Consider the following 72,089-nt stretch of genomic DNA (forward strand, 5'->3'; position numbering starts at 1 on the left):
GCAAGAGCAAAAGTCCCAGTTACTGAAATCACAGATTTCACAGTTGAGGAAGAACAAACACCATCAACTCCAGTAGCTGAAAATTCTCAATCTCTGATGGTGCTTCCTATCACAGCTGTTCCTCTGACATCTCCTACAGCATCTTCAACTTCATCTGAGGTAGATGAAGAAATTGTTTGCAAGGAGCCTACCACAACTGAAGCTGGAGCAGATATGTCTGATCTTCATACTCCAGTATCTGATCATGGACCCTCCAATCCAATTCCTACTTCTCCAATGAAAATTCCAGAGGGTGCCATAGTTCATGATACAGCTCCAGACAACTACAGGTCTGATGTAGTTGATGAATCTGACAGGGTAGCTATGGAAGCTCTACAATCTCTTGCTCAGACTGGTGAAGAGCCCATCAAATCACAGTCTGAAGCTAAAGAAAAATCTGCTCAAGATACTGTGGAGAAAGTTGCTGATGCTGTTCCTGATGCTGACAAAGCAAACTCTGATGCTGATACTGAGGATGATGATAGTTCAGATACTGACAAGGATGAAAATGATGGAGTTCCTCTGACACAACAAAAGTGGGAGTCTACTAGCCAGTATAATGCCAGGCTACAAACTCTGACCACAGACTCTGAGCCACTTCCCAGGGATCTTCAAGTTGATCCTCCAAATGAAGTATGGGATAAACTCTGGCTTAGCCATCAGCATTCTCTGGAGCCAACTAAAGCTGAAGAATTTTTATCTATGGCAGAGAATAAAATCACAAACTCTGATGTTATGTCAAGCCTCAAAGGCACAATTCTTTATCTGAAGACATTTCATCCTGCTCATGCCCAGACATCTAAATCAATAGATGGTCTAAGAACAGAGGTGGCAAAAGTCAAGGAGACAAATGAGTTGGAAAAGAAAAGGACCATGCTTCCTCTGAAAGAGAATGTACAGAAGCTGGTAACTGCCAATGAATCTCTGGACAAACGGATGACCATGATTGAATCAAATCAAGAGAAGATGTCCAAACAGCTTGAAGCCATCCAATCTTCACTTTCTCTGATCACATCCATACTGATCCCTGATGAGGATGATGTCAAAAAGGGGGAGAGAGTAGCTCAAGATAAATGCAAGTCTACTACTCAAACTCTGAAGAGGAAGAAGAAGGATGATGATGATGATGCTGATGATTTCACCAAGCACAAGAGATTTCAAGCAGGGACTGGTGGAAGAGTTTCAAACTCTGACAGTCAGAAACAATCTAAGCAAAGTACAAAGTCTGGTCCAACACATAACTTCACATCTGGATCTAAGCAAAGACCAGTGACTGGATCAGACAAACCCATGACTGATGAAGAGCTTGCTAGATTGATTTTTGAACAAGAAAATCCAGAAGCTAATTTGGATTTGGAGTTGATTGCTGCAGAGGAAGCTGAGCTGAAAAAGGAACATGTTGAAGCTATAAACTCTGGAAAGATCCAGAAGCCTGCAAAGTCAACTGCCAAACCAAAAGAAAAGGGGATATTGATTAAGGAATCTACTGTTGCTGATCAGAGTTTACCAGTCAAAAAGGTATACTCTGAAGATGAATACACTTCCAAAGGTAAAAGCAAAGTAGATGAACATCTGGAAAAAGGCTGGGATAAGAAGAAATCTACAACCTCTGACAAAGATCAAGTTGTAAAGGAAAAGAAAACAGAAGCTGCAATCTCTGACAAAGCTCATGTTGCAGAACCCCAAAAAGAAATATTAACCTCTGACAAAGCTCAAGTTAATAAGGATGCAAAGACAGACACAACCTCTGACAAAGCTCAAGCTTTGTTTAAACCAACAACTACTCCACTGGCTGGATTTGCAAAGCCTACTCTGATGACTGAGATAAGCTTTGAAAAGGGCTCAATTCAACCAATCTCTCATCGTAAGGCAGGAAGAGATAAAGGAGGGCTGGGATCCAAATATGAAAAATTTGATCAGAGTATAGGATCAAGACCAGATGACCCCTCATCTCTCTGTGCTCCCAAGACTGGAGTATTGCAAGACAAAATGGATAAACTTGATTCAGTCCAGTTGGTGAAGAATGACAGAGGAGATAATGTTCTTATCTACTTCATGTCTGATGGAACAGTGTTTAGAGTACTTGAAGCAGATCTCTATGCTAAACACTGGGAGGAATTGAGATATGTATCACACATATTTCAAGTAAAGAACAAGTCATGCCAACACATCTTCAACCTGCTTAAGGATCAAATCAGAAGAAAGATGGGGATTACAGGAAATAAAAATGCTGGACCTTTCATTCCTAAATACCTCAATCATAAAGGACAGCTGGTGGAGATGAAGAAAAATTCAGCAAAAATTGAAACAATAGGTGGAATCAGAACTCTTGCATTTAATGAAGAGTCTGATAAAGCTTACAATATCAGGCTGGATAGGGACTTGAAGAAGAACAAGATCTATGATCTCAGAGCTGCAATTTATCAAACTGGAGTTTCAGATCCAGAGCTGAGAGAGATCAAGAGACAAATGATTACAGTGCTTGAAGAAGCTGAAAGAGAACTCCTCAGAGGGTATCTACAGACAGCAAATGGTGTCTATGCAGCTAAGGAGTAAAGTATCTGTAAGTTTTAAAAGTTTTCTGTTATATAGTTAAACTCTGTTGCATTTGACTTAAATGTTTTGACATCATCAATTATCTGTTAACTTGCACATAACTTATTTATGCACAAGTTGGGGGAGATTGTTAGATATAATTGATGATTACTAATATTCTTAAAGTCTGTTTTAGAACAGGAATCATCAGAGTTTAATCTGGAAGCTGATCAGAGTTTAGTAAAGTCTGACAGAGTTTAGTAAAGTCTGACAGAGTTTGATAAAGTCTGACCAGAGTTTACATAGTCAAGACTCGTCAGAGTTTACACGTGGAAAGAGCTCAGAAGCGGATATACTTCAAGGAAGATTAGAAGCGGAGGAGTGATTTACTGGCTATGGAAACTAAACAGAAAACTGGAGCAATCTTTGATTGATAGAATTCATAGCTGATTTATAGGATATCAAATCAGAGATTGATTTTGTAACTGTGTCTATATAAACACAGATTAGGGTTACTCTATATGAGTTAAGTTATCGAGTATATTTTACAGAACCCTAGCAGCTCTTAGTGATACATTATAAATCACTGAGAGAGTTTTTGTAACCATTCAAGCTTTGTGAATAAGAGTTTACTGCTTTCAATCTCTTATATTGTCATATTGTGTTATTGATTGTGTTCACTATATTAACTTATATAGTGAGTTTATAGGACCTAACACAGCTAAAGCTGTTACAAATCAAAGAGAAGGAAATGAGTGATAAGGAAGCAAACTCTGATAGACCCAGAGATTCTCAACAAACACACAAGTCTATGGAGTTGACTGTTATGTCTCAAGTTCAGAGCATAAGTGAAGCAGTCAGAATATCTGATGATATATCTAAAGAACTTGCAGTTGTGAACTCTGAGGTTGAGAAGAAGAAAGTAGATCTGATTCCTGAATCAGATAAGCTGATTGAAGCTGGAGATCCTGAATCTCAGAAGTTCTGCCAAACTCTGAAGTTCAGAGGCAGAGAAACCACCCTATTCTACAAATCTCCTTCTTTGCAAGCTATTGATGAAGCTGTAGCAAGGAAAATATTTGAAAAAGAAAATCCAGGAGTGGACATAGAAGCTATCAGACTTGAGGAAGAGAGACTAGCTGCTGAGAAGAGGAAGATCAACAAGACAAAGTCTGATGAGCAAAAACAAGTTACTGATCCCTCACAGAAACAGAAGAATCCAAAGCAAAAAGGGATAGTAATTAGTGAGGTGAACTACACTGATATCAACAGGCCAAGAACCAGGTCTCAAACTCAATCTGAGTCTGTTTCAAAAGACAAAGGAAAGAAAACTGTTGATGGAGTTCCTCCTGTTCCTCTTGTGATAAAGAAGTCAATGATCAAGATAGCATCAGAGAATCCTTCTCAGAGGTTGAAAGAGCTAAGCAGGAATGCAAATATAATCACTGATGTCTCTGATCAAACAGAAGAAGAAGAAGAAGCTGGATTGACCAGAAGAAGAAAGGGTGAAGACAAATCAATCTCTGATATATCTTTAACCTCTGACAATGCTCAAGTTAAAGTTCAAGTAACAGAAGAGAAGACTAAGACTGAAGATGCTGTAGTCTCTTGGCTGAAGATAAAATCTGAGAAGACTCAAGATCAGAAAAAGAAGAGTCTATTTGGAAGCCTTGGTACAAGTCTGTACAAGGAAAGCTCAATGCTCACCAGAATCAGAACTCATGGAACCAGAGGAAAGGAAGCTTATGATACTACTGGTCTAGGTCACAGAAAGGAGAAAATTCAAACAAGTTCAGCAAACACTTTCAGAGATCCTTACCCTCTGATAAGTGCATATTTTTGTATATTTTAAATGCCTAATTATTGCTTGTTCTCACTTATTTATTTGTTTATTTGTCTTTTTTGTAGGAATATTGCAAATGCTTGAAGAAATAAAAGAATAAAGCAAAAAAGAGAAAAAGATGGAATAAAAGGATCATAGGGGAATATTCTCAAGGAAGCATCTAGATGGGACACCTACACCCCCCTCTACCCTAATTCCCCCCTATAAATACACATCTCCCCATCATGTTTCAACCAACCTAGGATTTCATATTTTTAGTAGCCTCTCTTTTATGTAGTAGATCTAGTAGTAGCACTCTAAATTTGTAAACACTTTTATTATATCAATACAAATATTCATTTTTGTTCTTAAATCTTGCTCTTTACTTTTACTTCTAGGCTATGAAATCTTTCTCTAACCACATGAGACTCAAAATTACTTGTGGATTGAAAGGAGCCTAATTATATGTTTTAAGCTTGCATTTTTTAGTATTTAGATTGAGCCCCTTTTAATTCTCAATATTATTAGTGGGTTCAATGGTTTAGTATTCTAGATTTTGATTTTAGCTTGTAGTTTGATGGGGTTTTGTTAGATACATGGTAGATAAGCTAGTTTTAAAGTTTTGTGTGATTTGGAGTTAGTTTGGTAAGATTTGGTGTTCTGTTTGTTCTTGATTTTGGGGCTTTTGGGTGTAAATTTTAGTTTATGATTTTGACTTGAGGTTAGTGGGTTTTGGTTAGTTATATTTTATATAGGCTAGATTTAAAGTATGGTGTATTTTGGAGTTGTTTTGGCTTGATTTGGATCTTGTTTTGGTAAGAAATGGGTAGTTTAGAGGCTATTTAGTGTAGAGTTTAGTGTTAAATTTGGTTTAGAGGTTTATGGGTTTGGTTAGTTAATTTCGGAATGACTAAATTTTCCGGTGAAATTAATTTTCCGGCAAGATTTGAGCTATTTCGGGCACCTCCATAGAATCCGGCGAGGCTCCATTGTAAGTGGTTTTGTTTGCGGCACCGGACAGTCAGTCAATTATAGTTTACATGTTTGTTTTTCAGTTTTTGGCTTCTGGTCGGCAGTGTGAACACGACCTCCGTTTCTGTTTCTCCCCGCGCACACTGTCTTGGTTTTGTTTTTTTTTGTTTTTTTTATTTGAATATTATCTATTTGTTTACTTAATATGTAATCTTATTTGTTAGTCACCATTTCAGTTACTATAATTAAATCTTAGGTTTTAATAATCTGTTTTTAATTATCATAATATAATTTAGATTTTAAATTAGATTTTAGGTAAGTCAAATTCTCCTCAAAATCTTTTGGTCTAATTTGATTAAATTAAAAATTAAGTTTCGCGAAAATAATTTTAATCTCTGTGGATCGAATCATAAATATTAAAACGGTGATCGTGCGCTTGCGATTTAAAGGTATTATTTCTAGCACATCAAGTTTTTGGCGCCGCTGCCGGGGACTAAAATTTATTTTCGCGTCTTAATTTTTAATTTTTCGGATTAGTTTTTTTTTATATTCTCTCATTTTTTTTGTTGAATTTTAGGAAATTGGAAGAGTATGAGCTAGCTTGAAATAAGTGGAGAATATTCTTGGGGTATTGGAAGCTTGCTTGGGTAACTTGTATCTCTCTCCTATTTCAATTTATTTTATTTAGAAAATCACAAAAAATTGAAAATTAAAAAAATCACAAACAAATTAAAAATTTTAAAATCCAAAAATATTAGATAGAATTACATATGTGTTGCATCATGCATTTAATCACTTAGGGCACATCATCTAGTTTTTAATTTTTGTTTTTAAATTTTTGTACCTTAAATTGTGGTGATCGCTGGAGGACCCAAAGGTACGTTAATTTTCTTTCTTTCTTTAGATAAAACACGTAGTGTAGAGCATCCATAGTTGTTTACCGCTTTAATTATCTCGTTGTGTGGAGCATCATTTTAAATAAATCTTAAGGGCAAAACCCAATCACAAGATAAGGGGAGGGATTTCATCACTCTTTCCTTGGCCCACAACAACTTAATTTCTTCATTTGCATTTCCGTAGCCTTTTAATAAAATTTGAATTAGACATTAGCCCCTAGGTTTCGCGCTCAACTAGGAAGGTACCTAAAAGACGAGGTAATCTTTAATTATTCCGACTTTTCGGTGTCTAAGGCAAGCGAAAGCTTACCTGGCCGATTAAGGTTTGGTGTCTAAGCGCGGAGATTGGCCTCTTGGCAATGCCTGCTCCAAACTGGCCAGACCGGTCCGGATAATTTTGGATTTATCGAGTTTTTGGTGGTCCTTAACGTTAGGAGCAAGGTCTAGCTCGTTTTTATTAGGGAACCTTAGAAATTAAGTTTTTCTTTCGCTTTTACACCCTTTCTTTTGTTTGTTTTATTTCTTCGCACTTATTTGCTACGTGTTTACTATCTAGTTTATGCGAACTACTTGGGTTAGGAACGAATCGTCTAGATTAGTAAGACCTATAATCGAGGTTCCCTCGTCCTCTTCGGATTCCGAAACCCTGGAAGTTCTAGAACCGATAGTAAACATGGCCCTTTCACTCAAGGATCGTTGTTTTCCATCTCGTTCAAGTCAACCTTCGTGTATCACCCTTCCTCCCGTAAATGGGAATAATTTTGAAATTAAAGCTCATCACATTAGCATGTTGCCTAAGTTTTTAGGGAGTGAAGGTGAGGATCCTTATCTTTTCATTCAAGAATTCGAGGAAGTTTGTTCCCTCCAAAAGCTCCACCAATTAACGGAAGATTCGATTAGACTTAGGCTCATTAATTTTGCGCTTAAGGAGAATGCGAAAAAATGGTTATATAGTCTTCCCGTTAATTCTATTTCCACGTGGGAGGGGTTTGTGGTGGTTTTTCTTAAAAAGTATTTTCCAAATCATAAGACTACTCGAATTACAAATGAAATAAATCAATTTCATCAAAAGGAAAATGAGTCTTTTTGGATTTTCTTTGACCGCTTCAAAAATCTTCTCTCACAATGCCCCCACCACGGAATAGAAAAATGGAGACTTTGCAAGATAGTTTACGAGGCCTTAGATAGTCAAACCACTGCGTTATTAGAGTCTATTTGCCAAGGTAAATTCATGGAAAAAGATGAGGACCAAGGGTGGGAATTTTTCGAGGATTTAGCGGAAAAGACTATGATGTGGGAGTCAACTAGGGAGCCCAAAATGTCAATTCAGTCATCTAGCACTAAGGGCTTGCATTTGATAGGAAATAATGTGGCAACCGATGCCAAACTAGCCACCCTAACTAGGAGACTTGAAGCTTTAGAAACTAGTAAATCTCCCCCACAAATGTCGATGCTCCCTAATTACAATTTTCAAAATCCCGGAACCCAACTTTCGCATGAACTTGAACAAGTAAATGCGATGTTTCAAAATCCTAGGAATGATGCGTTTGCACCCACTTATAGTCCCGGGTGGAGAAATCACCCAAATTTCTCATGGACCCAAGGTCAAAGTTTTCAAAATCAAGGCCCAACTTCTTTTCAAACTCATCAACCAAATTTTCAACAAAGGCCCAACCCAAACTCTTGCTCAAACCAAAATCCGAATTCATTTCCTAACCCAACTCAAACACCTTTGAATCCTCCCGGTTTTAATGATTCGGATAAACGCCTTAATTCTTTAGAAAAGAGTTTGGAAGCCTTAGTGAAATCTCAAACTAATTTGACCCAATCACAACAAACTTTCATGACAACCCTAACCCAAGATAGGCAAATCTTGCATTCTAATGTGCAAGCCATTTCTAAGTTAGAGGCCCAATTGAGTCAATTAGCTAGCGCGTTGTGTGAGCGAGAAAAGAACAAGTTGCCGAGTCAACCCGAGGTAAATCTTAAGTTTCCTCTCAATCAAAGACCTCACGAGAATGTCAATGCGATAATCTCTCTAAGGTCGGGAAATCAAGTGGATAACAAAGTAGGTGAGCACATGAATGAAAATGAGGAGTCGATTCCTAGAACAAATCCTTCTTTGTCTAGCACTAATCATGATAAGCCCGAATGTTCAAAAGCCCGTGAGTCTATGAGTGAACCTAATCCTGGGCCTATTTCTCAAAAGCCCAACGAAGAAGTTTACAAGCCAAGGGTTCCTTACCCACAAAGACTCATTCCTCCTAAACAATCGGCCCAAATGGAACAAATTCTAGAGGTTTTCAAACAAGTCAAGATAAACATTCCTCTTTTAGATGCTATTCAACAAGTTCCCTCCTATGCCAAGTGTCTAAAAGATTTGTGTACTCATAAGAGAACCACTCATGTTCCTAAGAAAGCCTTTTTGACCTCTCAAGTTAGCTCGATTCTCTCGAATCAAATTCCCGTGAAATATAAGGACCCCGGTTGTCCTACAATTTCTTGTGTCATAGGCAATACTTTTGTGGATAAAGCTTTACTTGATTTAGGAGCGAGTGTGAATCTTCTTCCTTTCTCGGTCTATCAAGCCCTAGGATTAGGGGATCTCAAGACCACCAATATGACCCTTCAACTTGCCGATCGTTCTATAAAAATGCCTAAGGGGATTATTGAGGATGTGTTGATAAAAATCGGTGATTTTATCTTTCCCGTTGACTTTGTTGTGCTCGAGACTCAACCCATCTCAAATCCTAAGAACCAAATTCCCATCATTTTAGGACGACCTTTTCTTGCTACATCCAATGCCTTGATTAATTGTAGGAATGGTTCAATGAAGCTCACCTTTGGAAACATGACCATTGACTTAAAACATTTTTAATGTAGGAAAAGAACCCAATGAGCTTTATGAGCAACCTATAGGGGTCAATGTGGTCAACAAGTTTGTCACATGGTTTAGTTTTGAGGATAGTGAGATTGAGTCTCTTCTCAACGAGGATTTCAAAGTCAACAACGAGAACAATAGGGAGTATCACGAGTCTTTGAAAGAGTTGACCTCGGAGGAGTTGTTAGGAGAATTGAACGACATTTGTTCAAAATGTGAAACTCCACCCGAGATGGTTTGTGTTGACCCTAGGCCTGATTATGAGAGTCATGTAGGTGAACCACCAACATTTGACTCATTGTTCCATCATTCGCATAGTGCCTTAGGAAAAGATGACACTACTTCCTACATCATTCCTAGTGATTCATACCATGACCAACATTTCATAATCTCTAATTTGCTTAATAATAAAGAAGCATTAAGTTGGTTTAGGGAGAACATTAGTGATACTTGTCCTATAGGGGTAAACGATGGTCACATGCTAGAGAAAGTTTTTGTGCCTAAAAATTTTCGAACACATTTTGACTCTTTCTCGAAGCTTCCTCCCATCTTCCCTTCCGGAATTGGCTGATTTTCTTCCATTTTCGAACCTTTCCTCGTGAAGTTCAGGTATGGGGAAGGAAATGTGTGAGTGTGTGGGTGGTGTTAGTGTTTCGTTCGTTAATAAAAATCCCCTTCATATCCATTTCAGGTAATTTTCTCTTTACTCTCTCATTTCAATTCTATCTTTTGCATACATTGAGGACAATGCATGATTTAGGTATGGGGAGGGCTTTAGTGTAATTCTTAAAAAATGAAAAACCCTAAAAAATGAAATATTAGAAAAATCCAAAAATAGAGATTCTTTTAGCTAAGTTGTCTTTCCCTCACTCGAACTTTAGGAGTAGTTGGTGTTCAACATGTTTTCAAAAAGTATATATATGTAGTGTCTTTTAGATAATTTGAACGTATTTGAGTAAGGTTGTCTTTTGAAGCTTGTATCGACCGATTTGTACTTTAAATTCCAAGATGGCACACACTTTGCACAAGACCTTTGATGGAGAGATTGTCTAGTGATATTATTCGATACCTGAGAGAGAACCCACATGTTGAAACAATGTCAAATCGAACCTTTGCGAATAAAAAAAAAAGAGAAAAAAAAAGAGATAGAAAAAAAAAGGAATAACTACTTCAATACCCATTGTTCTTTATAGATAAAATCTTTAGATAAATGGGCAAAAGTAGATTGGCTAGTCTCGTTTTGTGGCCTTTGTTACTCGAGCAATTAAGTCCGTAGGGGGATTTCAAACCCTAGTGCCCTAAGACCGTTTGGTTTGGGAGTCACTGACCCAAAGCTCGCTACATGGGTAACACTGTTTGCCTAAGAAAACGGACAAAATAAAGTCAATGCAAAAAAAAAAAGAAAAAAAAAAGAAAAAAAAGAGAGAAGAATAAGAGTTTGTGAAGTTTGGCTACATATTTGTTTCGATAGAGATTGGGTCAGTTCAAAATTGGTTGAAAAAGAGAAAGTGTTCTTAGACAATTAGGATCCATCAAAGGCCTTAAATTCATTACACTCCTTGGATTTCTAGTAAATTTTTGTGTCGATTCAAGTAGATTAGAGACAACTGTATCTTGATTATTAGTAGATGAGTCTTTAAGTCGTATTTTTCCTTAATAACGCTTTTTGTTAACACCGGCGAAATTAGAGTAGAGTCGAGTAGACACTTGCTAGAATGTCTCACAGATTTTATGGGTATATCTTCTGTAAACCCTTAGGAGACAAAACTCCTCTTGTAGAGATCGTCTACGAGTTTAACGGGTTGGTGAACCTAAAATCACCCGTCACGCCTACGAAAAGGAGCCTAGGAATCGCATCTAGTTTTCTTAGTTTATTTTCTTTTCTTTTGATTTTACTCGAGGACGAGCAAAATATAGTTATGGGGAAGTTTGATAAGTGCATATTTTTGTATATTTTAAATGCCTAATTATTGCTTGTTCTCACTTATTTATTTGTTTATTTGTCTTTTTTGTAGGAATATTGCAAATGCTTGAAGAAATAAAAGAATAAAGCAAAAAAGAGAAAAAGATGGAAGAAAAGGATCATAGGGGAATATTCTCAAGGAAGCATCTAGATGGGACACCTACACCCCCCTCTACCCTAATTTCCCCCTATAAATACACATCTCCCCATCATGTTTCAACCAACCTAGGATTTCATATTTTTAGTAGCCTCTCTTTTATGTAGTAGATCTAGTAGTAGCACTCTAAATTTGTAAACACTTTTATTATATCAATACAAGTATTCATTTTTGTTCTTAAATCTTGCTCTTTACTTTTACTTCTAGGCTATGAAATCTTTCTCTAACCACATGAGACTCAAAATTACTTGTGGATTGAAAGGAGCCTAATTATATGTTTTAAGCTTGCATTTTTTAGTATTTAGATTGAGCCCCTTTTAATTCTCAATATTATTAGTGGGTTCAATGGTTTAGTATTCTAGATTTTGATTTTAGCTTGTAGTTTGATGGGGTTTTGTTAGATACATGGTAGATAAGCTAGTTTTAAAGTTTTGTGTGATTTGGAGTTTGTTTGGTAAGATTTGGTGTTCTCTTTGTTCTTGATTTTGGGGCTTTTGGGTGTAAATTTTAGTTTATGATTTTGACTTGAGGTTAGTGGGTTTTGGTTAGTTATATTTTATATAGGCTAGATTTAAAGTATGGTGTATTTTGGAGTTGTTTTGGCTTGATTTGGATCTTGTTTTGGTAAGAAATGGGTAGTTTAGAGGCTATTTAGTGTAGAGTTTAGTGTTAAATTTGGTTTAGAGGTTAATGGGGTTTGGTTAGTTAATTTCGGAATGACTAAATTTTCCGGTGAAATTAATTTTCTGGCAAGATTTGAGCTATTTCGGGACCTCCATTGATTCCGGAGGGTTACTCTTATTTTTTTCCGTCGGCCGATAAATATTTTAGTTTCTGTTTGTTTTGTTTGTTTTCTGGTCAGTACTGCTGCTTTACGTTTCGACCACGCGTCCATTTCTTTTATTATTATTATTAATTTATTAATTTTGTTTTCTGAACTGTGGTGTTTGCTCGGTAGTCACGTTATTCTATTACTATTGTTTTCCTCCTGCGAATTGTAAACGCACAGTCACGAATCCTTATTGTATTGTTTTATCCGATTATTAGTTAATTATGTAATTAATTATTTAGCTAACAGTATTAATTAGGTAGTATATTATAATAAAAAAAACCTTCAAAAATTAATTGTTCTAATTCGCCTAGATTAATTATTAAAGGATTGCGAAAATAATTTTAATCTCTGTGGATCGAATCATAAATATTAAAACGGTGATCGTGCGCTTGCAATTTAAAGGTATTATTTCTAGCACATCACCCTCTGACTGAAAAAGTGGGAGAAGCTGTCACTCAAAAGGACTTAGATAAAGTAGAATCAGTGCAGATTCTCATGGATACTCGTGATGGGCCAGAAGATAAAGAGAAGATTGCTATATTTCTGGAGTCTGGCAGAGTTTACAGAGTCTCAGAAGCTGATCTATTGCTGAAATCTCTGAGAGAGCTTGAACACTTTCACTATATGCTGGAAATCAAGAATGAAGCTACTCAGAGATGGTCTGATCTGATGAAAAGGACTATTAATGAGAAGAGAAGATTTTATGAAGTAAAGTCTGATGAAGAATACATTCCAAAGATAGCTCAAGATGATGGTTCTGAAATATGTATGGAGAAGAATAGCTCTGTGATGGAGACTATTGCAAACACCAGAATCTTGGGTTACAACAATGATGCAGACAGACCAAGGGTAATTCAGCTGGGAGAGGCAATGCAACGAAGCAAGGTGAATGCCTTGAGAGCAGCTATCTATCAGACTGGGGATGAAACTGAAGAACTCAGAAATGTTAAAGCCCAGATGATACAGACCTTAAAGCTGAAGGAAGAAAATCTGATCAACCAGTTTGTCAGAGAAAGCTATGGATATAGGTTGATTTGATAGATAGTTCTGCTGGTTCTGTAAGTTGTAGTTAATTCTGTAAATTGATTATCTGAAGCATATGTCCTTGATAGTTTTTGACATCATCAGTACATATATATATAACTTGTTCATTCTGTCTAATGTACAAGTTGGGGGAGATTATTACATATTTGATGATGTCACAGGTATCTAATTTGTTTAGTGTGCAGAAGCAAATATCAGAGTTTAGCTGGAAATCAGAGTTTAACGACTGCCAGCTGGATCAGAGTTTATCGATGATCAGAGTTTGCAGGCGGCTGATTTTCAGGAGCAGATCTGGCTAAATAAGGAAGATAAAGATCAAGGGAGATTGTGCAAATCAGGACAGCAGAAGGATAGCTACTGATTAGATTATTTTAGGAAGCAGATAATTATAAATCAATCAGTAGATATCATGTAACTGTGTATATAAACACAGATTAGGGTTTACTCTATAAGAGTTAGAACATCGAGAATTTTATTCTTGTAACCCAGCAGCTCTTAGTGATAAGATATAAATCACTAAGAGAGTTTTTGTAACCTACTGAGTTTTGTGAATAAGAGTTTACTTTGTTAATTCTCTTATTTGAGTATTCTGTTATTGATTGTGTTCACTATATTGATTTATATAGTGAGTTAATTCGGCCTAACAAGCTACATTCCGGAGTCGTTTGAATTTTGAAACAACTTGTAGCTTCATTTTCGGTTGTTTGAAATTAGAATCAACTTGTAATTTCATTCTTGACTCGTTTGAACCCGGAAACAACTTGTAGCTTACTTATTGACTAGATTGAAGTTGGAAACAACTTGTAGCTACATTCCAGACTCGTTTGAAGTTGAAAACAACTTGTAGCTTCATTTTCGGTTTTTTGAAATTGGAATCAATTTGTAGCTTCATTCTTAGCTCGTTTGAGCCCGGAAACAAGTTGTAGCTTAATTATTGACAAGATTGAAGTTGGAAACAACTTGTAGCTTCATTCCAGACTCGTTTGAATTTTAAAACAACTTGTAGCTTCATTATTGACTAGATTAAAGTTGGAAACAACTTGTAGCTTCATTATAGACTAGATTGAAGTTGGAAACAACTTGTAGTTTCATTCTTGGTTTGTTTGAGCCCGGAAAAAACTTGTAGCTTCATTATTGACTAGATTGAAGTTTGAAACAACTTGTAGCTTCATTCGAGACCCGTTTGAAGTTGAAAACAACTTGTAGCTTCATTTTCGGTTGTTTGAAATTGGAATCAACTTGTAGTTTCATGCTTGACTCGTTTGAGCCCGGAAACAACTTGTAGCTTCAGTATTGACTAGATTGAAGTTGGAAACAAATTGTAGCTTCATTCCAGACTCGTTTGAAGTTGAAAACAACTTGTAGCTTCATTTTCGGCTGTTTGAAATTGGAATCAATTTGTAGTTTCATTCTTGGCTCGTTTGAGCCCGGAAACAACTTGTAGCTTCATTATTGACTAGATTGAAGTTGGAAACAACTTGTAGCTTCATTCCAGACATGTTTGAATTTTAAAACAACTTGTAACTTCATTTTCGGTTGTTTGAAATTGGAATCAACTTGTAGTTTCATTTTTGGCTTGTTCGAGCCCGGAAACAACTTGTAGCTTCATTATTGACTAGATTGAAGTTTGAAACAACTTTTAGCTTCATTCCAGATCCGTTTGAAGTTGAAAACAACTTGTAGCTTCATTTTCGGTTGTTTGAAATTGGAATCAACTTGTAGTTTCATTCTTGACTCGTTTGAGCCTGGAAACAACTTGTAGCGTCATTATTGACTAAATTAAAGTTGTAAACAAGTTGTAGCTTCATTATAGACTAGATTGAAGTTGGAAACAACTTGTAGTTTCATTCTTGGTTTGTTTGAGCCCGGAAAAAACTTGTAGCTTCATTATTGACTAGATTGAAGTTTGAAACAACTTGTAGCTTCATTCGAGACCCGTTTGAAGTTGAAAACAACTTGTAGCTTCATTTTCGGTTGTTTGAAATTGGAATCAACTTGTAGTTTCATGCTTGACTCGTTTGAGCCCGGAAACAACTTGTAGCTTCAGTATTGACTAGATTGAAGTTGGAAACAAATTGTAGCTTCATTCCAGACTCGTTTGAAGTTGAAAACAACTTGTAGCTTCATTTTCGGCTGTTTGAAATTGGAATCAATTTGTAGTTTCATTCTTGGCTCGTTTGAGCCCGGAAACAACTTGTAGCTTCATTATTGACTAGATTGAAGTTGGAAACAACTTGTAGCTTCATTCCAGACATGTTTGAATTTTAAAACAACTTGTAACTTCATTTTCGGTTGTTTGAAATTGGAATCAACTTGTAGTTTCATTTTTGGCTTGTTTGAGCCCGGAAACAACTTGTAGCTTCATTATTGACTAGATTGAAGTTTGAAACAACTTTTAGCTTCATTCCAGATCCGTTTGAAGTTGAAAACAACTTGTAGATTCATTTTCGGTTGTTTGAAATTGGAATCAACTTGTAGTTTCATTCTTGACTCGTTTGAGCCTGGAAACAACTTGTAGCGTCATTATTGACTAAATTAAAGTTGTAAACAAGTTGTAGCTTCATTATAGACTAGGTTGAAGTTGGAAACAACTTGTAACTTCATTCTAGACTCGTTTTAATTTTAAAACAACTTGTAGCTTCATTTTCGGTTGTTTGAAATTGGAATCAACTTGTAGTTTCATTTTTGACTCGTTTGAGCCCGGAAACAACTTGTAGCTTCATTATTGAGTAGATTGAAGTTGGAAACAACTTGTAGCTTCATTCCGGAGTCGTTTGAATTTTGAAACAACTTGTAGCTTCATTTTCGGTTGTTTGAAATTGGAATCAACTTGTAATTTAATTCTTGACTCGTTTGAGCCCGGAAACAACTTGTAGCGACCTTATTGACTAGATTGAAGTTAAAAACAACTTGTAGCTTCATTCCAGACTCGTTTGAAGTTAAAAACAACTTGTAGCTTCATATTCAGTTGTTTAAATTTGGAATCAATTTGTAGCTTCATTCTTGGCTCGTTTGAGCCCGAAAACAACTTGTAGCTTCACTATTGAGTAGATTGAAGTTGGAAACAACTTGTAGCTTCATTCCAGACTCGTTTGAATTTTAAAACAACTTGTAGCTTCATTTTCGATTGTTTGAAACTGGAATCAACTTGTATTTCATTCTTGACTCGTTTGAGCCCAGAAACAACTTGTAGCTTCATTATTGACTAGATTGAAGTTGGAAACAACTTGTAGCTTCATTATAGACTAGATTGAAGTTGGAAACAACTTTTAGTTTCATTCTTGGCTTGTTTGAGCCCGGAAAAAACTTGTAGCTTCATTATTGACTAGATTGAAGTTTGAAACAACTTGTAGCTTCATTCCAGACCCGTTTGAAGTTGAAAACAACTTGTAGCTTCATTTTCGGTTGTTTGAAATTGCAATTAACTTGTAGTTTCATGCTTGACTCGTTTGAGCCCGGAAACAACTTGTAGCTTCAGTATTGACTAGATTGAAGTTGGAAACAAATTGTAGCTTCATTCCAGACTCGTTTGAAGTTGAAAACAACTTGTAGCTTCATTTTCGGCTGTTTTGAAATTGGAATCAATTTGTAGTTTCATTCTTGGCTCGTTTGAGTCCGGAAACAACCTTTAGCTTCATTATTGACTAGATTGAAGTTGGAAACAACTTATAGCTTCATTCCAGACATGTTTGAATTTTAAAACAACTTGTAACTTCATTTTCGGTTGTTTGAAATTGGAATCAACTTGTAGTTTCATTTTTGGCTTGTTTGAGCCCGGAAACAACTTGTAGCTTCATTATTGACTAGATTGAAGTTTGAAACAACTTTTAGCTTCATTCCAGATCCGTCCGAAGTTGAAAACAACTTGTAACTTCATTTTCGGTTGTTTGAAATTGGAATCAACTTGTAGTTTCATTCTTGACTCGTTTGAGCCCGGAAACAACTTGTAGCTTCACTATTGACTAGATTGAAGTTGGAAACAACTTGTAGCTTCATTCCAGACTCGTTTGAATTTTAAAACAACTTGTAGCTTCATTATTAACTAGATTAAAGTTGGAAACAACTTGTAGCTTCATTATAGACTAGATTGAAGTTGGAAACAACTTGTAGTTTCATTCTTGGATTGTTTGAGCCCGGAAAAAACTTGTAGCTTCATTATTGACTAGATTGAAGTTTGAAACAACTTTTAGCTTCATTCTAGACCCGTTTGAAGTTGAAAACAACTTGTAGCTTCATTTTCGGTTGTTTGAAATTGGAATCAACTTGTAGTTTCATGCTTGACTCGTTTGAGCCCGGAAACAACTTGTAGCTTCAGTATTGACTAGATTGAAGTTGGAAACAACTTGTAGCTTCATTCCAGCCATGTTTGAATTTTAAAACAACTTGTAACTTCATTTTCGGTTGTTTGAAATTGGAATCAACTTCTAGTTTCATTTTTGGCTTGTTTGAGCCCGGAAACAACTTGTAGCTTCATTATTGACTAGATTGAAGTTGGAAACAACTTGTAGCTTCATTCCAGACTCGTTTGAATTTTAAAACAACTTGTAGCTTCATTTTCGGTTGTTTGAAATTGGAACCAACTTGTAGTTTCATTCTTGACTCGTTTGAGCTCAGAAACAACTTGTAGCTTCATTATTGACTAGATTGAAATTGGAAACAACTTGTAGCTTCATTATAGACTAGATTGAAGTTGGAAACAACTTGTAGCTTCATTCCAAACTCGTTTGAATTTTGAAACAACTTGTACCTTCATTTTTCGGTTGTTTAAAATTGGAATCAACTTGTATTTCATTCTTGACTCGTTTGAGCCCGGAAACAACTTGTTGCTTCATTATTTACTAGATTGAAGTTGGAAAGAACTTGTAGCTTCATTATAGACTAGATTAAAGTTGGAAACAGCTTGTAGTTTCATTCTTGGCTTGTTTGAGCCCGGAAAAAACTTGTAACTTCATTATTGACTAGATTGAAGTTTAAAACAACTTGTAGCTTCATTCCAGACTCGTTTGAAGTTGAAAACAACTTGTAGCTTCATTTTCGGCTGTTTGAAATTGGAATGAATTTGTAGTTTCATTCTTGGCTCGTTTGAGCCCGGAAACAACCTATAGCTTCATTATTGACTAGATTGAAGTTGGAAACAACTTGTAGCTTCATTCCAGACATGTTTGAATTTTAAAACAACTTGTAACTTCATTTTCGCGTGTTTGAAATTGGATTCAACTTGTAGTTTCATTTTTGGCTTGTTTGAGCCCGGAAACAACTTGTAGCTTCATTATTGACTAGATTGAAGTTTGAAACAACTTTTAGCATCATTCCAGATCCGTCCGAAGTTGAAAACAACTTGTAGCTTCATTTTCGGTTGTTTGAAATTGGAATCAACTTGTAGTTTCATTGATGACACGTTTGAGCCCGGAAACAACTTGTAGCTTCATTATTGACTAGATTAAAGTTGTAAACAAGTTGTACCTTCATTATATACTATATTGAAGTTGGAAACAACTTGTAGCTTCATTCCAGACTCGTTTTAATTTTAAAACAACTTGTAGCTTCATTTTCGGTTGTTTGAAATTGGAATCAACTTGTAGTTTCATTTTTGACTCGTTTGAGCCCGGAAACAACTTGTAGCTTCATTATTGACTAGATTGAAGTTGGAAACAACTTGTAGCTTCATTCCGGAGTCGTTTGAATTTTGAAACAATTTGTAGCTTCATTTTCGGTTGTTTGAAATTGGAATCAACTTGTAATTTCATTCTTGACTCGTTTGAGCCCGGAAACAACTTGTAGCTTCATTATTGACTAGATTGAAGTTGGAAACAACTTGTAGCTTCATTCCAGACTCGTTTGAAGTTGAAAACAATTTGTAGCTTCATTTTCGGTTGTTTGAAATTGGAATCAATTTGTAGCTTCATTCTTGGCTCGTTTGAGCCCGGAAACAACTTGTAGCTTCACTATTGACTAGATTGAAGTTGGAAACAACTTGTAGCTTCATTCCAGACTCGTTTGAATTTTAAAACAACTTGTAGCTTCATTTTCGGTTGTTTGATATTGGAATCAACTTGTAGTTTCATTCTTGACTCGTTTCAGCTCGGAAACAACTTGTAGCTTCATTATTGACTAGATTGAAATTGGAAACAACTTGTAGCTTCATTATAGACTAGTTTGAAGTTGAAAAGAACTTGTAGCTTCATTCCAGACACGTTTTAATTTTAAAACAACTTGTAGCTTTCATTTTCAGTTGCTTGAAATTAGAATCAACTTGTAGTTTCATTCTTGACTCCTTTGAGTCCCGAAACAACTTGTAGCATCCTTATTGACTAGATTGAAGTTGGAAACAACTTGTAGCTTCATTCCAGACTCGTTTGAATTTTGAAAGAACTTGTACCTTCATTTTTCGGTTGTTTAAAATTAGAATCAACTTGTATTTCATTCTTGACTCGTTTGAGCCCGGAAACAACTTGTAGCTTCATTATTGACTAGATTGAAGTTGGAAACAACTTGTAGCTTCAATATTGACTAGATTGAAGTTGGAAACAACTTGTAGCTTCATTCCAGACTAGTTTGAATTTTAAAACTTGTTTGAATTTTAAAACAACTTGTAGCTTCATTTTCGGTTGTTTGAAATTGGAATCAACTTGTAGTTTCATTCTTGACTCGTTTGACCCCGGAAACAACTTGTAGCTTCATTATTGACTAGATTGAAGTTGGAAACAACTTGTAGCTTCAATATTGACTAGATTGAAGTTTGAAACAACTTGTAGCTTCATTCCAGACTAGTTTGAATTTTAAAACTTGTTTGAATTTTAAAACAACTTGTAGCTTCATTTTCGGTTGTTTGAAATTGGAATCAACTTGTAGTTTCATTCTTGACTCGTTTGAGCCTGGAAACAACTTGTAGCTTCATTATTGACTAGATTGAAGTTGGAAACAACTTGTAGCTTCATTCCAGACTCGTTTGAAGTTGAAAACAAATTGTAGCTTCATTTTCGGTTGTTTGAAATTGGAATCAATTTGTAGTTTCATTATTGGCTCGTTTGAGCCCGGAAACAACTTGTAGCTTCATTATTGACTAGATTGAAGTTGGAAACAACTTGTAGCTTCATTATAGACTAGATTGAAGTTGGAAAAAACTTGTAGTTTCATTCTTGGCTTGTTTGAGCCCGGAAAAAACTTGTAACTTCATTATTGACTAGATTGAAGTTTGAAACAACTTGTAGCTTCATTCCAGACCCGTTTGAAGTTGAAAACAACTTGTAGCTTCATTTTCGGTTGTTTGAAATTGGAATCAACTTGTAGTTTCATTCGTGACTCGTTTCAGCTCGGAAACAACTTGTAGCTTTATTATTGACTAGATTGAACTTGGAAACAACTTGTAGCTTCATTATAGACTAGTTTGAAGTTGAAAACAACTTGTAGCTTCATTCCAGACACGTTTTAATTTTAAAACAACTTGTAGCTTCATTTTCAGTTGCTTGAAATTAGAATCAACTTGTAGTTTCATTCTTGACTCCTTTGACTCCCGAAACAACTTGTAGCATCCTTATTGACTAGATTGAAGTTGGAAACAACTTGTAGCTTCATTCCAGACTCGTTTGAATTTTGAAAGAACTTGTACCTTCATTTTTCGGTTGTTTAAAATTAGAATCAACTTGTATTTCATTCTTGACTCGTTTGAGCCCGGAAACAACTTGTAGCTTCATTATTGACTAGATTGAAGTTGGAAACAACTTGTAGCTTCAATATTGACTAGATTGAAGTTGGAAACAACTTGTAGCTTCATTCCAGACTAGTTTGAATTTTAAAACTTGTTTGAATTTTAAAACAACTTGTAGCTTCATTTTCGGTTGTTTGAAATTGGAATCAACTTGTACTTTCATTCTTGACTCGTTTGACCCCGGAAACAACTTGTAGCTTCATTATTGACTAGATTGAAGTTGGAAACAACTTGTAGCTTCAATATTGACTAGATTGAAGTTTGAAACAACTTGTAGCTTCATTCCAGACTAGTTTGAATTTTAAAACTTGTTTGAATTTTAAAACAACTTGTAGCTTCATTTTCGGTTGTTTGAAATTGGAATCAACTTGTAGTTTCATTCTTGACTCGTTTGAGCCTGGAAACAACTTGTAGCTTCATTATTGACTAGATTGAAGTTGGAAACAACTTGTAGCTTCATTCCAGACTCGTTTGAAGTTGAAAACAAATTGTAGCTTCATTTTCGGTTGTTTGAAATTGGAATCAATTTGTAGTTTCATTATTGGCTCGTTTGAGCCCGGAAACAACTTGTAGCTTCATTATTGACTAGATTGAAGTTGGAAACAACTTGTAGCTTCATTATAGACTAGATTGAAGTTGGAAAAAACTTGTAGTTTCATTCTTGGCTTGTTTGAGCCCGGAAAAAACTTGTAACTTCATTATTGACTAGATTGAAGTTTGAAACAACTTGTAGCTTCATTCCAGACCCGTTTGAAGTTGAAAACAACTTGTAGCTTCATTTTCGGTTGTTTGAAATTGGAATCAACTTGTAGTTTCATTCGTGACTCGTTTCAGCTCGGAAACAACTTGTAGCTTTATTATTGACTAGATTGAAGTTGGAAACAACTTGTAGCTTCATTCCAGACTCGTTTGAATTTTAAAACAACTTGTAGCTTCATTTTCGGTTGTTTGAAATTGGAATCAACTTGTAGTTTCATTCTTGACTCGTTTGAGCTCAGAAACAACTTGTAGCTTCATTATTCACTAGATTGAAATTGGAAACAACTTGTAGCTTCATTATAGACTAGATTGAAGTTTGAAACAACTTGTAGCTTCATTCCAAACTCGTTTGAATTTTGAAACAACTTGTACCTTCATTTTTCGGTTGTTTAAAATTGGAATCAACTTGTATTTCATTCTTGACTCGTTTGAGCCCGGAAACAACTTGTTGCTTCATTATTTACTAGATTGAAGTTGGAAAGAACTTGTAGCTTCATTATAGACTAGATTGAAGTTGGAAACAACTTGTAGTTTCATTCTTGGCTTGTTTGAGCCCGGAAAAAACTTGTAACTTCATTATTGACTAGATTGAAGTTTGAAACAACTTGTAGCTTCATTCCAGACTCGTTTGAAGTTGAAAACAACTTGTAGCTTCATTTTCGGCTGTTTGAAATTGGAATCAATTTGTAGTTTCATTCTTGGCTCGTTTGAGCCCGGAAACAACCTTTAGCTTCATTATTGACTAGATTGAAGTTGGAAACAACTTGTAGCTTCATTCTAGACATGTTTGAATTTTAAAACAACTTGTAACTTCATTTTCGCTTGTTTGAAATTGGAATCAACTTGTAGTTTCATTTTTGGCTTGTTTGAGCCCGGAAACAATTTGTAGCTTCATTATTGACTAGATTGAAGTTTGAAACAACTTTTAGCTTCATTCCAGATCCGTCCGAAGTTGAAAACAACTTGTAGCTTCATTCTCGGTTGTTTGAAATTGGAATCAACTTGTAGTTTCATTCATGACACGTTTGAGCCCGGAAACAACTTGTAGCTTCATTATTGACTAGATTAAAGTTGTAAACAAATTGTACCTTCATTATAGACTAGATTGAAGTTGGAAACAACTTGTAGCTTCATTCCAGACTCGTTTTAATTTTAAAACAACTTGTAGCTTCATTTTCGGTTGTTTGAAATTGGAATCAACTTGTAGTTTCATTTTTGACTCGTTTGAGCCCGGAAACAACTTGTAGCTTCATTATTGACTAGATTGAAGTTGGAAACAAATTGTAGCTTCATTCCGGAGTCGTTTGAATTTTGAAACAATTTGTAGCTTCATTTTCGGTTGTTTGAAATTGGAATCAACTTGTAATTTCATTCTTGACTCGTTTGAGCCCGGAAACAACTTGTAGCTTCTTTATTGACTAGATTGAAGTTGGAAACAACTTGTAGCTTCATTCCAGACTCGTTTGAAGTTGAAAACAACTTGTAGCTTCATTTTCGGTTGTTTGAAATTGGAATCAATTTGTAGCTTCATTCTTGGCTCGTTTGAGCCCGGAAACAACTTGTAGCTTCACTATTGACTAGATTGAAGTTGGAAACAACTTGTAGCTTCATTCCAGACTCGTTTGAATTTTAAAACAACTTGTAGCTTCATTTTCGGTTGTTTGATATTGGAATCAACTTGTAGTTTCATTCTTGACTCGTTTCAGCTCGGAAACAACTTGTAGCTTCATTATTGACTAGATTGAAATTGGAAACAACTTGTAGCTTCATTATAGACTAGTTTGAAGTTGAAAACAACTTGTAGCTTCATTCCAGACACGTTTTAATTTTAAAACAACTTGTAGCTTCATTTTCAGTTGCTTGAAATTAGAATCAACTTGTAGTTTCTGTTAGGTCCTATAAATTCACTATATAATCTGATATAGTGATCACAATCTGTAACACAGTAAGACAATATAAGAGATTGAAAGCAGTAAACTCTTATATTCACAAAGCTTGAATGGTTACAAAAACTCTCTCAGTGATTTATAATGTATCACTAAGAGCTGCTAGGGTTCTGTAAAATATACTCGATAACTCAACTCATCTAGAGTAACCCTAATCTGTGTTTATATAGACACAGTTACAAAATCAATCTCTGATTTGATATCCTATAAATCTGCTATGAATTCTATCAATCAAAGATTGCTCCAGTTTTCTGTTTAGTTTCCATAGCCAGTAAATCACTCCTCCGCTTCTATCCTTCCTTGAAGTATATCCGCTTCTGAGCTCTTTCCACGTGTAAACTCTGACGAGTCTTGACTATGTAAACTCTAGCCAGACTTTATCAAACTCTGTCAGACTTTATCAAACTCTGTCAGACTTTGCTAAACTCTGATCAGCTTCCAGATTAAACTCTGATGATTCCTGTCTTAAAACAGACTTTAAGAATATTAGTAATCATCAATTATATCTAACAATCTCCCCCAACTTGTGCATAAACAAGTTATGTGCAAGTTAACAGATAATTGATGATGTCAAAACATTTAAGTCAAATGCAACAGAGTTTAACTATATAACAGAAAACTTTTAAAACTTACAGATACTTTACTCCTTAGCTGCATAGACACCATTTGCTGTCTGTAGATACCCTCTGAGGAGTTCTCTCTCAGCTTCTTCAAGCACTGTAGTCATTTGTCTTTTGATCTCTCTCAGCTCTGGGTCTGAAACTCCAGTTTGATAAATTGCAGCTCTGAGATCATAGATCTTGTTCTTCTTCAAGTCCCTATCCAGCCTGATATTGTAAGCTTTATCAGACTCTTCATTAAATGCAAGAGTTCTGATTCCACCTATTGTTTCAATTTTTGCTGAATTTTTCTTCATCTCCACCAGCTGTCCTTTATGATTGAGGTATTTAGGAATGAAAGGTCCAGCATTTTTATTTCCTGTAATCCCCATCTTTCTTCTGATTTGATCCTTGAGCAGGTTGGAGATGTGCTGGCATGACTTGTTCTTCACAAGAAATATGTGTGAGACATATCTCAATTCTTCCCAGTGTTTAGCATAGAGATCTGCTTCAAGTACTCTAAACACTGTTCCATCAGACATGAAGTAGATAAGAATATTATCTCCTCTGTCATTCTTCACCAGCTGGACTGAATCAAGCTTGTCCATTTTGTCTTGCAATACTCCAGTCTTGGGAGCACAGAGAGATGAGGGGTCATCTGGTCTTGATCCTATACTCTGATCAAATTTCTCATATTTGGATCCCAGCCCTCCTTTATCTCTTCCTGCCTTACGATGAGAGATTGGTTGAATTGAGCCCTTTTCAAAGCTTATCTCAGTCATCAGAGTAGGCTTTGCAAATCCAGCCAGTGGAGTAGTTGTTGGTTTAAACACAGCTTGAGCTTTGTCAGAGGTTGTGTCTGTCTTTGCATCCTTATTAACTTGAGCTTTGTCAGAGGTTAATATTCCTTTTTGAGGTTCTGCAACATGAGCTTTGTCAGAGATTGCAGCTTCTATTTTCTTTTCCTTTACAACTTGATCCTTGTCAGAGGTTGTAGACTTCTTCTTTTCCCAGCCTTTCTCCAGACGTTCATCTACTTTGCTTTTGCCCTTGGAAGTATATTCATCTTCAGAGTATACCTTTTTGACTGATAAACTCTGATCAGCAACAGTAGGTTCCTTTATCAATATTCCTTTCTCTTTTGGCTTGGTAGTTGACTTTGCAGGCTTTTGGATCTTTCCAGAGTTTATAGCTTCAACATGTTCTTTCTTTAACTCAGCTTCCTCTGCAGCAATCAACTCCAAATCCAAATTGGCTTCTGGATTTTCTTGTTCAAAAACCAATCTAGCAAGCTCTTCATCAGTCATTGGTTTGTCTGATCCAGTCACTGGTCTTTGCCTAGATCCAGATGTGAAGTTATGTGTTGGACCAGACTTTGTACTTTGCTTAGATTGTTTCTGACTGTCAGAGTTTGAAACTCTTCCACCAGTCCCTGCTTGAAATCTCTTGTGCTTGGTGAAATCATCAATATCATCATCATCATCCTTCTTCTTTCTCTTCAGAGTTTGAGTAGTAGACTTGCATTTGACTTGAGCTACTCTCTCCCCCTTTTTGACATCATCCTCATCAGGAATCAGTATGGATGTGATCAGAGAAAGTGAAGATTGGATGGCTTCAAGCTGTTTGGACATCTTCTCCTGAGTTGACTCAATGATAGTCATTCTCTTGTCCAGAGATTCATTTGCAGTCACCAGCTTCTGTACATTCTCTTTCAGAGGAAGCATGGTCCTTTTCTTTTCAAGATCATTTGTCTCCTTGATACTTGCCACCTCTGTTCTGAGACTATCTATGGATTTAGATGTCTGAGCATGAGCAGGATGAAATGTCTTCAGATAAAGAATTGTGCCTTTGAGGCTTGACATAACATCAGAGTTTGTGATTTTATTCTCTGCCATAGACAAAAATTCTTCAGCTTTAGGTGTCTCCAGAGAATGCTGATGGCTAAGCCAGAGTTTATCCCATACTTCATTTGGAGGATCAACTTGAAGATCCCTGGGAAGTGGCTCAGAGTCTGTGGTCAGAGTTTGTAGCCTGGCATTATACTGGCTAGTAGACTCCCACTTTCGTTGAGTCAGAGGAACTCCATCATTTTCATCCTTGCTGTCATCATCATCAGTATCAGAGTTTGCCTTTTCAGTTTCAGGAACAGGATCAGCAACTTTCTCCATAGTATCTTGAGCAGATTTTTCTTGAGCTGCAGACTGTGATTTGATAGACTTTTCACCAGTCTGAGCAAGAGATTGTAGAGCTTCCATAGCTACCCTGTCAGATTCATCAACTACATCAGACCTGTAGTTGTCTGGAGCTGTATCATGAACTATGGCACCCTCTGGAATTTTCATTGGAGAAGTAGGAATTGGATTGGAGGGTCCATGATCAGATACTAGAGTGTGAAGATCAGACATATATGCTCCAGCTTCAGATGTGAGAGGTTCCTTGCAAGCAATTTCTTCATCTACCTCAGATGAAGTGGAAGATGCTGTAGGAGATTGCAGAGGAACAGCTGTGATAGGAAGCACCATCAGAGCTTGAGAATCTTCAGCTACTGTAGTTGATGGTGTTTGTTCTTCCTCAACTGTGAAGTCTGTTATTTCAGTGATTGGAACTTTTGCTCTTGCAGGCTTTTGAGCCCTTCTTTTGAATCGAGCTGGCTTTTGAGGACTTGCTTGAACAGGTTCAGAGACTGTTGTAGGAATAGATTCAGAGTTTACAGCATGGGCAGGTTCAAGATCATCATATTCATATGCTGCAACAAGTCTTCTTCTTCTCTTCTGCTTCTGAGGAGTAGCAGCTTCAGTGTCTTCTGGGATCTCAAAGTTTGGAGCATCAGAGTTTAAGTGAGCCTCAGAGTTTACTTGCTCATCAGTGTTTGTCGGCACTTCAGAGTTTGATTTCAGAACATGTGTAGCAACAGAGGTTCTTGTCTTTTTGGCAGTAGAGGGGGCTGCATCAGACTTTGCAGCCCTCTTGGACTTAGATGCAGAAGTTCTGGGTGCTTGGGGAGAGACTGGAGATTGTTGATTTGCTGGAGGCATGTTCAGTCTTTCCCTTATTTGTGCTGGAGCCTGGAATGGCCTGAGAACTGGCCTCTTTTCATCTTTAGAGATGAGATTTTTGAAAGCCCTTTTATGCAACTTAAAAGGTCTGATCTCATCATCAAATTCTACCTCTCCAACAGATGCATTGAATAATAATTGGCAAAATCGAGAAAAATATACAACTTTACGATTTTCATTCATTCTTTCACCAATATTTCTAATAACTAATCTACCATAATCGAAATTAGTAGAATAGATCAGAGAATACCCAATTTGTAGCATGTCCATGGGTATTGCATCCCAGTTGGTAGATTTCTTCTGGAAAGCCCTGGTTATGCAATCAAAGAAGAAACTCCACTCCTTCCTGAGTCCAGGACGCTTCAATTGTCCCAGTTTGTCCAGAGAATCATAGTAGCCCAAGTCAGTCATCATAGTCCTTAGATTAGCATCGCCATTAGTGACATAAGCAGTGTCACGCTCTGATAGGTTGAATGCTTTCCTGACTGTGGCTGGAGTGACAAAATACTCCTCCCCTTCAAATGAAAACACAATTGATGGTGATCCATTTTCACCACCATTGTCGTACTTACCCGTCCTCCAAAAACTGATGATTTGGCTTCCTGAGAGTCTGGCAGGAGCGGTAAGAGCTGTAGCAATAGCACTCTGGGCAAGAAATTGCTGCATGGGATGATAATCCCTTGGAGCTTCGGCAGTGTCAAGAATTGCTGTATAGTTATTGGGGACAAAGTCCACACCTGCATGAGTGAATGTGGTAGTTGCCATTATAACAGAGTTTGTGAGTAGAGAAAAGTGTTTGAGAAAATGTGTGTGAGAAGATTTGAATTTTAGAGAGAAGAGAGTAAGAGTTTGTGAAGAGAGTGTGTGTAGGGATTGAGTGTATAAGAGAATAATGAGCAATAAAATCTGATGTGATAAACCCTTCAGATTTTGTGTAGCTGTACACGCACGTCTCTTTGTTCACATGGACACCTGTCAGTTTTTAACTGGTGGACGAGAGTTAGTGGCATGGAGAAAAGAAAGTAATCATTATGAGCGCAGTAAAACAGTGCAGTTATAAATGCTGATTACACGTTCTCCTATGAAAGTGTTTTTCATGTAAACCCACTAACAATACATCCGTTTGAAATACTCCCTTCATATTCTCTGAATATTTGTACTCCTGAAATGTACAAGATTTAAAAAAAATCAAGATTAAATCTCTCGAATTTTAAACTCTGAGATTTACATCAAAGAAAATAAAATTTCTAAGTACCTCAGAATAAAGACATGATTTTTTTAGAGCATTCATCAGAAAATCAGAGTTTGTCATAAAATCTATAGCTCAATAATGTGCTAGTGAAATTATGTGTGTGATTGAACATATGAGATCAGAGACTAGGAAATTTCACAATTTCGTAATTATAAGGTAGACAAGAATAATTTATTTAAACTCTCAAGACATAGACAAAAGATATACTCTGATGGAGAAATATATAAAATAACCCAACCCCCTTTTTTTTTTTTTTTTTTTTTTTTTTTTTTTTTCTTTCAAGGACGCTTTTCGGTGTAAATGAATCACGACCTTTATTATTTTTGCAACAGTTTTTCTCCAGTAATCAGAGATTGTGACTGGTCACCATAGATTATAAAATCTTGGCAATTACTTAATACCAGTAAGTGTTTGGGTCTTCCCAGTCACTGTCATATAGACATCTAAGATCTCAAAGGAGTACCATGCTTATTTGCAGGGGTGTATATATCATCAGAGTTTATAATCACTGTCTAATTTACTGAGAGAAAATGCAAATTAGTCAGTCTCACTTATAATTAAGATATGTGAAATAATAGAGTCTCAATGATATCAATATGCATATAGTGTTAAGTAGTAGCACAAAATTGAGATCAAGATTAAAGAACTGAACTGAGATTCATGATTACTAATTCATATCATGCTTCATAGTATCTTCACAGGTTTGTTTTCTCAGAGAAATAAAAATGAAATCATTAATCAAGATTCAGAGTTTACAAACATCAGAGAATATCGTCAGAGAATGACGATCAGAGAATGTCATCAGAGTATAGCACACAGAGTATATCATCAGAGAATGTCATCAGATTTAGCAATCAGAGTATATCATGGCAAATTTGTGAGTAATACATATTGTAATTTGACAATTGAAATTTGAAAGATCTGACCAGTATGATTACTCAGTTCCTGATATCATTCCTAGCTCATTCACCAGCCTAGTGAAGGTTGCTTCACTGAGTGGTTTGGTGAATATGTCTGCTAGCTGCTGTTCTGTGGGAACAAAGTGAAGTTCAATGGTACCTTCCTCCACATGCTCCCTTATAAAATGATATCTTATACTGATGTGCTTTGTCAGAGAATGTTGAACTGGATTTCCTGTCATAGCAATAGCACTTTGGTTATCACAATAAATAGGAATTTTAGAAAATGCTAACCCATAGTCCAACAGTTGATTCTTCATCCAAAGAATCTGAGCACAGCAGCTGCCTGCAGCTATATACTCTGACTCTGCTGTTGATGTTGAAATAGACTTCTGCTTCTTGCTGTACCAAGAAACTAGTCTTCCACCTAGAAATTGACAACTCCCACTTGTGCTTTTTCTGTCAATTTTGCAACCTGCAAAATCTGCATCAGAGTATCCAATTAGACTAAAATCTGATTCTCTAGGATACCATAATCCCAATGATGTGGTTCCCTTGAGATATCTGAATATCCTCTTTACTGCAATCAGATGAGGCTCTCTTGGATCTGCCTGAAATCTTGCACATAGACATGTGGCATACATGATGTCTGGTCTACTTGCAGTCAGATAAAGCAGAGATCCAATCATGCCTCTATAGTTTGTGATATCCACTGATGCACCAGTATCTTTGTCTAGTTTGGTTGCTGTTGCCATAGGAGTAGTTGCAGCTGAACTGTCTTGCATACCAAATTTCTTTAAGAGATTTCTGGTATACTTGGCTTGATTTATAAAAATCCCATCTTCAGTCTGTTTAACTTGTAAACCCAGAAAATAACTGAGTTCCCCCATCATGCTCATTTGATACCTGGACTGCATGAGCTTGGCAAATCTTTGACAGAGTTTAGCATTAGTGGAGCCAAAAATAATGTCATCAACATAGATTTGAACTAAAAGCAGATCATTACCATGATTCAAATAAAATAGAGTTTTATCTATGGTACCTCTGGTAAATCCATTCTCAAGAAGAAATTGAGCCAGAGTTTCATACCATGCTCTTGGAGCCTGCTTTAGTCCATAAAGTGCCTTGTCCAATCTATAGACATAGTCTGGATGCTTTGGATCCACAAAGCCTGGAGGTTGTTCAACATATACCTCTTCATCCAGTTTCCCATTTAGAAAAGCACTTTTGACATCCATCTGAAATACCTTGAATTTCTTGTGAGCAGCATAGGCCAGAAAGATTCTGATTGCCTCCAATCTTGCAACTGGAGCAAATGTCTCATCATAATCAATACCTTCCTGTTGTGAATACCCTTTTGCCACAAGTCTTGCTTTATTCCTTGTAATGACACCCTCACTGTCAGTTTTGTTTCTGAACACCCATTTTGTACCAACTATGGATCTGTCTTTAGGTCTTGGTACTAGGGTCCATACTTTGTTTCTCTCAAACTCATTTAGCTCCTCTTGCATGGCTTGAATCCAGTCAGCATCTTGAAGAGCTTCCTCCACTTTCTTTGGTTCAGTTTGAGACAGAAAGCAATGATGTAAACACTCATTTGTTGTAGCTGTCCTTGTTTGCACACCTGCTTCTGGATTTCCAATTATTAAATCAGGTGTGTGAGATTTTGTCCACTTCCTAGCATGTGGAAGTTGACCATTTTCATCATTGGATCCTCCCCCTTGATCCATGCTCTCTTGATTCTGTTGATTATTCTCTGTAGCTCCCCCTAAGTTTGTGCTATCAGAGTTTGAATCAGTATTCTCTGATGAGTTTGAATCAGCATTCTCTGATGAATCTTGGGTAGAGTCTGAAACATTCTGATGCTCCCCCTCAGCAAGTGCTTCATCATCATGAACTTGTAAATTTTCATCAGAGTTTGCTGTATCTTGTTCACAGTCAGAGTTTGACTGTTCATCAGAGTTTATCGAATCAGAGAATATTTCTTCATTTTCAAAATGCAGTTTTTCATGATCATCCATATCTATTAAGCCCATGATTTTCTTGTCATCAAATGACACATGTATGGATTCCATGATCACCTTGGTTCTTAGATTGTAGACTCTGAAGGCCTTTGTTATCAGAGGATAACCTACAAAGATGCCTTCATCAGCTTTTAAATCAAACTTGGTAAGCTGTTCTGGATGAGTCTTCAAGACAAAGCATTTGCACCCAAATATATGAAAATACTTCAGATTTGGCTTCTTTTTCTTCACCATCTCATATGGGGTCTTGCCATGCTTATTAATCAAGGTTGCATTTTGAGTGAAACAAGCTGTTTGAACAGCTTCTGCCCAGAAATAAGTAGGCAATTTAGCCTCATCAAGCATAGTTCTGGCAGCTTCAATAAGAGTCCTGTTTTTTCTTTCAACTACACCATTTTGCTGTGGTGTACCAGGTGCAGAGAATTGTTGCACTACACCTCTTTCTTTGCAGAACTCTTCCATTGTTGAATTTCTGAACTCAGTTCCATTATCACTTCTAATGATCTTCACTTTGTCTTCAGATCCATGGTCCAGTTGTGTCACATGATCCATCAGATGCAAGGCTGTTTCATCTTTAGAGTGAAGAAAATATACCCAAGTGTATCTGGTATACTCATCAACAATGACAAGAGCATATTTCTTCCTTGCAATGGATGGTACATTAACTGGTCCAAATAGATCAACATGTAGAAGATGATATGGTTTCTTTATTGAGAATTCAGTCTTACTCTTGAAAGATGTCTTTCTCTGCTTGGCCTTTTGACATGAATCACATAATCCATCAGATGTGAGTAGTGATTCAGGGAGTCCTCTCACAAGCTTTTTCTTTATAAGCTCATTTATAGAGTTGAAATTCAGATGTGAGAGCTTCTTATGCCACTTCCAACTTTCTTCTGCAGAGATCCTTGTAGACAAGCAGATTGCTTTTCCTTCAGAGTTTGTAGGCAAGTGGATTTCATAAATATTTCCATGTCTGTGAGCAATCACTGCCACTTTGCCTGTTGACTTGCTTACTATCTCACTGTGTTCTTCATAGAAATCAACATGATATCCTCTGTCACAGATTTGACTGACAGAGAGTAAATTGTGTTTTAGCCCTTGAACAAGAGCTATATTTGATATGATGACATTTCCAAGATTGATGTTGCCATATCCCAGAGTCCTTCCTATGTTGCCATCTCCATAAGAAACACTTGGGCCAGCCTTTTCCACAAACTCTGACAGCAGGGCCTTATTTCCAGTCATGTGTCCTGAACATCCACTGTCCAAGACTAGAATATTCTTCCTGTTGCCCTGCAATCACAAAGACCACTAATTGTTAGTTTTAAGGACCCAGACTTGCTTGGATCCCTTGGCCTTATTAAGTTTGTTAGCTTTTGCAGCGGTATTATTATCAGAGTTTGAGCTAACAGACTTTGCAACAGAGTTTGTACTAGAAACAGATTTTGTACTTGCAGAGCTTTTATTAAACTTCTTCAAAGAAGGTTTCAATTGATAATAATCATAATACAAACTATGATATTCTTTGCAAGTATAAATAGAATGCCATAAACTACCACAATGAAAACATGGATCTTGTGGTTTATATCTAATACTACTTTTTCTAACTCCAGACTTTGTAGGTAAAGAGTTAATGTCCTTGTTCTTCCTGCAAAAATTAGCAAGATGATTAGTATTACCACAGTTATGGCATGTTTTCCTAGGTGCATTTGGAACAGGCATGTAGTTATTACTCTTGTCTATTCCAATCTTGCCATTTCTGTTTTTCCTAGGCTCCTTGTTTTTGTCATCAGACTTTACTTCTTTAAGCTTGTGTTTAAGCTGTTTCTGAGTCATCAGTCCTATGTTAACCTGTTTGGGCTTATCAGATTTTAAATTTTTGTTAATCTCTGATTTTGGTCTACTCTGTTTAGACTTAGAGGATTCAACAACAAATTTGACAGGTTTAACCTTAGGTTTTTGAGTTTTAACAAACTCTGTTTTTGATGACTCAGCTTCAGAGTTATCAGTGTAACCTAGTCCCTTCTTCCAGTTTCCACTACCTAAGATATCCTGAGTAGTTTTGCCTGAATTAGTCCATGTTTTAATAATTTCCCTTTCCTTAGCAAGTTCTGATTGAAGAGATGCATACCTCTTTAATAATTCATCTTTGATAATGACAGCATCATCTCTTTCTTTCTGAACTTCCAACATCTGAACTAATTCTTTTTCAAGATAATCATTCCTTTTCTTTACACTGAGAGTTTCAGATTTTAATCTTTCATTTTCTAAAGTCTGATCTCTAAAGCTGGTATGCAAAGTTTTAAGAAACAATCTTAACTCAGTTATATCTTCAGTATCAAAGGCAAGAGTAGAATGAGGTACCTTAGCAGGAGATTCAGAGTTGTTGTCAGTGTTTGCCATCAGAGCATAATTGACTTCTTCTTCTGAGTCAGATGTATCTGTCCAGTTTCCTTTCTTGGTGATAAAGGCTTTTTCTTTTTCCTTCTTGGCTTTCTTGCATTCAGATGCAAAGTGTCCCTTTTCACCACAGTTGAAACAGGTATACTTGTCAGCTTTTCCAGCTTTTCCTTCTTTGCCCTCATTCTTCTTAAAGTTCTTCTTGTCATAAACTCTGTCAGAGTTTCTGTCTTTCCTTGAAAAACTTTTGCCTTTGTTGAACTTTTTGTAGGCCAACTTCTTGAAGCTTTTCACCATCAATGCTGCTAACTGCATCATCTCATCATCACTTTCTTCAGAGTCTGAGGGAACATCAGAGTTTGAGTCATCAGAGTTTGATGACTCAATGTCAGACTTTGTGACATGAGCTTTTCCTTTGCTCTTAGCAGCTTCCTCTTGAACTTTCAGAGCAACAGACTTTGATTTTCCTCCATGACGTTTGCTCCTTTGCTCCATTTCAAGTTCATGAGTCTTCAGTCTTCCATAAACATCATCAAGAGACATTTCTCCAAGATCAAGATTGTCTCTTATTGTGGTGACTTTCAAATCCCATTTTTCAGGAAGAGCCAGAAGGAATTTGAGATTTGAGTCTTCAAGATCATATTCCTTGTCCACCAGAGATAAGTCATTCAACAGTTTGACAAATCTGTCATACAGATCTGTCAGAGACTCACCAGATTTTGAGTCAAAGTGCTCATACTCCTGTGTAAGGATTGTTTTTCTGTTTTTCTTAATGGCCTGAGTTCCTTGACATCTGGTTTTCAGAGCATCCCAGATTTGTTTAGCAGTTTTGCACCCAATTACCCTATTAGACATTGCATTGTCAAGAGCACTGTGCAAAAGGTGTTTCACCTTTGAGTCTTTACTAATTGACAGGATGTCCTCAGGGGTATAATCTTTCTTTTCTTTTGGAACCATCTTCTGAGGTTCATCAGCAAGCCCAACAGAGAGCTTGGTGGGCATATGTGGTCCATCAAAGATTCTGTCAAGATATTCTGGATCAACAGAGTCTAAGAATATTATCATTCTCTCTTTCCAGACTGGATATTCAGATGCCTTAAGGATTGGAACTCTAAAGGATGAAGCTTGTGATTTTTCAGACATGATTGTGTTTAAGATCTCACTGTAGTAATCTTAACAGAGCTGGCTCTGATACCACTTGTTAGGTCCTATAAATTCACTATATAATCTGATATAGTGATCACAATCTGTAACACAGTAAGACAATATAAGAGATTGAAAGCAGTAAACTCTTATATTCACAAAGCTTGAATGGTTACAAAAACTCTCTCAGTGATTTATAATGTATCACTAAGAGCTGCTAGGGTTCTGTAAAATATACTCGATAACTCAACTCATCTAGAGTAACCCTAATCTGTGTTTATATAGACACAGTTACAAAATCAATCTCTGATTTGATATCCTATAAATCTGCTATGAATTCTATCAATCAAAGATTGCTCCAGTTTTCTGTTTAGTTTCCATAGCCAGTAAATCACTCCTCCGCTTCTATCCTTCCTTGAAGTATATCCGCTTCTGAGCTCTTTCCACGTGTAAACTCTGACGAGTCTTGACTATGTAAACTCTAGCCAGACTTTATCAAACTCTGTCAGACTTTGCTAAACTCTGATCAGCTTCCAGATTAAACTCTGATGATTCCTGTCTTAAAACAGACTTTAAGAATATTAGTAATCATCAATTATATCTAACAGTTTCATTCTTGACTCCTTTGAGTCCCGAAACAACTTGTAGCATCCTTATTGACTAGATTGAAGTTGGAAACAACTTGTAGCTTCATTCCAGACTCGTTTGAATTTTGAAACAACTTGTACCTTCATTTTTCGGTTGTTTAAAATTTGAATCAACTTGTATTTCATTCTTGACTCGTTTGAGCCCGGAAACAACTTGTAGCTTCATTATTGACTAGATTGAAGTTGGAAACAACTTGTAGCTTCAATATTGACTAGATTGAAGTTGGAAACAACTTGTAGCTTCATTCCAGACTAGTTTGAATTTTAAAACAACTTGTAGCTTCATTTTCGATTGTTTGAAATTGGAATCAACTTGTAGTTTCATTCTTGAGTCGTTTGACCCCGGAAACAACTTATAGCTTCATTATTGACTAGATTGAAGTTGGAAACAACTTGTAGCTTCAATATTGACTAGATTGAAGTTTGAAACAACTTGTATCTTCATTCCAGACTAGTTTGAATTTTAAAACTTGTTTGAATTTTAAAACAACTTGTAGCTTCATTTTCGGTTGTTTGAAATTGGAATCAACTTGTAGTTTCATTCTTTACTCGTTTGAGCCGGGAAACAACTTGTAGCTTCATTATTGACTAGATTGAAGTTGGAAACAACTTGTATCTTCATTCCAGACTCGTTTGAAGTTGAAAACAAATTGTAGCTTCATTTTCGGTTGTTTGAAATTGGAATCAATTTGTAGTTTCATTATTGGCTCGTTTGACAACTTGTAGCTTCATTATTGACTAGATTGAAGTTGGAAACAACTTGTAGCTTCATTATAGACTAGATTGAAGTTGGAAACAACTTGTAGTTTCATTCTTGGCTTGTTTGAGCCCGGAAAAAACTTGTAACTTCATTATTGACTAGATTGAAGTTTGAAACAACTTGTAGCTTCATTCCAGACCCGTTTGAAGTTGAAAACAACTTGTAGCTTCATTTTCGGTTGTTTGAAATTGGAATCAACTTGTAGTTTCATTCGTGACTCGTTTCAGCTCGGAAACAACTTGTAGCTTTATTATTGACTAGATTGAACTTGGAAACAACTTGTAGCTTCATTATAGACTAGTTTGAAGTTGAAAACAACTTGTACCTTCATTCCAGACACGTTTTAATTTTAAAACAACTTGTAGCTTCATTTTCAGTTGCTTGAAATTAGAATCAACTTGTAGTTTCATTCTTGACTCCTTTGAGTCCCGAAACGACTTGTAGCATCCTTATTGACTAGATTGAAGTTGGAAACAATTGTAGCTTCATTCCAGACTCGTTGAATTTTGAAACAACTTGTACCTTCATTTTTCGGTTGTTTAAAATTGGAATCAACTTGTATTTCATTCTTGACTCGTTTGAGCCCGGAAACAACTTGTAGCTTCATTATTGACTAGATTGAAGTTGGAAACAACTTGTAGCTTCAATATTGACTAGATTGAAGTTGGAAACAACTTGTAGCTTCATTCCAGACTAGTTTGAATTTTAAAACTTGTTTGAATTTTAAAACAACTTGTAGCTTCATTTTCGGTTGTTTGAAATTGGAATCAACTTGTAGTTTCATTCTTGACTCGTTTGACCCCGGAAACAACTTGTATCTTCATTATTGACTAGATTGAAGTTGGAAACAACTTGTAGCTTCAATATTGACTAGATTGAAGTTTGAAACAACTTGTAGCTTCATTCCAGACTAGTTTAAATTTTAAAACTTGTTTGAATTTAAAACAACTTGTAGCTTCATTTTCGGTTGTTTGAAATTGGAATCAACTTGTAGTTTCATTCTTGACTCGTTTGAGCCTGGAAACAACTTGTAGCTTCATTATTGACTAGATTGAAGTTGGAAACAACTTGTAGATTCATTCCAGACTCGTTTGAAGTTGAAAACAATTTGTAGCTTCATTTTCGGTTGTTTGAAATTGGAATCAATTTGTAGTTTCATTATTGGCTCGTTTGAGCCCGGAAACAACTTGTAGCTTCATTATTGACTAGATTGAAGTTGGAAACAACTTGTAGCTTCATTATAGACTAGATTGAAGTTGGAAACAACTTGTAGTTTCATTCTTGGCTTGTTTGAGCCCGGAAAAAACTTGTAACTTCATTATTGACTAGATTGAAGTTTGAAACAACTTGTAGCTTCATTCCAGACCCGTTTGAAGTTGAAAACAACTTGTAGCTTCATTTTCGGTTGTTTGAAATTGGAATCAACTTGTAGTTTCATGCTTGACTCGTTTGAGCCCGGAAACAACTTGTAGCTTCAGTATTGACTAGATTGAAGTTGGAAACAAATTGTAGCTTCATTCCAGACTCGTTTGAAGTTGAAAACAACTTGAGCTTCATTTTCGGCTGTTTGAAATTGGAATCAATTTGTAGTTTCATTCTTGGCTCGTTTGAGCCCGGAAACAACCTTTAGCTTCATTATTGACTAGTGATAAGTGGTATTTATACACACTTATAGGCCTTCATTTCCACTTAAATTGGTTGGTTGTACTTAAGTGTTTAGTGTCTTTTGATGTGTTTTTAGTGTTTTTCTGTGCAGGTCACGAGTTGAGGTGATGAAGCGAGTTTCTATCATTTTAGGTTGTTTTTGGTGCATTATTTGCAAGAATAGAGAAATGTGGATTCATCACGACTTGGGATTTTGTGGGTACATCTTCTACAAACCCTCACGAGAACACACTCGTCCACTAGAGCTATCTAGGGGTTTAAAGGGCTTGTTGCATATGCTAAATGCAACCGTGATCACCTACGGAAGTGGTACTAGAGCGAGGAAGGGCATGCACGCGAGAACGAGCTAAAAACGAAGAAACAGGCTGCCAGTGGCAGACAGTAGCGCGCCCGCGCTAGTTCTTAGCGCGCCCGCGCTACATTAAAGCCAGCTAGCGCGCCTGCGCTTGTTTAGCGCGGCCGCGCCCAGCAGAAGTGTTCCGGGCCGATTTTTGGAGCTTTTCTGAGGGATTTTAGCAGCGTTCGAGGCCCGGTTCACTTGGCCAATGTATTTTATTTTCTCATGTGTAAAACCCTAGCCTCGAAGAGGAAGAAGAAGAAGAAGAAGAAGTAGTAGATAGAGAACAATATTATAGTTTTAGTTATCTCGTGTAATCAAGCACATTATCAGTTTTGTAGTGGATCGTTCTTCGCGAGGAAGTGACAGTTTCGAGCGAGATCGTGAACATCAATTCTGTAACGTTGTGTTCTTTATTATTAATTCTAGCATCTATATTCCGTTTAAGTCTCGTATTGTATTTATCATGTTTTCATTAGAACCCATGATGTCGATTAGTTCGATTATGAACTAACCGCCTTCATGGGATTCTAATGGATTTATCGATGTAGTCTAGTAACGAGATTGTTTGATTGATTATGTGACGTACGTTGATTTCTTTGCATGAGTCGTGCTTATTCTTCTTAGGAGCGTAGCTAACTTCTAAGTTGTTTGTTAATTCTTTCTGAAGCGAGAGTGGATGATTGAATTTAGAACTATGCCATGTAAACATAGGATTATGTGAATGAAGCATAATTTGTGATAGACTTGAACTATTTTTATCACCCTGTGTAATCACGATAGACGACCTGTTATTAAACCTCTCTGCTTACACTACCGCTATAGAGATATAGGGTCTGAGCTTTGTTGGTGTCCATGAGATTTCTGTCTTAATTGTGGATTTTGATTGGTATGATATGTGTGCAACGAGAGTTGGCATGTATTACTTTCGTGTTGTCTGATTAGGATCAACAGTCACATGTTAATCAGTAATTTCAATTCTAGATGAATTCGATAATGAAGTTAGAATTCCATGTGTTTTCCTATTCTGATTTTGATTAGTAAATTTAGTTAGTAGTATAAAAGAACCCATTCTTGTTAATTGTCTTAGCAGTGAAAATTACTCATACATTGTTGCATAGGTGCGTATTCTTTAATTCACCAGTCTCTGTGGGATCGAACTTAATATATTACTTGTGATCACGTGCACTTGCGTGTAGATTTTTGCGAACAAGTTTTTGGCGCCGCTGCCGGGGACTCAGTGTTAATTAATTAGTTTATGTACTTGTCATCAGTGTGCATTAAAATTCGCTGACTAGGATTCTATTCCTTTCTCACTTTTCTTCTTTTCTTTATTTCAGGTACTTGGGTCGCGTTTATGCTAACACGTTCTAAAGCTCGTAAGGAAGCAATTGATTCATCTTCTTCTTCTGATTCTGAAACAATGACAGAACCTGAAGCACAACCAGACAGTAAGGCATTGAAGGATTTCTCTATGCCAAAGATCGATGATATCCAGTCAAGCATTGTCAGGCCTGCAATCGCAGCCAATGCCTTTGAAATCAAACCAGGAACTATTCAAATGGTCCAGAACTCGGTACAGTTTGGGGGTTCTCCTACTGAAGACCCTAATATGCATATACGTAATTTTATAGAGATCTGTGACACTTTCAAATTTAATGGAGTTTCTGATGATGCTGTGAAGCTAAGGCTTTTTCCATTTTCACTGAGAGATAAGGCTAAGGGATGGTTGCATTCTTTACCATCTGGTTCTATTACTACATGGGAAGATCTAGCTCAGAAATTTCTCACTAAATTCTTCCCCATGGCAAAGACTGTTGCACTACGAAATGCTCTATCTCAATTCTCTCAACAATCAGGAGAAACATTCTGTGAAGCCTGGGAGCGATATAAGGAGATGCTAAGGAAGTGTCCCCATCATGGCATGCCAGATTGGATGCAAATAAACTGTTTCTATAATGGTCTTGGACCTCAATCCAGACCTATGCTTGATGCTGCTTCTGGAGGTGCGCTATGGGCTAAAAGTTATGAAGAAGCTTATGATCTTATTGAAATGATGGCTGCTAATGAATATCAGAACCCTACTCAAAGACTTACTCAAAGGAAGGTAGCCGGAGTTCTTGATCTTGACACGTCTACAGCTATTGCTGCTCAACTTAAGGCTCTCACGATGAAAGTCGATTCTCTGGCTAACCAAGGAATTCAACAGCCAATCTCAATTTGCGAATTATGTGCTGGTACTCACTCTACTGATCAGTGTGCCATTTCTAGTGAATCAGCACAATTTGTGAGCAACTTTCAGAGAGGTCAACAGCCTGCTCCAGCTACTTACCATCCTAACAACCGAAATCATCTGAATTTCAGCTGGAGTAATAATCAGGGTTATAATCAGCCTCAACAAGGATTTCAACAGGGACCTAAACAGTATAATCAGGCTGGAACTTCACAACAATATGCACCTAAACAGCCATATCACCCTCCGGGATTTCAGAATCATGGTCAATCAGCTAATGAGAGGTCTGACATGGAAGAACTAAGACTAATGTACAAGAGCCAGGCAGTAACTCTAAAAGCTTTGGAGACACAAGTCGGTCAGTTAGCTAATGCTTTATTAAGCAGACCACAGGGGAATCTCCCTAGTGATACAGAAGTACCAGGTAAGACGGATCCTAAAGAGCAAGTCCAAGCCATTACGCTGAGATCTGGAAAAACTACAACAGGGCTAACCTCAACATTAGTACAAGATCAGGATGATGAACCGCAAGAAAATCCAGCAGAACTTCCTTCGAACGTAAGTGACATAAGACCCAATGTTGAAATGGATAGAGCTATTCCTGCAGCTGCTACTATGCCAAAGCCAATATACCCACCACCTCCGTTTCCTAGGAGGTTGAAGAAACAACAGCTGGATAAGCAATTTGGTAAATTCCTTGAGGTTTTCAAAAAGCTTCACATCAACATTCCGTTTGAAGAAGCACTCGAGCAAATGCCTAGCTATGCCAGATTCATGAAGGGTATTCTTTCAAAAAAGCTAAAGCTCGAAGAATTAGAGACAGTGGCACTAACAGAGGAATGTAGTGCTGTACTTCAACAGAAATTACCACCTAAGCTGAAAGATCCGGGAAGCTTCACTATCCCTTGCACTATTGGGGAGTTCTCTTTTGATAAGTGTCTGTGCGACTTGGGAGCTAGCATCAATCTGATGCCTCTATCTATCCTCACACAACTTGGCCTGCCAGAGCTCAAGCCGACAAACATGTCTTTACAACTGGCTGATCGTTCGATCACATATCCGAGGGGTATAATTGAAGATGTGCTGGTCAAGGTTGATAAATTAATATTTCCAGCCGACTTCGTGATTCTTGATTTTGAAGAAGACAAAAGAATTCCTATCATCTTGGGTAGACCCTTTTTAGCCACCGGGCAAACTTTGATCGATGTCCAAAAAGGGGAACTTACAATGAGAATACAAGATCAGACGGTCACGTTCAACGTATTCAATGCAATGAAATTACCAACTGATGAGGAATCTTGTTTCAGTATGGATGTACATGATACTACGGCAGAAGCTAATAGCCAGCGGGTTTTACAGAATGATGTATTGGAAGCAATCCTTACCAATGATGAGGAATTGGACAGTGAAGAAGAATTGGAAGAACTCCATCATCTTAACTCATCACCTTGGCGAAGGAATTTTGAACCACCTGTCGAATCTCTTGGCTTGGAGGAACAAAAGGAAGATCATAAACCACTACAACCATCAGTGATCGAAGCACCTAAACTTGAACTTAAACCGCTACCGGATCACTTGAGGTATGCTTTTCTTGGTGAAGGTTCTACTCTTCCTGTTATTATTGCAGCTAACTTGTCAGGTGAGGAAGAGGAATAACTTTTGAGGGTGCTAAGGGAATTCAAAACAGCAATTGGTTGGACTATAGCTGATATCAAGGGAATCAGTCCATCCTTTTGTCAACACAAAATTCTCATTGAAGAAGGAAGCAAACCTTCAGTGGACCAACAGAGAAGGTTAAATCCTATCATGAAGGAGGTTGTAAAGAAAGAGATTCTTAAATGGCTCGATGCAGGTATCATATATCCAATTTCAGATAGCTCATGGGTGAGTCCAGTACAATGTGTGCCTAAGAAAGGAGGCATGACAGTAGTAGCCAACGAAAAAGGGGAACTCATCTCAACTAGAACTGTCACTGGTTGGAGGATTTGCATGGACTACAAAAAGCTGAATAAAGCTACAAGGAAGGATCACTTCCCTCTGCCTTTTATTGATCAGATGCTTGACAGGTTGGCTGGTCATGAATTCTATTGCCTGTTGGATGGGTATTCTGGCTATAATCAGATTGCTATTTCTCCGGAGGATCAAGAAAAGACAACCTTTACATGCCCTTATGGTACATTTGCATTCCGAAGAGTACCTTTTGGCTTATGCGGTGCACCAGCCACTTTTCAAAGGTGCATGTTGGCAATATTCTCAGAGATGATCGGCATCAATGTGGAGGTATTCATGGACGATTTTTCTGTATTTGGAACATCTTATGACGAATGCCTCACGAATCTGAGAATGGTTCTTAAGCGCTGTGTGGAAACTAATCTGATTCTCAATTGGGAAAAATGCCATTTCATGGTGCAAGAAGGAATCATATTGGGACATAAAGTATCTGCCAAGGGACTGGAAGTTGATAAAGCGAAGGTGGAAACAATTAAAAATCTTCCTCCACCACTCTCGGTTAAGGGCATCCGAAGCTTCCTTGGTCATGCAGGTTTCTATCGGAGGTTCATCAAGGACTTCTCAAAAATTTCCAAACCTCTTTGCAATCTGTTAGAGAAAGACATTCCATTCAAATTTGATGAGGAGTGCTTGGAAGCATTTGAAATTTTGAAAAAGAAGTTGACATCAGCACCTATCATCACTGCACCTGATTGGAGTAAACCATTCGAATTGATGTGTGATGCCAGTGATTATGCTGTAGGAGCTGTACTGGGCCAGCGTACAAGTAATGTGTTTCATGTTATCTACTACGCCAGCAAAACTTTAAATGATGCACAGTTGAACTACACTACTACAGAAAAAGAACTTCTAGCTATTGTCTTTAGCTTTGAGAAGTTCAGGTCTTATCTTCTTGGAACAAAGGTAGTGGTATACACTGATCATGCAGCCATTCGGTATCTCATTTCAAAGAAGGATTCCAAACCAAGGCTAATTCGTTGGGTTCTATTACTCCAAGAATTTGATGTAGAAATTAAAGATCGGAAGGGCACAGAAAATCAGGTAGCGGATCATTTATCCCGACTAGAAGATCATAGCAAACAAACTACCGACAACACTCTAATTAATGAATTCTTCCCAGATGAACAGTTGTTTGGAGTTGAGGCCGAAGAGCCATGGTTTGCTGACATTGTAAATTATCTGGTGAGTAAGGTCATTCCTCCAGAATTCTCTTATGCTCAACGCAAGAAATTCCTTCACGATGTGAAATGGTATATTTGGGATGAACCCTTTCTGTTTAAACAAGGAGTCGATCATATTCTCAGACGGTGTATTCCTAATAATGAAGTTGAGGGAGTTTTGTGCGAGTGCCATTCCACTGGTTATGGGGGCCATTATAGCGGAGAGAAGACAGCAAAGAGGGTACTTCAAGCAGGTTTTTACTGGCCAACTCTGTTTAAAGATGCTCATCAATTTGTGTTGGGTTGCGATCGATGTCAACGTACAGGTAATATTTCTAGGAGGAATGAAATGCCTCTTAAAATGCTTTTGGAAGTCGAAATATTTGATGTTTGGGGTATTGACTTTATGGGACCGTTCGTTTCGTCTTGCAACAACCAGTATATTCTATTAGCAGTTGATTACGTGTCTAAATGGGTGGAGGTGAAAGCCTTACCTACAAATGATGCTAAGGTGGTCTTGCAATTTCTACAAAAACAAATCTTTACCCGTTTCGGAGTCCCTAGAGTCATTATCAGTGATGAAGGCTCTCATTTCTGCAATCGGAAATTCACAACCTTGATGACGAGGTATAATATCAATCACCGGGTTGCTACTGCTTATCATCCTCAAACGAATGGTCAAGCTGAAGTGTCTAACAGAGAGATCAAACGCATATTAGAGAAGGTGGTTAACCCTTCTAGGAAAGACTGGTCCTTGCGATTAGACGAGGCTGCTTGGGCTTATCGAACAGCTTACAAAACACCATTGGGTACTTCTCCATTTCAGTTAGTGTTTGGGAAATCTTGTCACTTACCAGTAGAATTGGAACATAAAGCTTATTGGGCACTAAAGAAGTTGAATTTCGACTTACAATTAGCTGGAGAGAAACGCATGATTCAACTCAATGAGTTGGAGGAGTTCCGCCTCCGTGCTTATGAAAATAACAAACTCTACAAAGAGAAGGTGAAAAGATTGCATGATCAGCGGTTGATACAAAAATCTTTTGTGGTAGGACAATTGGTTCTATTGTATAACTCTCGGTTGAAGCTGTTTCCAGGGAAACTCAAGTCACGCTGGTCGGGACCGTTTACAGTCAAGACGGTATTCCCCCACGGTGCGGTAGAAATCTATGCCAAATCACCGGATGAATCATTTAAGGTTAATGGTCAACGGTTGAAGCCTTACTTTGGCGGAAATGTGAATCGTGAGGTACAAACCACGATTTTTCAATCAGAATCGGATTAATTCTGGACTTCACGTCAAGCTAAGGACGTTAAACAAGCGCTTCATGGGAGGCAACCCGCGCATTGGAACCATGTTGTATCGTTGTAAACCTCAAAAACGCAAAAAACGAAAAAATTTGACCCTGGGTGGCAGACACTAGCGCGCCCGCGCTAGTGTCCAGCGCGCCCGCGCTACAGTGTACAGCGCGCCCGCGCTACACTTAGCGCGGCCGCGCTACTGTCTGCCCAGGAATCGATTTTTTCACCAAAAATATTTTCTTTTCAGTTTTAAAAGCCCACAATCCTAATATTGCATGCCTAGCCCGAAATATATCCTCAATAACCCTAAATCAGCTCTCAGATTCCTATATAAACACAAAACCCATCTCCAATTCCTATTCTAATTCTATAAACCCTACTTATATATATACACATCCATACACACAACCACCATCAAATCTCTCAAACCTACCACACACAAACCTCTTGCAACTCTAGATCTCTATCAATGGCACCCAAAAGAGCACGAAGAACACAAGGACCAAGCACCCAAGCCCCTACATCTAGCGATTCTTCCTCGATGGGCGAGGTTGAATTCACCTCCGATGGTGCACGAACCGAGTTTCAACGGCTTATGAATAAGTCGATAATCAAGGAGAGGGGATTCTTACCCACAGCTGAAGATGGGGATCTCTTAAGCATGATTCAAGAAAGGGGATGGGAGTCTTTTTGCGAGGCTCCGGAGGCGGTTCCCTTGGCCATTATTCGCGAGTTCTATGCTAATGCCAAGGAGAATCGCGATGGTTTCACGGTGGTGCAAGGAACCCGTGTGGAGTATAGTGCGGAGGCGATCCGTAGAGTGATTGGGGGGCGTGCCAAGTGCCGTAATGAAGAAGATTGGGTTGTAGAGAGGATTGGGCGTGCCAAACGCCGGTTTGACGAGGATCCGGTTGATCTTGAGCGGTTGGTGTATGATATGTGTGTGCCGGGTACGAGTTGGAAGATGACGGCACCTCCTTTGCCGGCACATGTTTCTTTTCCGGCAGCCGCTTTGAACCGGTATGCGAAGGCGTGGAACGCCTTCATCTGTGCTAACATCATGCCATCTTCACATGGGCATGAGGTGACGGTGGATAGAGCTATTCTGCTTTTTGGGATTGTCTCGGACAAGTATATTGATCTGGGACACGTGATTCATCAGGGAATTCTTAGGTTCTTACAGGGAGGAACCACTGGTGCCATTCCATACGGCACAATTGTTACGAAGCTCTGTCGATCAAGCGGTGTTCGTTGGCCAGCCAACGAGCAATTACAGTTGCCAGCAGCACCTATTGATCATTCGGCGATCAGCCGGATGACGGAGTGGGAAGGAGCCGTTCCTCACCCTCGAGGACTCGGTTACATATATGATGAGATGCCAGGGGGACGTCCAGGGTTTATTAGGAGAGAGCGGACTAGAGCTTCTGGAGCTGGTACTTCTCAGACAGAGAGGAGCTCCGAACCGATGGGAGATGTTCATTATCGCCGGCTAGCGAGACGGATGGACACCATGCATGACATCCACCAGAGGTTTGCGTTTGACTTGACACAGGCTCTTGGTAATGCTTTTCAGGCACAGGGGGTCACGGTTCAGTGGCCAGTATTCGGAGCAGGGATGCAGTATCCTTCACCTGATTCACCTCTAGCAGGGGAGGGGGAGGATTTGGACTCCGAGTAGGTACGTGGGTGCTCTAGCCTTTTTACCGCTTTCAATGGGGACATTGAAAATTTTAAGTTTGGGGGTGGTAATCTAAGGAAGAGCATGTTATTGTAATTTTGTTTGTTATTGCATGTGTTAGTTAGTTCATGTAGTTCACGTTTTTTTTATTTTTTTTATTTTGTTTTGATTATTTCTCACGTTTTTTTCTATTTTTCTCAATTTTTTTTATTTTACATGTTTAGTAGTAATTGTTGTAGTTAGTATCACGAGCATTTGCATGAATTATGAAGTATAAGCCAAGTTAATTGCCTATGATGAGTTATGTGCGTAGTTCTTGATTAGTAGTTTCAATTGCAATGCTAGGTTAGTACTTGGAAATTGCTTGTGTTGGAAATTGTAATTCACATATGTTCTTGAGATAGGATTTAGACGAAATTCCTTGAATTCTAGGATTGAATTGAGCACCCTTCAGCTTAGGTCTTTAAATCTTAAGTTTGGGGGAACTGAGGAGTAGATATACCTTTCTTAAAAAAAAAGAAAAAAAAAGAAAAGAAATAGTAGTAAATAAAATTCACTAGAAAAATAAGTGGTAGAATTAACTAGGTTGAGCTCATTAGTACTCGAGTAATTAAGTCTGAGGGGATTTTGTGCCTAACAACCTAAAGCCCTTCGTGGTTTGGGATTGTTGACCCAACGCTCGCTACATGGGTACTAGTGCATAAATCTTTAGGGATCTCAACCATTGCACGGTTAAATAAACCACTAGAATAAAGTGAATAATTGGTGTGTGAAGTCTTGTGGTGTTCGTAACGCATTTACACTGCGAAGCGCTCTGACCTTAGACCGAGCAATTAATCACCAATAAAAAGAAAAAAAAATATAGTGAATAAAATAGAAGGGTGTGGACATTCTTTGGGACCTTGGCTTTTAGTTGGACTTAAGTGACGGGGTGTTAGTTTTAAACTTTTACGATTCTTGATTGGGATTCTATGGGAGTAGTAGTTTTTATCTTGTCTCAATAAAAGAGCATGCTTGCACACACTAGCACTCCACACTTGTAAATAGAAGAGTATTTGACTTAGTAGCGAGAGAAGTGAAATTCGAGAACATTAGCACAATCTGAGGTATTTTAATTGACAAGGCAATTACTTCATAGTTCACTCATTCATCACGTAGTTGCATTCATGCATTGCATTGTATTATTGTATAGTGTCATTGACGCTTGAGGACAAGCATCAGTTTAAGTTTGGGGGTGTGATAAGTGGTATTTATACACACTTATAGGCCTTCATTTCCACTTAAATTGGTTGGTTGTACTTAAGTGTTTAGTGTCTTTTGATGTGTTTTTAGTGTTTTTCTGTGCAGGTCACGAGTTGAGGTGATGAAGCGAGTTTCTATCATTTTAGGTTGTTTTTGGTGCATTATTTGCAAGAATAGAGAAATGTGGATTCATCACGACTTGGGATTTTGTGGGTACATCTTCTACAAACCCTCACGAGAACACACTCGTCCACTAGAGCTATCTAGGGGTTTAAAGGGCTTGTTGCATATGCTAAATGCAACCGTGATCACCTACGGAAGTGGTACTAGAGCGAGGAAGGGCATGCACGCGAGAACGAGCTAAAAACAAAGAAACAGGCTGCCAGTGGCAGACAGTAGCGCGCCCGCGCTAGTTCTTAGCGCGCCCGCGCTACATTAAAGCCAGCTAGCGCGCCTGCGCTTGTTTAGCGCGGCCGCGCCCAGCAGAAGTGTTCCGGGCCGATTTTTGGAGCTTTTCTGAGGGATTTTAGCAGCGTTCGAGGCCCGGTTCACTTGGTCAATGTATTTTATTTTCTCATGTGTAAAACCCTAGCCTCGAAGAGGAAGAAGAAGAAGAAGAAGAAGTAGTAGATAGAGAACAATATTATAGTTTTAGTTATCTCGTGTAATCAAGCACATTATCAGTTTTGTAGTGGATCGTTCTTCGCGAGGAAGTGACAGTTTCGAGCGAGATCGTGAACATCAATTCTGTAACGTTGTGTTCTTTATTATTAATTCTAGCATCTATATTCCGTTTAAGTCTCGTATTGTATTTATCATGTTTTCATTAGAACCCATGATGTCGATTAGTTCGATTATGAACTAACCGCCTTCATGGGATTCTAATGGATTTATCGATGTAGTCTAGTAACGAGATTGTTTGATTGATTATGTGACGTACGTTGATTTCTTTGCATGAGCCGTGCTTATTCTTCTTAGGAGCGTAGCTAACTTCCAAGTTGTTTGTTAATTCTTTCTGAAGCGAGAGTGGATGATTGAATTTAGAACTATGCCATGTAAACATAGGATTATGTGAATGAAGCATAATTTGTGATAGACTTGAACTATTTTTATCACCCTGTGTAATCACGATAGACGACCTGTTATTAAACCTCTCTGCTTACACTACCGCTATAGAGATATAGGGTCTGAGCTTTGTTGGTGTCCATGAGATTTCTGTCTTAATTGTGGATTTTGATTGGTATGATATGTGTGCAACGAGAGTTGGCATGTATTACTTTCGTGTTGTCTGATTAGGATCAACAGTCACATGTTAATCAGTAATTTCAATTCTAGATGAATTCGATAATGAAGTTAGAATTCCATGTGTTTTCCTATTCTGATTTTGATTAGTAAATTTAGTTAGTAGTATAAAAGAACCCATTCTTGTTAATTGTCTTAGCAGTGAAAATTACTCATACATTGTTGCATAGGTGCGTATTCTTTAATTCACCAGTCTCTGTGGGATCGAACTTAATATATTACTTGTGATCACGTGCACTTGCGTGTAGATTTTTGCGAACAACTAGATTGAAGTTGGAAACAACTTGTAGCTTCATTCCAGACATGTTTGAATTTTAAAACAACTTGTAACTTCATTTTCGCCTGTTTGAAATTGGAATCAACTTGTAATTTCATTTTTGGCTTGTTTGAGCCCGGAAACAACTTGTAGCTTCATTATTGACTACATTGAAGTTTGAAACAACTTTTAGCTTAATTCCAGATCCGTCCGAAGTTGAAAACAACTTGTAGCTTCATTTTCGGTTGTTTGAAATTGGAATCAACTTGTAGTTTCATTCTTGACTCGTTTGAGCTCGGAAACGACTTGTAGCTTCATTATTGACTAGATTAAAGTTGTAAACAAGTTGTACCTTCATTATAGACTAGATTGAAGTTGGAAACAACTTGTAGCTTCATTCCAGACTCGTTTAAATTTTAAAACAACTTGTAGCTTCATTTTCGGTTGTTTGAAATTGGAATCAACTTGTAGTTTCATTTTTGACTCGTTTGAGCCCGGAAACAACTTGTAGCTTCATTATTGACTAGATTGAAGTTGGAAACAAATTGTAGCTTCATTCCGGAGTCGTTTGAATTTTGAAACAATTTGTAGCTTCATTTTCGGTTGTTTGATATTGGAATCAACTTGTAATTTCATTCTTGACTCGTTTGAGCCCGGAAACAACTTGTAGCTTCCTTATTGACTAGATTGAAGTTGGAAACAACTTGTAGCTTCATTCCAGACTCGTTTGAAGTTGAAAACAACTTGTAGCTTCATTTTCGGTTGTTTGAAACTGGAATCAATTTGAAGCTTCATTCTTGGCTCGTTTGAACCCGGAAACAACTTGTAGCTTCACTATTGACTAGATTGAAGTTGGAAACAACTTGTAGCTTCATTCCAGACTCGTTTGAATTTTAAAACAACTTGTAGCTTCATTTTCGGTTGTTTGAAATTGGAATCAACTTGTAGTTTCATTCTTGACTCGTTTCAGCTCGGAAACAACTTGTAGCTTCATTATTGACTAGATTGAAATTGGAAACAACTTGTAGATTCATTATAGACTAGTTTGAAGTTGAAAACAACTTGTAGCTTCATTCCAGACACGTTTTAATTTTAAAACAACTTGTAGCTTCATTTTCAGTTGCTTGAAATTAGAATCAACTTGTAGTTTCATTCTTGACTCCTTTGAGTCCCGAAACAACTTGTAGCATCCTTATTGACTAGATTGAAGTTGGAAACAACTTGTAGCTTCATTCCAGACTCGTTTGAATTTTGAAACAACTTGTACCTTCATTTTTCGGTTGTTTAAAATTGGAATCAACTTGTATTTCATTCTTGACTCGTTTGAGCCCGGAAACAACTTGTAGCTTCATTATTGACTAGATTGAAGTTGGAAACAACTTGTAGCTTCAGTATTGACTAGATTGAAGTTGGAAACAACTTGTAGCTTCATTCCAGACTAGTTTGAATTTTAAAACTTGTTTGAATTTTAAAACAACTTGTAGCTTCATTTTCGGTTGTTTGAAATTGGAATCAACTTGTAGTTTCATTCTTGACTCGTTTGACCCCGGAAACAACTTGTAGCTTCATTATTGACTAGATTGAAGTTGGAAACAACTTGTAGCTTCAATATTGACTAGATTGAAGTTTGAAACAACTTGTAGCTTCATTCCAGACTAGTTTGAATTTTAAAACTTGTTTGAATTTTAAAACAACTTGTAGCTTCATTTTCGGTTGTTTGAAATTGGAATCAACTTGTAATTTCATTCTTGACTCGTTTGAGCCCGGAAACAACTTGTAGCTTCCTTATTGACTAGATTGAAGTTGGAAACAACTTGTAGCTTCATTCCAGACTCGTTTGAAGTTGAAAACAAATTGTAGCTTCATTTTCGGTTGTTTGAAATTGGAATCAATTTGTAGTTTCATTATTGGCTCGTTTGAGCCCGGAAACAACTTGTAGCTTCATTATTGACTAGATTGAAGTTGGAAACAACTTGTAGCTTCATTATAGACTAGATTGAAGTTGGAAACAACTTGTAGTTTCATTCTTGGCTTGTTTGAGCCCGGAAAAAACTTGTAGCTTCATTATTGACTAGATTGGAGTTTGAAACAACTTCTAGCTTCATTCCAGACCCGTTTGAAGTTGAAAACAACTTGTAGCTTCATTTTCGGTTGTTTGAAATTGGAATCAACTTGTAGTTTCATGCTTGACTCGTTTGAGCCCGGAAACAAGTTGTAGCTTCAGTATTGACTAGATTGAAGTTGGAAACAAATTTTAGCTTCATTCCAGACATGTTTGAATTTTAAAACAACTTGTAACTTCATTTTCGGTTGTTTGAAATTGGAATCAACTTGTAGTTTCATTTTTGGATTGTTTGAGCCCGGAAACAACTTGTAGCTTCATTATTGACTAGATTGGAGTTTGAAACAACTTTTAGCTTCATTCCAGATCCGTCCGAAGTTGAAAACAACTTGTAGCTTCATTTTCGGTTGTTTGAAATTGGAATCAACTTGTAGTTTCATTCTTGACTCGTTTGAGCCCGGAAACAACTTGTAGCTTCATTATTGACTAGATTAAAGTTGTAAACAAGTTGTAGCTTCATTATAGACTAGATTGAAGTTGGAAACAACTTGTAGCTTCATTCCAGACTCGTTTTAATTTTAAAACAACTTGTAGCTTCATTTTCGGTTGTTTGAAATTGGAATCAACTTGTAGTTTCATTTTTGACTCGTTTGGGCCCGGAAACAACTTGTAGCTTCATTATTGACTAGATTGAAGTTGGAAACAACTTGTAGCTTCATTCCAGACTCGTTTGAAGTTGAAAACAAATTGTAGCTTCATTTTCGGTTGTTTGAAATTGGAATCAATTTGTAGTTTCATTATTGGCTCGTTTGAGCCCGGAAACAACTTGTAGCTTCATTATTGACTAGATTGAAGTTGGAAACAACTTGTAGCTTCATTATAAACTAGATTAAAGTTGGAAACAACTTGTAGCTTCATTCCAGACACGTTTTAATTTTAAAACAACTTGTAGCTTCATTTTCGGTTGCTTGAAATTAGAATCAACTTGTAGTTTCATTCTTGACTCCTTTGAGTCCGGAAACAACTTGTAGCATCATTATTGACAAGATGGAAGTTGGAAACAACTTGTAGCTTCATTCCAGACTCGTTTGAATTTTGAAACAACTTGTACCTTCATTTTCGGTTGTTTAAAATTGGAATCAACTTGTATTTCATTCTTGACTCGTTTGAGCCCGGAAACAACTTGTAGCTTCATTATTGACTAGATTGAAGTTGGAAACAACTTGTAGCTTCAATATTGACTAGATTGAAGTTGGAAACAACTTGTAGCTTCATTTCAGACTTGTTTGAATTTTAAAACAACTTGTAGCTTCAATTTCGGTTGTTTGAAATTGGAATCAACTTGTAGTTTCATTCTTGACTCGTTTGACCCCGGAATCAACTTGTAGCTTCATTATTGACTAGATTGAAGTTGGAAACAACTTGTAACTTCAATATTGACTAGATTGAAGTTTGAAACAACTTGTAGCTTCATTTTCGGTTGTTTGAAATTGGAATCAACTTGTAATTTCATTCTTGACTCGTTTGAGCCCGGAAACAACTTGTAGCTTCCTTATTGACTAGATTGAAGTTGGAAACAACTTGTAGCTTCATTCCAGACTCGTTTGAAGTTGAAAACAAATTGTAGCTTCATTTTCGGTTGTTTGAAATTGGAATCAATTTGTAGTTTCATTATTGGCTCGTTTGAGCCCGGAAACAACTTGTAGCTTCATTATTGACTAGATTGAAGTTGGAAACAACTTGTAGCTTCATTATAGACTAGATTGAAGTTGGAAACAACTTGTAGTTTCATTCTTGGCTTGTTTGAGCCCGGAAAAAACTTGTAGCTTCATTATTGACTAGATTGGAGTTTGAAACAACTTCTAGCTTCATTCCAGACCCGTTTGAAGTTGAAAACAACTTGTAGCTTCATTTTCGGTTGTTTGAAATTGGAATCAACTTGTAGTTTCATGCTTGACTCGTTTGAGCCCGGAAACAAGTTGTAGCTTCAGTATTGACTAGATTGAAGTTGGAAACAAATTTTAGCTTCATTCCAGACTCGTTTGAAGTTGAAAACAACTTGTAGCTTCATTTTCGGCTGTTTGAAATTGGAATCAATTTGTAGTTTCATTCTTGGCTCGTTTGAGCCCGGAAACAACCTTTAGCTTCATTATTGACTAGATTGAAGTTGGAAACAACTTGTAGCTTCATTCCAGACATGTTTGAATTTTAAAACAACTTGTAACTTCATTTTCGGTTGTTTGAAATTGGAATCAACTTGTAGTTTCATTTTTGGATTGTTTGAGCCCGGAAACAACTTGTAGCTTCATTATTGACTAGATTGGAGTTTGAAACAACTTTTAGCTTCATTCCAGATCCGTCCGAAGTTGAAAACAACTTGTAGCTTCATTTTCGGTTGTTTGAAATTGGAATCAACTTGTAGTTTCATTCTTGACTCGTTTGAGCCCGGAAACAACTTGTAGCTTCATTATTGACTAGATTAAAGTTGTAAACAAGTTGTAGCTTCATTATAGACTAGATTGAAGTTGGAAACAACTTGTAGCTTCATTCCAGACTCGTTTTAATTTTAAAACAACTTGTAGCTTCATTTTCGGTTGTTTGAAATTGGAATCAACTTGTAGTTTCATTTTTGACTCGTTTGGGCCCGGAAACAACTTGTAGCTTCATTATTGACTAGATTGAAGTTGGAAACAACTTGTAGCTTCATTCCAGACTCGTTTGAAGTTGAAAACAAATTGTAGCTTCATTTTCGGTTGTTTGAAATTGGAATCAATTTGTAGTTTCATTATTGGCTCGTTTGAGCCCGGAAACAACTTGTAGCTTCATTATTGACTAGATTGAAGTTGGAAACAACTTGTAGCTTCATTATAAACTAGATTGAAGTTGGAAACAACTTGTAGCTTCATTCCAGACACGTTTTAATTTTAAAACAACTTGTAGCTTCATTTTCGGTTGCTTGAAATTAGAATCAACTTGTAGTTTCATTCTTGACTCCTTTGAGTCCGGAAACAACTTGTAGCATCATTATTGACTAGATGGAAGTTGGAAACAACTTGTAGCTTCATTCCAGACTCGTTTGAATTTTGAAACAACTTGTACCTTCATTTTCGGTTGTTTAAAATTGGAATCAACTTGTATTTCATTCTTGACTCGTTTGAGCCCGGAAACAACTTGTAGCTTCATTATTGACTAGATTGAAGTTGGAAACAACTTGTAGCTTCAATATTGACTAGATTGAAGTTGGAAACAACTTGTAGCTTCATTCCAGACTTGTTTGAATTTTAAAACAACTTGTAGCTTCAATTTCGGTTGTTTGAAATTGGAATCAACTTGTAGTTTCATTCTTGACTCGTTTGAGCCCGGAAACAACTTGTAGCTTCATTATTGACTAGATTGAAGTTAGAAACAACTTGTAGCTTAATTCCAGACTCGTTTGAAGTTGAAAACAAATTGTAGCTTCATTTTCGGTTGTTTGAAATTGGAATGAATTTGTAGTTTCATTATTGGCTCGTTTGAGCCCGGAAACAACTTGTAGCATCATTATTGACTAGATTGAAGTTGAAAACAACTTGTAGCTTCATTATTGACTAGATTAAAGTTGGAAACAACTTGTAGCTTGATTCCAGAGTCGTTTGAATTTCAAAACAACTTGTAGCTTCATTTTTGGTTGTTTGATATTGGAATCAAATTGTAGTTTCATTCTTGGCTCGTTTGAGCGTGAAAACAACTTGTAGCTTCATTATTGACTAGATTGAAGTTGGAAAAACTTGTAGCCTCATTCCAGAGTCGTTTGAATTTTAAAACAACTTGTAGCTTCATTTTCGGTTGCTTGAAATTGGAATCAACTTGTAGTTTCATATTTTGGCTCGTTTGAGCCCGGAAACAACTTGTAGCTTCATTATTGACTAGATTGAGGTTTGAAACAACTTGTAGCTTCATTCCAGATCCCTTTGAAGATGAAAAAAACTTGTAGCTTCATTTTTAGTTGTTTGAATTTGGAATCAACTTGTAGTTTCATTCTGGACTCGTTTGAGCCCGGAAACAACTTGTAGCTTCATTATTAACTAGATTAAAGTTGGAAACAACTTGTAGCTTCATTATAGACTAGATTGAAGTTGGAAACAACTTGTAGTTTCATTATTGGCTTGTTTGAGCCCGGAAAAAACTTGTAGCTTCATTATTGACTAGATTGTAGTTTGAAACAACTTGTAGTTTCATTCCAGACCCGTTTGAAGTTGAAAACAACTTGTAGCTTCATTTTCAGTTGTTTGAAATTGGAATCAAATTGTAGTTATATTCTTGACTCGTTTGAGCCCGGAAACAACTTGTAGCTTCAGTATTGACTAGATTGAAGTTGGAAACAACTTGTAGCTTCATTCCAGACTCGTTCGAAGTTGAAAACAACTTGTAGCTCCATTTTCAGTTGTTTGAAATTAGAATCAATTTGTAGTTTCATTCCTGGCTCGTTTCAGCCTGGAAACAACTTGTAGCTTCATTATTGAGTAGATTGAAGTTGGAAACAACTTGTAGCTTCATTCCAGACATGTTTGAATTTTAAAACAACTTGTAACTTCATTTTCGGTTGTTTAAAATTGGAATCAATATGTAGTTTCATTCTTGGCTTGTTTGAGCTCGGAAACAACTTGTAGCTTCATTACTGACTAGATTGAAGTTTGAAACAACTTTTAGCTTCATTCCAGATCCGTTTGAAGTTGAAAACAACTTGTAGCTTCATTTTCGGTTGTTTGAAATTGGAATCAATTTGTAGTTTCATTCTTGGCTCGTTTGAGCCCGAAAACAACTTGTAGCTTCATTATTGACTAGATTGAAGTTGGAAACAACTTGTAGCCTCATTCCAGAATCGTTTGAATTTTAAAACAACTTGTAGCTTCATTTTCGGTTGCTTGAAATTGGAATCAACTTGTAGTTTCTTTTTTTGGCTCGTTTGAGCCCGGAAACAACTTGTAGCTTCATTATTGACTTGATTAAAGTTTGAAACAACTTGTAGCTTCATTCCAGATCCGTTTGAAGTTGAAAACAACTTGTAGCTTCATTTTTAGTTGTTTGAAATTGGAATCAACTTGTAGTTTCATTCTTGACTCGTTTGAGCCCAGAAACAACTTGTAGCTTCATTATTAACTAGATTAAAGTTGGAAACAACTTGTAGCTTCATTATAGACTAGATTGAAGTTGGAAACAACTTGTAGTTTCATTCTTGGCTTGTTTGAGCCCGGAAAAAACTTGTAGCTTCATTATTGACTAGATTGAAGTTTGAAACAACTTGTAGTTTCATTCCAGACCCGTTTGAAGTTGAAAACAACTTGTAGCTTCATTTTCAGTTGTTTGAAATTGGAATCAACTAGTAGTTATATTCTTGACTCGTTTGTGCCCGGAAACAACTTGTAGCTTCAGTATTAACTAGATTGAAGTTGGAAACAACTTGTAGCTTCATTTTAGACTCGTTTGAAGTTGAAAACAACTTGTAGCTTCATTTTCGGTTGTTTGAAATTAGAATCAATTTGTAGTTTCATTCTTGGCTCGTTGGAGCGTGAAAACAACTTGTAGCTTCATTATTGACTAGATTGAAGTTGGAAAAACTTGTAGCCTCATTCCAGAGTCGTTTGAATTTTAAAACAACTTGTAGCTTCATTTTCGGTTGCTTGAAATTGGAATCAACTTGTAGTTTCATATTTTGGCTCGTTTGAGCCCGGAAACAACTTGTAGCTTCATTATTGACTAGATTGAGGTTTGAAACAACTTGTAGCTTCATTCCAGATCCCTTTGAAGTTGAAAAAAACTTGTAGCTTCATTTTTAGTTGTTTGAAATTGGAATCAACTTGTAGTTGCTTTCTTGACTCGTTTGAGCCCGGAAACAACTTGTAGCTTCATTATTAACTAGATTAAAGTTGGAAACAACTTGTAGCTTCATTATAGACTAGATTGAAGTTGGAAACAACTTGTAGTTTCATTATTGGCTTGTTTGAGCCCGGAAAAAACTTGTAGCTTCATTATTGACTAGATTGTAGTTTGAAACAACTTGTAGTTTCATTCCAGACCCGTTTGAAGTTGAAAACAACTTGTAGCTTCATTTTCAGTTGTTTGAAATTGGAATCAAATTGTAGTTATATTCTTGACTCGTTTGAGCCCGGAAACAACTTGTAGCTTCAGTATTGACTAGATTGAAGTTGGAAACAACTTGTAGCTTCATTCCAGACTCGTTCGAAGTTGAAAACAACTTGTAGCTCCATTTTCAGTTGTTTGAAATTAGAATCAATTTGTAGTTTCATTCCTGGCTCGTTTCAGCCTGGAAACAACTTGTAGCTTCATTATTGAGTAGATTGAAGTTGGAAACAACTTGTAGCTTCATTCCAGACATGTTTGAATTTTAAAACAACTTGTAACTTCGTTTTCGGTTGTTTAAAATTGGAATCAATATGTAGTTTCATTCTTGGCTTGTTTGAGCTCGGAAACAACTTGTAGCTTCATTACTGACTAGATTGAAGTTTGAAACAACTTTTAGCTTCATTCTAGATCCGTTTGAAGTTGAAAACAACTTGTAGCTTCATTTTCGGTTGTTTGAAATTGGAATCAATTTGTAGTTTCATTCTTGGCTCGTTTGAGCCCGAAAACAACTTGTAGCTTCATTATTGACTAGATTGAAGTTGAAAACAACTTGTAGCCTCATTCCAGAATCGTTTGAATTTTAAAACAACTTGTAGCTACATTTTCGGTTGCTTGAAATTGGAATCAACTTGTAGTTTCTTTTTTTGGCTCGTTTGAGCCCGGAAACAACTTGTAGCTTCATTATTTACTTGATTGAAGTTTGAAACAACTTGTAGCTTCATTCCAGATCCGTTTGAAGTTGAAAACAACTTGTAGCTTCATTTTCAGTTGTTTGAAATTGGAATCAACTTGTAGTTTCATTCTTGACTCGTTTGAGCCCAGAAACAACTTGTAGCTTCATTATTAACTAGATTAAAGTTGGAAACAACTTGTAGCTTCATTATAGACTAGATTGAAGTTGGAAACAACTTGTAGTTTCATTCTTGGCTTGTTTGAGCCCGGAAAAAACTTGTAGCTTCATTATTGACTAGATTGAAGTTTGAAACAACTTGTAGTTTCATTCCAGACCCGTTTGAAGTTAAAAACAACTTGTAGCTTCATTTTCAGTTGTTTGAAATTGGAATCAACTAGTAGTTATATTCTTGACTCGTTTGTGCCCGGAAACAACTTGTAGCTTCAGTATTAACTAGATTGAAGTTGGAAACAACTTGTAGCTTCATTTTAGACTCGTTTGAAGTTGAAAACAACTTGTAGCTTCATTTTCGGTTGTTTGAAATTAGAATCAATTTGTAGTTTCATTCTTGGCTTGTTTGAGCCCGGAAACAACTTGTAGCTTCATTATTGACTAGATTGAAGTTGGAAACAACTTGTAGCTTCATTCCAGACATTTTTGAATTTTAAAACAACTTGTAACTTCTTTTTCGGTTGTTTGAAATTGGAATCAACTTGTAGTTTCATTCTTGCCTTGTTTGAGGCCGGAAACAACTTGTAGCTTCATTATTGACTAGGTTGAAGTTTGAAACAACTTTTAGCTTCATTCCAGATCCGTTTGAAGTTGAAAACAACTTGTAGTTTCATTTTCGGTTGTTTGAAATTAGAATCAATTTGTAGTTTCATTCTTGGCTCGTTTGAGCCCGGAAACAACTTGTAGCTTCATTATTGACTAGATTGAAGTTGGAAACAACTTGTAGCTTCATTCCAGACATGTTTGAATTTTAAAACAACTTGTAACTTCATTTTCGGTTATTTGAAATTGGAATCAACTTGTAGTTTCATTCTTCGCTTGTTTGAGCCCCGAAACAACTTGTATCTTCATTATTGACTAGATTGAAGTTTGAAACAACTTTTAGCTTCATTCCAGATCCGTTTGAAGTTGAAAACAACTTGTAGCTTCATTTTCGGTTGTTTGAAATTGGAATCAACTTGTAGTTTCATTCTTGGCTCGTTTCGGCCCGGAAACAACTTGTAGCTTCATTATTGAGTAGATTGATGTTGGAAACAACTTGTAGCTTCATTCCAGACTCGTTTGTAGTTGAAAACAACTTGTAGCTTCATTTTCGGTTGTTTAAAATTGGAATCAATTTGAAGTTTTATTCTTGGCTCGTTTGAGCCCGGAAACAACTTGTAGCTTCATTATTGACTATATTGAAGTTATAAACAACTTGTAGCTTCATTCTAGACACGTTTGAATTTTAAAACAACTTGTACCTTCATTTTCGGTTGTTTGAAATTGGAATCAACTTGTAGTTTCATTCTTGGCTTGTTTGAGGCCGGAAACAACTTGTAGCTTCATTATTGACTAGATTGAAGTTTGAAACAACTTGTAGCTTCATTCCAGATCTGTTTGAAGTTTGAAACAACTTGTAGCTTCATTTTTGGTTGTTTGAAATCAACTTGTAGTTTCATTCTTGACTCGTTTGAGCCCGGAAACAACTTGTAGCTTCATTATTGACTAGATTAAAGTTGGAAACAACTTGTAGCTTCATTATAGACTAGATTGAAGTTGGAAACAAGTTGTAGCTTCATTCCCGACTCGTTTTAATTTTAAAAAAACTTGTAGCTTCATTTTCGGTTGTTTGAAATTGCAATCAACTTGTAGTTTCATTTTTGACTCGTTTGAGCCCGGAAACAACTTGTAGCTTCATTATTACCTAGATTGAAGTTGGAAACAACTTGTAGCTTCATTCCAGTGTCATTTGAATTTTGAAACAACTTGTAGCTTCATTTTCGGTTGTTTGAAATTGGAATCAAGTTGTAGTTTCATTCTTGACTCGTTTGAGCCTGGAAACAACTTGTAGCTTCATTATTGACTAGATTGAAGTTGGAAACAACTTGTAGCTTCATTCTAGACACTTTTGAATTTTAAAACAACTTGCACCTTCATTTTCGGTTGTTTGAAATTGGAATCAACTTGTAGTTTCATTTTTGACTCGTTTGAGCCTGGAAACAACTTGTAGCTTCATTATTGACTAGATTGAAGTTAGAAACAACTTGTAGCTTCATTCCAGAGTCGTTTGAATTTTGAAACAACTTGTAGCTTCATTTTCGGTTGTTTGAAATTGGAATCAAGTTGTAGTTTCATTCTTGCCTCGTTTGAGCCTGGAAACAACTTGTAGCTTTATTTTTGACTAGATTGCAGTTGGAAACAACTTGTACCTTCATTCCAGACTCTTTTGAAGTTGAAAACAACTTGTAGCTTCATTTTCGGTTGTTTGAAATTGGAATCAACTTGTAGTTTCATTCTTGGCTCGTTTCAGCCCGGAAACAACTTGTAGCTTCATTATTGAGTAGATTGATGTTGGAAACAACTTGTAGCTTCATTTTCGGTTGTTTGAAATAGGAATCAATTTGTAGTTTCATTCTTGGCTCGTTTGAGCCCGAAAACAACTTGTAGCTTCATTATTGACTAGATTGAAGTTGAAAACAACTTGTAGCCTCATTCCAGAATCGTTTGAATTTTAAAACAACTTGTAGCTTCATTTTCGGTTGCTTGAAATTGGAATCAACTTGTAGTTTCTTTTTTTGGCTCGTTTGAGCCCGGAAACAACTTGTAGCTTCATTATTGACTTGATTGAAGTTTGAAACAACTTGTAGTTTCATTCCAGACCCGTTTGAAGTTGAAAACAACTTGTAGCTTCATTTTCAGTTGTTTGAAATTGGAATCAACTAGTAGTTATATTCTTGACTCGTTTGTGCCCGGAAACAACTTGTAGCTTCAGTATTAACTAGATTGAAGTTGGAAACAACTTGTAGCTTCATTTTAGACTCGTTTGAAGTTGAAAACAACTTGTAGCTTCATTTTCGGTTGTTTGAAATTAGAATCAATTTGTAGTTTCATTCTTGGCTCGTTGGAGCGTGAAAACAACTTGTAGCTTCATTATTGACTAGATTGAAGTTGGAAAAACTTGTAGCCTCATTCCAGAGTCGTTTGAATTTTAAAACAACTTGTAGCTTCATTTTCGGTTGCTTGAAATTGGAATCAACTTGTAGTTTCATATTTTGGCTCGTTTGAGCCCGGAAACAACTTGTAGCTTCATTATTGACTAGATTGAGGTTTGAAACAACTTGTAGCTTCATTCCAGATCCCTTTGAAGTTGAAAAAAACTTGTAGCTTCATTTTTAGTTGTTTGAAATTGGAATCAACTTGTAGTTGCTTTCTTGACTCGTTTGAGCCCGGAAACAACTTGTAGCTTCATTATTAACTAGATTAAAGTTGGAAACAACTTGTAGCTTCATTATAGACTAGATTGAAGTTGGAAACAACTTGTAGTTTCATTATTGGCTTGTTTGAGCCCGGAAAAAACTTGTAGCTTCATTATTGACTAGATTGTAGTTTGAAACAACTTGTAGTTTCATTCCAGACCCGTTTGAAGTTGAAAACAACTTGTAGCTTCATTTTCAGTTGTTTGAAATTGGAATCAAATTGTAGTTATATTCTTGACTCGTTTGAGCCCGGAAACAACTTGTAGCTTCAGTATTGACTAGATTGAAGTTGGAAACAACTTGTAGCTTCATTCCAGACTCGTTCGAAGTTGAAAACAACTTGTAGCTCCATTTTCAGTTGTTTGAAATTAGAATCAATTTGTAGTTTCATTCCTGGCTCGTTTCAGCCTGGAAACAACTTGTAGCTTCATTATTGAGTAGATTGAAGTTGGAAACAACTTGTAGCTTCATTCCAGACATGTTTGAATTTTAAAACAACTTGTAACTTCGTTTTCGGTTGTTTAAAATTGGAATCAATATGTAGTTTCATTCTTGGCTTGTTTGAGCTCGGAAACAACTTGTAGCTTCATTACTGACTAGATTGAAGTTTGAAACAACTTTTAGCTTCATTCTAGATCCGTTTGAAGTTGAAAACAACTTGTAGCTTCATTTTCGGTTGTTTGAAATTGGAATCAATTTGTAGTTTCATTCTTGGCTCGTTTGAGCCCGAAAACAACTTGTAGCTTCATTATTGACTAGATTGAAGTTGAAAACAACTTGTAGCCTCATTCCAGAATCGTTTGAATTTTAAAACAACTTGTAGCTACATTTTCGGTTGCTTGAAATTGGAATCAACTTGTAGTTTCTTTTTTTGGCTCGTTTGAGCCCGGAAACAACTTGTAGCTTCATTATTTACTTGATTGAAGTTTGAAACAACTTGTAGCTTCATTCCAGATCCGTTTGAAGTTGAAAACAACTTGTAGCTTCATTTTCAGTTGTTTGAAATTGGAATCAACTTGTAGTTTCATTCTTGACTCGTTTGAGCCCAGAAACAACTTGTAGCTTCATTATTAACTAGATTAAAGTTGGAAACAACTTGTAGCTTCATTATAGACTAGATTGAAGTTGGAAACAACTTGTAGTTTCATTCTTGGCTTGTTTGAGCCCGGAAAAAACTTGTAGCTTCATTATTGACTAGATTGAAGTTTGAAACAACTTGTAGTTTCATTCCAGACCCGTTTGAAGTTAAAAACAACTTGTAGCTTCATTTTCAGTTGTTTGAAATTGGAATCAACTAGTAGTTATATTCTTGACTCGTTTGTGCCCGGAAACAACTTGTAGCTTCAGTATTAACTAGATTGAAGTTGGAAACAACTTGTAGCTTCATTTTAGACTCGTTTGAAGTTGAAAACAACTTGTAGCTTCATTTTCGGTTGTTTGAAATTAGAATCAATTTGTAGTTTCATTCTTGGCTTGTTTGAGCCCGGAAACAACTTGTAGCTTCATTATTGACTAGATTGAAGTTGGAAACAACTTGTAGCTTCATTCCAGACATTTTTGAATTTTAAAACAACTTGTAACTTCTTTTTCGGTTGTTTGAAATTGGAATCAACTTGTAGTTTAATTCTTGCCTTGTTTGAGGCCGGAAACAACTTGTAGCTTCATTATTGACTAGGTTGAAGTTTGAAACAACTTTTAGCTTCATTCCAGATCCGTTTGAAGTTGAAAACAACTTGTAGTTTCATTTTCGGTTGTTTGAAATTAGAATCAATTTGTAGTTTCATTCTTGGCTCGTTTGAGCCCGGAAACAACTTGTAGCTTCATTATTGACTAGATTGAAGTTGGAAACAACTTGTAGCTTCATTCCAGACATGTTTGAATTTTAAAACAACTTGTAACTTCATTTTCGGTTATTTGAAATTGGAATCAACTTGTAGTTTCATTCTTCGCTTGTTTGAGCCCCGAAACAACTTGTATCTTCATTATTGACTAGATTGAAGTTTGAAACAACTTTTAGCTTCATTCCAGATCCGTTTGAAGTTGAAAACAACTTGTAGCTTCATTTTCGGTTGTTTGAAATTGGAATCAACTTGTAGTTTCATTCTTGGCTCGTTTCGGCCCGGAAACAACTTGTAGCTTCATTATTGAGTAGATTGATGTTGAAAACAACTTGTAGCTTCATTCCAGACTCGTTTGTAGTTGAAAACAACTTGTAGCTTCATTTTCGGTTGTTTAAAATTGGAATCAATTTGAAGTTTTATTCTTGGCTCGTTTGAGCCCGGAAACAACTTGTAGCTTCATTATTGACTATATTGAAGTTATAAACAACTTGTAGCTTCATTCTAGACACGTTTGAATTTTAAAACAACTTGTACCTTCATTTTCGGTTGTTTGAAATTGGAATCAACTTGTAGTTTCATTCTTGGCTTGTTTGAGGCCGGAAACAACTTGTAGCTTCATTATTGACTAGATTGAAGTTTGAAACAACTTGTAGCTTCATTCCAGATCTGTTTGAAGTTTGAAACAACTTGTAGCTTCATTTTTGGTTGTTTGAAATCAACTTGTAGTTTCATTCTTGACTCGTTTGAGCCCGGAAACAACTTGTAGCTTCATTATTGACTAGATTAAAGTTGGAAACAACTTGTAGCTTCATTATAGACTAGATTGAAGTTGGAAACAAGTTGTAGCTTCATTCCCGACTCGTTTTAATTTTAAAAAAACTTGTAGCTTCATTTTCGGTTGTTTGAAATTGCAATCAACTTGTAGTTTCATTTTTGACTCGTTTGAGCCCGGAAACAACTTGTAGCTTCATTATTACCTAGATTGAAGTTGGAAACAACTTGTAGCTTCATTCCAGTGTCATTTGAATTTTGAAACAACTTGTAGCTTCATTTTCGGTTGTTTGAAATTGGAATCAAGTTGTAGTTTCATTCTTGACTCGTTTGAGCCTGGAAACAACTTGTAGCTTCATTATTGACTAGATTGAAGTTGGAAACAACTTGTAGCTTCATTCTAGACACTTTTGAATTTTAAAACAACTTGCACCTTCATTTTCGGTTGTTTGAAATTGGAATCAACTTGTAGTTTCATTTTTGACTCGTTTGAGCCTGGAAACAACTTGTAGCTTCATTATTGACTAGATTGAAGTTAGAAACAACTTGTAGCTTCATTCCAGAGTCGTTTGAATTTTGAAACAACTTGTAGCTTCATTTTCGGTTGTTTGAAATTGGAATCAAGTTGTAGTTTCATTCTTGCCTCGTTTGAGCCTGGAAACAACTTGTAGCTTTATTTTTGACTAGATTGCAGTTGGAAACAACTTGTACCTTCATTCCAGACTCTTTTGAAGTTGAAAACAACTTGTAGCTTCATTTTCGGTTGTTTGAAATTGGAATCAACTTGTAGTTTCATTCTTGGCTCGTTTCAGCCCGGAAACAACTTGTAGCTTCATTATTGAGTAGATTGATGTTGGAAACAACTTGTAGCTTCATTTTCGGTTGTTTGAAATAGGAATCAATTTGTAGTTTCATTCTTGGCTCGTTTGAGCCCGAAAACAACTTGTAGCTTCATTATTGACTAGATTGAAGTTGAAAACAACTTGTAGCCTCATTCCAGAATCGTTTGAATTTTAAAACAACTTGTAGCTTCATTTTCGGTTGCTTGAAATTGGAATCAACTTGTAGTTTCTTTTTTTGGCTCGTTTGAGCCCGGAAACAACTTGTAGCTTCATTATTGACTTGATTGAAGTTTGAAACAACTTGTAGCTTCATTCCAGATCCGTTTGAAGTTGAAAACAACTTGTAGCTTCATTTTCAGTTGTTTGAAATTGGAATCAACTTGTAGTTTCATTCTTGACTCCTTTGAGCCCAGAAACAACTTGTAGCTTCATTATTAACTAGATTAAAGTTGGAAACAACTTGTAGCTTCATTATAGACTAGATTGAAGTTGGAAACAACTTGTAGTTTCATTCTTGGCTTGATTGAGCCCGGAAAAAACTTGTAGCTTCATTATTGACTAGATTGAAGTTTGAAACAACTTGTAGTTTCATTCTAGACCCGTTTGAAGTTGAAAACAACTTGTAGCTTCATTTTCAGTTGTTTGAAATTGGAATCAACTAGTAGTTATATTCTTGACTCGTTTGTGCCCGGAAACAACTTGTAGCTTCAGTATTAACTAGATTGAAGTTGGAAACAACTTGTAGCTTCATTTTAGACTCGTTTGAAGTTGAAAACAACTTGTAGCTTCATTTTCGGTTGTTTGAAATTAGAATCAATTTGTAGTTTCATTCTTGGCTTGTTTGAGCCCGGAAACAACTTGTAGCTTCATTATTGACTAGATTGAAGTTGGAAACAACTTGTAGCTTCATTCCAGACATTTTTGAATTTTAAAACAACTTGTAACTTCTTTTTCGGTTGTTTGAAATTGGAATCAACTTGTAGTTTCATTCTTGCCTGGTTTGAGGCCGGAAACAACTTGTAGCTTCATTATTGACTAGGTTGAAGTTTGAAACAACTTTTAGCTTCATTCCAGATCCGTTTGAAGTTGAAAACAACTTGTAGTTTCATTTTCGGTTGTTTGAAATTAGAATCAATTTGTAGTTTCATTCTTGGCTCGGTTGAGCCCGGAAACAACTTGTAGCTTCATTATTGACTAGATTGAAGTTGGAAACAACTTGTAGCTTCATTCCAGACATGTTTGAATTTTAAAACAACTTGTAACTTCATTTTCGGTTATTTGAAATTGGAATCAACTTGTAGTTTCATTCTTCGCTTGTTTGAGCCCCGAAACAACTTGTATCTTCATTATTGACTAGATTGAAGTTTGAAACAACTTTTAGCTTCATTCCAGATCCGTTTGAAGTTGAAAACAACTTGTAGCTTCATTTTCGGTTGTTTGAAATTGGAATCAACTTGTAGTTTCATTCTTGGCTCGTTTCGGCCCGGAAACAACTTGTAGCTTCATTATTGAGTAGATTGATGTTGGAAACAACTTGTAGCTTCATTCCAGACTCGTTTGTAGTTGAAAACAACTTGTAGCTTCATTTTCGGTTGTTTAAAATTGGAATCAATTTGAAGTTTTATTCTTGGCTCGTTTGAGCCCGGAAACAACTTGTAGCTTCATTATTGACTATATTGAAGTTATAAACAACTTGTAGCTTCATTCTAGACACGTTTGAATTTTAAAACAACTTGTACCTTCATTTTCGGTTGTTTGAAATTGGAATCAACTTGTAGTTTCATTCTTGGCTTGTTTGAGGCCGGAAACAACTTGTAGCTTCATTATTGACTAGATTGAAGTTTGAAACAACTTGTAGCTTCATTCCAGATCTGTTTGAAGTTTGAAACAACTTGTAGCTTCATTTTTGGTTGTTTGAAATCAACTTGTAGTTTCATTCTTGACTCGTTTGAGCCCGGAAACAACTTGTAGCTTCATTATTGACTAGATTAAAGTTGGAAACAACTTGTAGCTTCATTATAGACTAGATTGAAGTTGGAAACAACTTGTAGCTTCATTCCCGACTCGTTTTAATTTTAAAAAAACTTGTAGCTTCATTTTCGGTTGTTTGAAATTGCAATCAACTTGTAGTTTCATTTTTGACTCGTTTGAGCCCGGAAACAACTTGTAGCTTCATTATTACCTAGATTGAAGTTGGAAACAACTTGTAGCTTCATTCCAGTGTCATTTGAATTTTGAAACAACTTGTAGCTTCATTTTCGGTTGTTTGAAATTGGAATCAAGTTGTAGTTTCATTCTTGACTCGTTTGAGCCTGGAAACAACTTGTAGCTTCATTATTGACTAGATTGAAGTTGGAAACAACTTGTAGCTTCATTCTAGACACTTTTGAATTTTAAAACAACTTGCACCTTCATTTTCGGTTGTTTGAAATTGGAATCAACTTGTAGTTTCATTTTTGACTCGTTTGAGCCTGGAAACAACTTGTAGCTTCATTATTGACTAGATTGAAGTTAGAAACAACTTGTAGCTTCATTCTAGAGTCGTTTGAATTTTGAAACAACTTGTAGCTTCATTTTCGGTTGTTTGAAATTGGAATCAAGTTGTAGTTTCATTCTTGCCTCGTTTGAGCCTGGAAACAACTTGTAGCTTTATTTTTGACTAGATTGCAGTTGGAAACAACTTGTACCTTCATTCCAGACTCTTTTGAAGTTGAAAACAACTTGTAGCTTCATTTTCGGTTGTTTGAAATTGGAATCAACTTGTAGTTTCATTCTTGGCTCGTTTCAGCCCGGAAACAACTTGTAGCTTCATTATTGAGTAGATTGATGTTGGAAACAACTTGTAGCTTCATTTTCGGTTGTTTGAAATAGGAATCAATTTGTAGTTTCATTCTTGGCTCGTTTGAGCCCGAAAACAACTTGTAGCTTCATTATTGACTAGATTGAAGTTGAAAACAACTTGTAGCCTCATTCCAGAATCGTTTGAATTTTAAAACAACTTGTAGCTTCATTTTCGGTTGCTTGAAATTGGAATCAACTTGTAGTTTCTTTTTTGGCTCGTTTGAGCCCGGAAACAACTTGTAGCTTCATTATTGACTTGATTCAAGTTTGAAACAACTTGTAGCTTCATTCCAGATCCGTTTGAAGTTGAAAACAACTTGTAGCTTCATTTTCAGTTGTTTGAAATTGGAATCAACTTGTAGTTTCATTCTTGACTCGTTTGAGCCCAGAAACAACTTGTAGCTTCATTATTAACTAGATTAAAGTTGGAAACAACTTGTAGCTTCATTATAGACTAGATTGAAGTTGGAAACAACTTGTAGTTTCTTTCTTGGCTTGATTGAGCCCGGAAAAAACTTGTAGCTTCATTATTGACTAGATTGAAGTTTGAAACAACTTGTAGTTTCATTCTAGACCCGTTTGAAGTTGAAAACAACTTGTAGCTTCATTTTCAGTTGTTTGAAATTGGAATCAACTAGTAGTTATATTCTTGACTCGTTTGTGCCCGGAAACAACTTGTAGCTTCAGTATTAACTAGATTGAAGTTGGAAACAACTTGTAGCTTCATTTTAGACTCGTTTGAAGTTGAAACAACTTGTAGCTTCATTTTCGGTTGTTTGAAATTAGAATCAATTTGTAGTTTCATTCTTGGCTTGTTTGAGCCGGAAACAACTTGTAGCTTCATTATTGACTAGATTGAAGTTGGAAACAACTTGTAGCTTCATTCTAGACATTTTTGAATTTTAAAACAACTTGTAACTTCTTTTTCGGTTGTTTGAAATTGGAATCAACTTGTAGTTTCATTCTTGCCTTGTTTGAGGCCGGAAACAACTTGTAGCTTCATTATTGACTAGGTTGAAGTTTGAAACAACTTTTAGCTTCATTCCAGATCCGTTTGAAGTTGAAAACAACTTGTAGTTTCATTTTCGGTTGTTTGAAATTAGAATCAATTTGTAGTTTCATTCTTGGCTCGTTTGAGCCCGGAAACAACTTGTAGCTTCATTATTGACTAGATTGAAGTTGGAAACAACTTGTAGCTTCATTCCAGACATGTTTGAATTTTAAAACAACTTGTAACTTCATTTTCGGTTATGGTTGCGTGTTGATGGGGTTGAAATTGGAATCAACTTGTAGTTTCATCTCTTCGCTTGTTTGAGCCCCGAAACACTTGTATCTTCATTATTGACTAGATTGAAGTTGAAACAACTTTTAGCTTCATTCCAGATCCGTTTGAAGTTGAAAACAACTTGTAGCTTCATTTTCGGTTGTTTGAAATTGGAATCAACTTGTAGTTTCATTCTTGGCTCGTTTCGGCCCGGAAACAACTTGTAGCTTCATTATTGAGTAGATTGATGTTGAACAACTGTAGCTTCATTCCAGACTCGTTGTTAGTTGAAAACAACTTGTAGCTTCATTTTCGGTTGTTTAAAATTGGAATCAATTTGAAGTTTTATTCTTGGCTCGTTTGAGCCCGGAAACAACTTGTAGTTCATTATTGACTATATTGAAGTTATAACAACTTGTAGCTTCATTCTAGACACGTTTGAATTTTAAAACAACTTGTACTCATTTTCGGTTGTTTGAAATTGGAATCAACTTGTAGTTTCATTCTTGGCTTGTTTGAGGCCGGAAACAACTTGTAGCTTCATTATTGACTAGATTGAAGTTTGAAACACTTGTAGCTCATTCCAGATCGTTTGAAGTTTGAAACAACTTGTAGCTTCATTTTGGTTGTTTTTGAAATCAACTTGTAGTTCATTCTTGACTCGTTTGAGCCCGGAAACAACTGTGTACTTCATATTGACTAGATTAAAGTTGGAAACAACTTGTAGCTTCATTATAGACTAGATTGAAGTTGGAAACAATTGTAGCTTCATTCCCGACTCGTTTTAATTTTAAAAAAACTTGTAGCTTCAATTTTCGGTTGTTTGAAATTGCAATCAACTTGTAGTTTCATTTTTGACTCGTTTGAGCCCGGAAACAACTTGTAGCTTCATTATTACCTAGATTGAAGTTGGAAAACAACTGTAGCTTCATTCCAGTGTCATTTGAATTTTGAAACAACTTGTAGCTTCATTTTCGGTTGTTGAAATTGGAATCAAGTTGTAGTTTCATTCTTGACTCGTTTGAGCCTGGAAACAACTTGTAGCTTCATTATGACTAGATTGAAGTTGGAAACAACTTGTAGCTTCAGTCTAGACACTTTTGAATTTTAAAACACTTGCACCTTCATTTTTCGGTTGTTTGAAATTGGAATCAACTTGTAGTTTTCATTTTTGACTCGTTTGAGCCTGGAAACAACTTGTAGCTTCATTATTACTAGATTGAAGTTAGAAACAACTTGTAGCTTCATTCAGAGTCGTTTGAATTTTGAAACAACTTGTAGCTTCATTTTCGGTTGTTTGAAATTGGAATCAAGTTGTAGTTTCATTCTTGCCTCGTTTGAGCCTGGAAACAACTTGTAGCTTTATTTTTGACTAGATTGCAGTTGGAAACAACTTGTACCTTCATTCCAGACTCTTTTGAAGTTGAAAACAACTTGTAGCTCATTTTCGGTTGTTGTGAAATTGGAATCAACTGGTAGTTTTCATCTTGGCTCGTTTCAGCCCGGAAACACTTGTAGCTTCATTATTGAGTAGATTGATGTTGAAACAACTTGTAGCTTCATTCTTTGGTTGTTTGAAATAGGAATCAATTAGTTTCATTCTTGGCTCGTTGAGCCCGAAACAACTTGTAGCTTCATTATGGACTAGATTGAAGTTGAAACAACTTGTAGCCTCATTCCAGAATCGTTTGAATTTTAAACAAATTGTAGCTTCATTTTCGGTTGCTTGAAATTGGAATCAACTGTAGTTTCTTTTTTTGGCTCGTTTGAGCCGGAAACAACTGTAGCTTCATTATTGACTTGATTGAAGTTTGAAACAACTTGTACTTCATTCCAGATCCGTTTGAAGTTGAAAACAACTTGTAGCTTCATTTTCAGTTGTTGAAATGGGAATCAACTTGTAGTTCATTCTTGACTCTTTGAGCCCAGAAACAACTTGTAGCTTCATTATTAACTAGATTAAAGTTGGAAACAACTTGTAGCTTCATTATAGACTAGATTGAAGTTGGAAAAACTTGTAGTTTTCTTTCTTGGCTTGATTGAGCCCGGAAAAACACTTGTAGCTTCATTATTGACTAGATTGAAGTTTGAAACAACTTGTAGTTTCATTCTAGACCCGTTTGAAGTAAAACAACTTGTAGCTCATTTTCAGTTGTTTGAAATTGGAATCAACTAGTAGTTATATTCTTGACTCGTTTGGTGCCCGAAACAACTTGTAGCTTCAGTATTAACTAGATGAAGTTGGAAACAACTTGTAGCTCATTTTAGACTCGTTTGAAGTTGAAACAACTTGTAGCTTCATTTTCGGTTGTTTGAAATTAGAATCAATTTTGTAGTTCATTCTTGGCTTGTTTGAGCCCGGAAACAACTTGTAGCTTCATTATTGACTAGATTGAAGTTGGAAACAACTTGTAGCTTCATCTCAGACATTTTGAATTTTAAAACAACTGTAACTTCTTTTTCGGTTGTTTGAAATTGGAATCAACTTGTAGTTTCATCTTGCCTGTTTGAGGCCGGAACAACGTTAGCTTCATTATGACAGTTTGAAGTTTGAAACAACTTTTAGGCTTCTTCCAGATCCGTTTGAAGTTGAAAACAACTTGTAGTTTCATTTTCGGTTGTTTGAAATTAGAATCAATTTGTAGTTTCATTCTTGGCTCGTTTGAGCCCGGAAACAACTTGT

The 72,089-nt window shown here is 36.5% G+C and overlaps 1 non-coding gene across 1 annotated transcript; it reads right to left on the minus strand.

The window, feature by feature from the left end:
* Nucleotides 1-40,155: 40,155 nt before the first annotated feature.
* On the minus strand, nucleotides 40,156-40,262 carry LOC135151911 (small nucleolar RNA R71). Its single transcript, XR_010290818.1, has one exon. It is a non-coding gene; the product is annotated as a small nucleolar RNA R71 (small nucleolar RNA).
* Between the last annotated feature and the right edge of the window lie 31,827 nt (nucleotides 40,263-72,089).

The sequence above is a fragment of the Daucus carota genome, chromosome 3 (assembly GCF_001625215.2).
Source record: "Daucus carota subsp. sativus chromosome 3, DH1 v3.0, whole genome shotgun sequence".
NCBI lineage: Eukaryota > Viridiplantae > Streptophyta > Magnoliopsida > Apiales > Apiaceae > Daucus > Daucus carota.